At 49.8% G+C, this 60,948-nt stretch overlaps 4 protein-coding genes and 1 pseudogene across 8 annotated transcripts in view; 3 read left to right on the forward strand and 2 right to left on the reverse strand.

Annotated features, from left to right (window-relative positions):
- FKBP6 (FKBP prolyl isomerase family member 6 (inactive)) overlaps positions 1-924 on the reverse strand; it is a 10,120-nt gene extending 9,196 nt beyond the window's left edge. Inside the window, exons 1-3 of one of the 2 annotated variants that reach the window (XM_028109765.1) lie at positions 868-924; positions 657-774; positions 153-242 (exon numbers count right to left, since the gene is read on the reverse strand). In XM_028109765.1, coding sequence (XP_027965566.1) covers positions 153-242; positions 657-774; positions 868-924 — 265 coding nt within the window. The remainder of the gene's footprint in view (positions 1-152; positions 243-656; positions 775-867) is intronic. The other variant, XM_028109766.1, reaches the window with a different exon arrangement.
- Positions 925-7,590: 6,666 nt separating this feature from the next.
- LOC114214542 (E3 ubiquitin-protein ligase TRIM50) lies at positions 7,591-15,659 on the forward strand. Of its 2 annotated transcripts, none has more exons than XM_028110273.1 (6): positions 7,591-7,989; positions 11,152-11,247; positions 12,897-13,127; positions 13,217-13,239; positions 14,301-14,425; positions 15,070-15,659. In XM_028110273.1, the coding sequence occupies exons 1-6, from the start codon at positions 7,591-7,593 to the stop codon at positions 15,657-15,659; spliced, it is 1,464 nt and encodes a 487-aa protein (XP_027966074.1). The 2 variants fall into 2 exon arrangements, with proteins under 2 accessions (XP_027966074.1, XP_027966075.1); XM_028110274.1 differs by having other exon boundaries at positions 13,220-13,239.
- Positions 15,660-21,197: 5,538 nt separating this feature from the next.
- Positions 21,198-29,681, forward strand: NSUN5 (NOP2/Sun RNA methyltransferase 5). 3 transcript variants are annotated; one of them, XM_028110233.2, is made up of 11 exons: positions 21,198-21,312; positions 21,423-21,545; positions 22,019-22,193; positions 22,284-22,392; positions 27,801-27,939; positions 28,033-28,148; positions 28,473-28,651; positions 28,826-29,036; positions 29,130-29,270; positions 29,353-29,452; positions 29,552-29,681. In XM_028110233.2, exons 1-11 carry the CDS (start codon positions 21,220-21,222, stop codon positions 29,564-29,566), a joined length of 1,401 nt encoding a protein of 466 aa, XP_027966034.1. In that variant the 5' UTR covers positions 21,198-21,219; the 3' UTR covers positions 29,567-29,681. The 3 variants fall into 3 exon arrangements, with proteins under 3 accessions (XP_027966034.1, XP_087872779.1, XP_027966035.1); XM_088016653.1 differs by lacking the exons at positions 29,353-29,452; positions 29,552-29,681 and having other exon boundaries at positions 29,130-29,274; XM_028110234.2 differs by lacking the exons at positions 29,353-29,452; positions 29,552-29,681 and having other exon boundaries at positions 28,477-28,651; positions 29,130-29,214.
- Positions 29,682-31,632: 1,951 nt separating this feature from the next.
- POM121C (POM121 transmembrane nucleoporin C) lies at positions 31,633-57,559 on the reverse strand. Its single transcript, XM_028110236.2, has 13 exons — positions 56,984-57,559; positions 55,613-55,828; positions 55,143-55,301; positions 53,400-53,480; positions 51,761-51,932; positions 38,664-38,755; positions 37,525-37,598; positions 36,990-37,114; positions 36,769-36,871; positions 36,369-36,545; positions 33,800-35,443; positions 32,259-32,381; positions 31,633-31,843 (listed from the first exon to the last, which is right to left on the reverse strand). Exons 1-13 carry the CDS (start codon positions 57,550-57,552, stop codon positions 31,746-31,748), a joined length of 3,633 nt encoding a protein of 1,210 aa, XP_027966037.2. The 5' UTR covers positions 57,553-57,559; the 3' UTR covers positions 31,633-31,745.
- LOC114214519 (thymosin beta-10 pseudogene) lies at positions 43,159-43,323 on the forward strand (annotated as a pseudogene).
- Positions 57,560-60,948: the final 3,389 nt, after the last annotated feature.

Consider the following 60,948-nt stretch of genomic DNA (forward strand, 5'->3'; position numbering starts at 1 on the left):
TCTCCCGAGTATCTACGCCTCAATGGGAAATGTGTAGGCTAACAGGGCTGGTTTAGTAAAACCCAGCCTCAGAAAAACCAACTCAAAGACTCCCTGTTCTGAAGCATTTCCACAAAGAATCCCTGCTTTCCTGGCTGCTCATCTCAACTTACCCTCTCCGAGTTTCATCAGCCGGGGAGTTTTCCTAAACCAATTAGAATCAAAAGGCTTGTCCATATGCTCCAGATATCCAGAATATTTCACTAGGACAGAAAACAAACAAACAAAACAGTACAAGAAAAATAGACCAAGAATGTGCACACCTCCATATCAACTCACTGTTACAAAACAAAAAAACAAAAAAACGATGGAATTCGATGCGTTCAAACCGTCTCCCACCCAGAGTGATAGGAAAAATCTTTGCTCAACGTTTGGACGCCTGCCCTTTGGCTGTTTCAGGAATTTGGCTGGTGAGCCTCAAGGTCCCTTGTTCGTAGTGGCCTCACGCAAAGGGGAGATGGGTTCCCTCGTTTCCCTTAAGAACGCGAACTGTAACAAGCGAGTTCTACCTTTTCTTTTTTTTAAACATAACCTTCCCTCCCCACCTCCCAAGGTAAGGTGCAGAACAGGCTTATGGACCGGTACTTTTGCATCGCCAGGTGGGAGGCAGATGGTACCTAGCACGGAAGCATCTGGGGTCACCAGCTCTCCGGCACCCTGTCGGATGACGTCCTTTAGCACGCCCCGGTCCCCGGAAATGTCCAGCATCCTTCGACTTAACCTCTGGTACGGAGACTTGCGGGGAGAGACACAAGACCTCAGAGCCCCCGGCTGGCACCCCGACCCCGGCACCCCACGTCCGTGCCTCCGCGGCGCGCAGACTCTCACCTGGCCGGAGGCGTTGTCCCCCTGCAGGACTCTTGGGTTCCGCGTGCTCCCCCCCATCGTCACGTGGCCTACCCGGCGGCAGCGCGAGCCCTCAACCCCCTCGCCCTCCCCGGGGCGGTGGCCCAGCCACCCCTGTATATCCAGCCGCGCGCCCCCAACCGCAGCGCTAGGCTCAGGGGCCGCGAGGAGGCTCCAATCGCTCGGTGCCAACCGCCACCCACCGCCCTGAGCCCTAGGGCGGCGTGCCTGAGCACGTGGCGCGGACTCACGGCGCGTGATGGGGCACGTGACGGGGAAGCGCGCAGCTGGACGGGGCACGTGACGGGGACGCACGGAGCGGGGTGGGGGCGCGGAGGATGATGGGAGATGCGGCGGTGGCCCACGGAGCGCGATAGGGTTTGTGGCGGGGCGTGCTGGGGCGCCTGGCGGGGGACGCGTGGATCACGAGGAGGTAGGTGGAGGGGACGACGGGAGGCGCAACGGGGAACGTGACGGGTTCGCCTGTGGCAAGACGGGGCTCACGGGGGGGGAATGTGGGGAACGAGAGGGGGCGCGTGGCTGGGGTGCGCCGAGTGACAAGGCACGTGACGGGGGCGGGACAGCGTGAAGGGGCGCTCGACGGGGAAACGGGGAAAGCTGTGCGGGCGGGAGGGAGCACCTGGCCGGGACGTGTGGGATGGCGCAGGACGTGGGCCACCCGGGGGGGGGGGTGGTGGTGGGGGGACTGGGGGCAGGGACTTGCGGGGGTGGGGAACCTGTGGCGGGAGCGCGCTGGGGAGGACGAGGTTCCAGAAACGGTCTGCTGCCGGAAGCCGTCAGGCCCCACAGAAGAGGGTTATCTCCTCCTTTTGCACTTTTCCTCGTCCTCCTCCTGGTACCGGAGCCATTTAGGCGCAGACGCAGGCCTTTAAAGCCCAAGTGCCCAGTTCGTGAGAAAAGGAGGCGACGTGTCCTCACATTGCCCGCCATAGACCCACAGAACCCGGACCCGCTCCCTGGCTGTTACGGGGTTGCAGGGCTCTTGTCTCACGGAGCGGAAGCCCGAATCTCGTGGGTACAAAAGGGTTGAAGTGAGGTCAAAGTTGATTAAGTGAAGGTGAGAGCGGAAAGGATAGAAGCTCTCTGGAGTGAGAGGGCGCCCCGATGGGTTGTCACTGGGGGCTTTTAGCGGCTGACTTTCGTGGAGAACTGACCGGGAAGCTTGTGGCCTTGAGTTTCCTGTGCCGTCTTGGTTTGAGCATGGACTCTTGATGACACGCCAGTGACTTAATTGTTTGAGGTGTGGTCATTTTCTAGGATTACGCTGTAGCCGCCAAAGAAAATTACTTCCTGACATTTAGGGCCAGGTGGTCTGTTTCTTTATCTCTTGTTCACCTGGCTTCGCGCTTCTGCCTGCCAGGAATAGCTTCAGAGCCCAGCCAGGGGCCCCCTAGGTCTCCCTGCCTATACCTTAACCCTTTCCTTATTCATGGGGGTGCAAAGCAAGGATGGGCCTGATCCTGCCCCCTCCGGCTTGTTCCCTGGGTCCGTCCTCGCTTGCCTACTCCAGGACGGAGAGGTCGCCCCTCTTTCCTACACCAATCTCGCCTTGACTATCGGGTCGTTTCTTCAGCTTAGATGTGTCCTAAAATGTCACATCTTAAACAAGCCCCCCTTTGTCCCACGTCTCACAGGTGGCCCCGTTTCCTGCTCTTCACAGAAAAACTTTTCACAAGAGTTGCTTCGAAGGCTTTCGCAAAGATTTTACGCCCATCCTTCATTTTCTCTTTGACCCACTTCGGTACCACTTGTCCCTGCTCCATGTCACCAGCACTGCACTGAATGCCATAAGCCATAAGATGCCTCTTTGTCCTCAGATTAGTGGACTCTTGCCAGCATTTGAGGAAGCTGACCTCTCCTTGAATGCTTTTTTCTTTTCTGTATTAGTTTCTTATCTTCACAGTCGGTTACCAGAAAACTAGCTGTTTAGAGCCGCAGGTATTTATGATCTCATCTGTTATCAATTCTGTAGGTTAGAAATCTGACACCAGTCTCACTGGACTAAAATCAAGGCCTCAGCCTTAATAGAGGCTCTTGGGAAGAACCTGAAGCCCATTCATGTTGATAAATCCAGATCCTTGGAGCTCTATACCTGAGGTCCCCACATCCTTGGCACTTATCAGCCAGGGGCCATATTTAGCTGTTAGAGGCCTTCTCTCCTGCCCTTGCTCCTGGGCTCCTTACAGGTCAGAGTTAGCAACAGCATGCTGAATCTTCTCATGCTTTGAATTCTCTTGCCTCCTCTTTTGCATGCCTTCCTGACTCTTGCCCGGGAAAGTTCTCTACTGTTTCTTTTTAAATTTTTTTATTAAAAAAAGATTTATTTAGGGCGCCTGGGTGGCTCAGATGGTTAAGCGTCTGCCTTCGGCTCAGGTCATGATCCCAGGGTCCTGGGATTGAGCCCCGCATCACGCTCCCTGCTCAGGGGGGAGCCTCCTTCTCCCCCTCCCTCTGCTTCTCCTGCTCATGTTCTCTCTATCTCGAATGAATAAATAAAAAAATCTTAAAAAAAAGGTTTATTTATTTTTAAAGAAAGCGTGTAAGGGGGAGGGGCAGAGGGAGAGTGAGAATCCTCAAGCAACTCCCCACTGAGTATGGAGCTCGATGCAGGGCTCAGTCTCAGGACTCTGAGATCATGACCTGAGCTGAAATCAGGAGTTGGACGCTTAACCAACTGAACCATCCAGTTCCCTACTGGCAAGGGGTCCCAGAAGTTTCCTACTGTTGAGTGGTCGTATGGATCTGCTTCCTGGTGACTGTACTCTCCTGATTTTCTTCCTACCTAACCAGCTGTATTTTTTCAGTCATGCTCGTCTTCCCGATCTCTTTACATAGTAGCAACCTCAGGGCTCTGTTCTTGGGAGCTTGCCCTTCTCTTGTTTTTTTTTAAGATTTTATTTATTTTTTTGTCAGAGACGCAGCAAGAGAGGGAACACAAGCAGGGGGAGTGGGAGAGGGAGAAGCAGGCTTCCCACCGCTGAGCAGGAGCCCGATGTGGGGCTCGATCCCAGGACCCTGGGATCATGACCTGAGCCGAAGACAGACGCCCAACGACTGAGCCACCCAGGCGCCCTTTGCCCGTCTCTGTTCTATCCCAGAGAGAGCCTAGCCATTCCCACATTTAAATATATGATGTACTTTAAACAGGTGTTATATACCTGACCAGCCTAGAGCCTCCCCTGAGCGCCAGAGCTCCGGGCTCCTGTGCCCAATTGCCTTTCTCAGTGGTTTTCAAAAGTGTAGTTCCCAGGCCAGCAGCAGTGTTGTCTGGAAACTTGTTAAAAATGCAGATTCTTGAGCCCATCCCTGTGCTCCTGAATCAGAAATTTGGGCCAGAGGCCAGAAGTTTGTTTTTACTAGCACTCCAGGTGATTCTGTTTGCTGAAGTCTGCAGACCACTGCTACTCAGTTGCTCCACCTGGATGTTCTGAGGTGTCTGACTCTAGATTTCCCCACCTACTGTTTCACCTCGATTTTTTCTGTATCAGGCTTCACTATCTACACACCCAGGTGCTAAAGCTACTGTGTATCTACACAGTGGCCAGAGTGGTCTCTTAAAAATACCAGACAATATTTTCTTGGCTTAAAATCCTCCAGTAGCTCCCACTGCCCTTGAAATTGTTACTATTATTATTTTAAGTAGGCTCCATGCTGGGCCCCAACACTGGGCTCAAATTCACGACCCTGAGATCAAGACCTGAGCTGAGATCAAGGGTCCGATGCTTAACCCACTGAGCCGCCCAGGCGCTCCTGCCCTTTAAATTAAATCTAAACATTTACCCTCCTCTGCAGGGACCTCTCTGGCAACCCCTCTGACCTCCTCTCCTGGAGTTCCCTCTCACTGTGCTCCAGCTACTCAGGTCTCCTCTCTAGGGTAGCTCATACATACCGAACTCTTTCTAGTCTCGGAGACTTTGCATTTGCTGCCCATTGCTTGGTCTGCCCTCCTGTAGTCTCGGTAGCTGGCATTTTTTTTATCCTTCAGGCCTCAGCTCAACCATCCATCCTCAGAGACACTGCCCTGCCCTTTTCTAACGTGTCTCTCAAACAACCCGTTATCTCCTGCCCTTTTTGTTCACTACACAGTTTACTTCCTGCCTAGCATTTAATACTACGATGTTGTCTTATTTATGATCCTATCCCACTCCTACTACCGTTGTATTACAAATTCTGAAAGGACAGAAACCTCATTGGTCTTGTTCTCTGATGTCTCCCTAATGGTCAGGTTGGTGCTTGATACGTGGCAGGTGCTCAGTAAATATTTGTTAAATTAATAAATTATCTTTCTGCATAGCTGTGCCAGACCTTGGTCTTACTTGTCATGGAGTAGAGACTGCCCCCACTGGCAGACAGGAATGCTTAGGCCTATGGGGCCTGCAGGTCTAGAGCTCTTCCTTCCTTCCTTTCTTCCTTCTTTCCTTCCTTTTTATTCATCTAAACGTTTGTTTTTAGATTTTTTTATTCATTTAAGAGAGAGAGAGCGAGAGAGAGCGCATGAGCAGGGGGGAGGGGCACGTAGAGGAAGAAGCAGGCTCCCCACTGGGCCCGACATGGGGCTCAATCCCAAGACCCTGGGATCATGACCGGAGCTGAAGACAGACGCTTAACCAACTGAGCCACCCAGATACTCCTCTTTCTTTCTTTCCTTTTTTAAGATTGATTTATTGAGATGCCTGGCTGGCTCAATCGGTTAAATGTCTGCCTTCAGCTCAGGTCATGATTCCAGGGTCCAGAGATTGAGTCCTGCATCGGGCTCCTTGCTCAGCAGGGAGCCTGCTTCTCCCTCTGCCTCCCATTCCCCCTGCTTGTGCGTGCTCTCTCTCTCTCTGACAAATAAATACATGAAGTCTTTAAAAAAATAAAAATAAGATTGATTTATTTTTAGAGAGAGTGCGCATGCGAGTGTGGGGAGGGGCAGAGGGAGAGAATCCCCAAGCAGACTCCGTGCTGAGTGTGAGCCCAGGGCTTGATCCCAGGACCCATGAGATCATGATCTGACCCAAAACTGAGAGTCAGAGGCTTAACCGACTGAGCCACCTAGGCACCCTTAGCGCTCTTGTTTCATTTTCTTTCTTTCTTTTTTTTTTTTAAGATTTTATTTATTTGTCAGAGACAGAGACAGAGAATGTACAGACAGAGGGAGAAGCAGGCTCCATGTGGAACTTGATTCGAGAACTCTGGGATCATGACCTGAGCTGAAGGCAGACTCTTGAACCGACTGAGCCACCCAGGCGCCCCAGAGCTCTTGTTTCTTAACACTCCGAGAGACCCACTCCCACCTTTTTTCCAGTCAGTAATTTTTACCACACTCCCATGTTTTGCATGGTATATTAAGACTATAATATTTGTTGACTGTATAAAGAAATGTCATTGAACTTCTAAATCTCTGAGAGACTTTATACAAAATGTTCCTAATTCAATAATATTGAGTAAAGGAAGTGAGACACAAAACAGCACATACTAGGTAATTCTGTTTATTTGAAATTCAAAACCAGGCTATGTTAATCTACGATGGTAAGAATCAGGTTAGTAGCTATTCTTGTAAGGGGGTTCTTACTGGAGAGCACACAGAGTGCCTTCTGGGTGCTGGAAACATTGTTGTGAGTGAGTATACACATGTAATGTGTACATCAAGCATGTAGTTAAGATTTGTGCCCTTTATAGAACTCCTATCTCAAAACATTATATAAAAATACCTTCAAAAATAGATTCAGAAAGAATTGTGTTGAAGCATCAGTCCACTCCTGTTTGGGGTCTGTAAGGTGTGGCTGGGGACCCACTCAGTCTCCCCCACCTTCCCTAAAGCGCGGCCAAGGTGAGCACCTGCATGTTGGAATTATCAATGTTGCTGGCCAAAAGGAGGCTGCCTCCGTAGTCCCGTGATGTGGCCCAGTTTCCACCTGATTCTGGGCGACCTTGAGGACACAGGGGTGTTGCTGGGAAAGAGGAGGAGGAAAGGGGCAGAGACTAAGGGTGAAGCTCACGTTCAGCTGCAGTCCCCACACCTCTTAGTGCCACTGCCCATCCTGGAGAGAAGAAAAAACTGAGCAGATCTATTGGACATCTCTGCGGATTCTGAGAAAGCAGGTAGTTCATTGTGGGGGCTCTCCCTAGGTCTGCTGCCAACTTTTACCTTGGTGCCTCTTCTCTCTCAGTGCCAGTCAGCTTTCACAGGGTCTCAGGCTCTCCGGAATAGCAGTCTCTGCTTTAGAATGACCTGGGGGGTGTTTGTTATAAATGTAGATTTCTGGGGCTCACTGAAAATGTGTGAAGGGGTGACTCAGGAAATTGTGCTTCCAATAGTTGCTCACCAGTTTGAGAACTGATCTAGAACATGGGAAGGACCTTTGTTTGTTTTTGCTGTCCATTGCTGTGTCCATGCAGCTAGAGGGCACATTGCTGGTGTCGCTCCAAATGACCTTGCAGACAGCTCCTTTTGTGTTTACCTCCAAATCTGAGTGAAAAATGTAGAATTCTGCATTTCCAAGTGAGTTTTCCCCAATTAAGCCCTTTGTTTTTAAAGACAGAAAACGGACCCAAGGTCATAGGGGTTGGGATTGGAATCCAGGACTGGAGACCCTAAGGCACTCTGATTTCCAGTGGCACTTGCCAGGGGGTGGGGCCCCAGGGGGTGGAGGGAGCAGGTTTGAGTAAGCTGCCCTCTCTTCTAGCCGGGCACCGTGGATGGCGTGGCAGGTGAGCGTGCCTGAGCTGGAGGACCGCCTTCAGTGCCCCATCTGCCTGGAGGTCTTCAAGGAGCCCATGATGCTGCAGTGTGGCCACTCCTACTGCAAGGGCTGCCTGGTGTCCCTGTCCCGCCACCTGGACTCGGAGCTCCGCTGCCCAGTGTGCCGACAGGAGGTGGATAGCAGCAGCTCCCCGCCCAATGTCTCCCTGGCACGGGTGATTGAAGCCCTACAGTTCCCTGGGGGCCCAGAGCCCAAGGTCTGTGAGCACCACCGGAACCCGCTCAGCCTCTTCTGTGAGAGGGACCAGGAGCTCATCTGTGGCCTCTGTGGCCTGCTGGGCTCCCACCAGCATCACCGTGTCACGCCTGTCTCCACTGTCTACAGCCGCATGAAGGTGGGCAGTGAGGCTGTGGGGGGCAGGGTGCGGTTGCAGGGACACAGGGAGCCCAGCTCCTACCCTCTCTGGCCCCATTGCCTGGCAGAGAAGGGTCCCAGGCCAGGATGCCAGCTCCCTCCAGCCCTGTCCTGGAGCAGAACTCATAGAGCATGCATCCATCCATCGTGTTCTGAGCAGCTGTTCCAATTTCCATCCAGGTGCTGGGGACTACTGACCTGCATATTGGAGAGCCCTTGTCAAGTGGTAGCCCCTTCCCTTGCTCGGTTTTTCTTTGTAGCTCTCATTCATATTTTGAGCGCTCCGCGGACAATGCATGAGGGCAAGGACTTTGTTTTGTTTCCTCAGGTGTTTTCATGCCTAGAGCCATGCCTAACATGTAAGTAAAAACTCAAAGCGTATTTGCAGAAACAGTGGATTCCTGTCCTCGTGGACTTTTGCCTCAGATCTGGCAGGTCATCATTTAAGGTGAACGATGATGATGATACTCTCTTTGGTGAATATGTTGATCTAAGGTTTACGAGGGGGATGGAGTTATCATTGTACTTTACAAATGAGGAAACAGGCTCAGAGAAGGTAAGGGTCTTATCCAAGGTCATACAGCTTGTCAGTGGCAGAGCGAGGACTCAAACTGTGGCCAGTTTTCTTTCCATTGCCAAACAGATCAAAGAAGGGCAGGAAGGATTCTTGGAAGTGAATTGCTAGAGAGTACCTGGCATAGTGTTTGGGAGGGAGGGAGAGTAAAGGTAAGGAATGACAAAATACAGGTGATAGGGGTGGGAAAGAGAAAGAGCATCGAGATCTGAAGGCAAAGTTCCAGGGATTTCCTGGCTGAGTGCCCCGGGCAGCATTTCTTTGCTTCTTCAATCCTGGAAGACAAGTATGAAACGTGCACAGGGCCAGCCCAGCCATCCACCAGCCCCTCTTGCCCACAGACATTTACTCGGCACCTGACGTGTGCTTGGTGTTGTGCTAGAGTCTGTAGTACAATAGTGGGCAAGAGTTTTGCCACAGTCTGGGAGTCTGGCAGAGAGTCGCATGTGTTGAGTGCTACTGTCAGGGTTAAGTACAGGCAATGGGGAGACCACCTCAAATGTAGCTCCTGCGTGGTCTCAGGTGGTCAGGGAAGGTTTCCTGGAGGAAGCGGACTGCTGAACCAAGACCTGAACCACAAGGAGGACTTGGTAGGAAAAGAAGGGGAGGAAAGCATTTCCTGTATAAAGACAGCCCTGCAAAAGATCAGGAGGGAGGGATATTTAAGAAATTATAAGTTCTTATAATTGTGAGAGGGACCTAACTCTCACAGGGGAGAGTTAGGTAAGTGGAAGCCAGGTCATAGTACGGCTTGTGTGATACGTGAAGGGATTTGTATTTTATTCAGAGGACCATCCTGGTTGCGGGGGGGGGCACTGGAGAGTTTTAAGCAGAGTCCTGATGTGGTCCAAGCACTCTGTCGGAGGGTGGACTGGAGAGTGAGGCTGGGGGGTAAGAGACTGGGAGTAATTACATATGGGTGGTAATTGAAGCCGTAGGAGTGGAGAAGACCAACCAGGGGTGCCTGCAGCATGATAGGGAAGACACAGATGATGCCCCCAAGGAGCACCAGGGTTTAAGATTCAGGTAAATAGAGCACCCCAAAAGGGACAGAAAGAATCCACAGAGAGAGTAGGAACACTGGCTGAATATGGCCTCCTGGAAATCAGAACAGAGCTTTTTAATGAGAACAAGATCACTTATGTGAAATGCCTGCTGAGGATTGGAAAGAGTCTGTTAGATTTAGCAGTAAGGATTGATTATCTTGACAAGAGTAGTGTTAGTGGAGTGTGAGAGGAGGAAGCCAAATTGCAGTGCAATGAAATTGAGCCTGTGTTTTATTAGCCCAGGAGAGAAGGAAACACACAGGAGCTCTCTCATCATTTCTGGCTTGGAGCCTGGGACTGCTTGGGTCCTGGTTTTAGATGTGGGTGTTTGTGATCCCAAGACTCCTCTCTGTGATGCAACAAAATTGTGTTCCTTTATTAGGTCCCTTTCATGCATTCCTTTTTTCCTCCTATTGATTGAGATCTTGAGGTTATTTATTTATTTGCATGATTTTTTTTTTCTTCTCCCAGTGACCCAGTTTGATGGAGAAAGAGGGAAAGAACTAATCTCATCTCTCTCTGCCTCAAGAGAGTTTTACCACTAGAGTTCTGTTCTTGGGTTGCTATGAGATCTTCTGATGCCTCATTATCCAGAGCAAGACTCTGTGTCCATTTATCCCTACACTGACTTTATTCTTTATTCAGCTCCTTTCCTGAAAGGCTTTTGTAGCTGTTTTTTTTTTTTTTTAAGTTTATTTTTTTAGTAATGTCTGCACCCAGTGTGGGGTTGAACTCACAACCGAGAGATCAAGAGTCACATGCTCTTCCAACTGAGCCAGCCAGGTGCCCCTCTTGCTGCTGATTTCTGCTTGGGAACTATCTAAGCCAGAGACCGTGTATGCTCCATGGGCACAAACCAGCAGGGTTCCTTTTAAGTAGTGCAGCTGTTTGGGGGTCTAGGTGGTCCTGGTTGAACGCTTAAGACTGTCAGGTTTGGGGCCAGGAAAGCCCAGGAGAAGTGAGTTTACTTCAGCCTAGGGAGGTCCCAAATCCAGACTGGGCCGGAGTCTGCCGGGAAGGATTCTGGTCTTCATAGGGAGTGGGGAATCTCCAGGTATAAGCGGGGCAACCGTATGCACCATTGGCCTCCCTCGGGGCCATCCTTTTTGTGATATCTTGATCAAATGTCCACTGATTCTAGACCTGCTGGTGACCAGAGAGTTTACTTGGTGGGTACCCAATGGCCAGCATTCCATTCAGGGAGTGTTGGCTTCAGACTGGTCATCGCCCCTCTTGGATGTTGTGGTGGACAGTGTTTAGCGCCCGTCTCCATGTCCTGAAGAGGAATGACCTGGAGATCCTTTTCTGTCTGGGTAATTTGTGCCCTCAATGTGGAATATCTTTGAATAATCTTAACCTATTTTGGAGTCAAGAGTACCTGAGTAGCTCTTTCCCTGGTTCCACTGGGAGTGCTTGTGGCCATTGGGATGCTCCCTGGAAGGGTGAAGCCCAGGGCTGGTCCCAAGGAGCTGAAACGGTGAAGGAGTCGGCTACTCATGAGGCCATGGTACATTGTCTCCAGGAAGACCTAGCGGCTGTCATCTCTGACCTGAAGCAGGAGCAGAAGAAGGTGGATGAGCATATTGCCAAACTGGTGAACAACAGGACCCGGATTGTCGTGAGTGCCCTTTCCCTCTGTACCCTTACCCTGGGGCTGGCCACCTTCCCTTTCCTACAGAGCCCAGTTCTGATTTGTTCTTTACAGAAATCCATGCCTTCATACGAAGCCAGAATTCAAAGCATTCCAGGGCGGAGTGGGGGAGAAGGGCAAATCCCCTCAGGGGAATCAACTCAGTTGTTAGGACTCTGTCCAAGTTGGCTGTCTCTCTCTTGTCCTTGGGAATGAGATAACACAGAACCTAAGTCCTAGAGGTAAACAGCTCAAAGTGAGGGCATGACTCTCCTGCTCTCTACGTCTGTTTGACCTTGACAGTCTGGTGCCCGCCCAGTACCTGGGAGCAGAGGTGTGGAAAGGCTTGGTGGTTTTCTGCTTTTCCTGAGTGACAGGCACACTGGGGCTGGGAGGCGTTCTGAAAAAAAGATTCATGGCAGCTGTACTCTCAGTTTTGAAGGAGAAAAAACACGTTATTGATAGTATAAAAATCTAATAGAATCAGAAAGAAGAAAAGGGAAATCTGCGCATAGATGAGTGCAATGATAAGCAGTAAAGGAGAATAAGACAGTTACATCAGATCGGGTACTTACAACATCCAGCCTCATTAGTTGGGGAAGCTCCGTGGAGATGGCCAGGCTGGAGTCCCGATGGAGAGGCCTGGGCCAAGCATCCTCCCCTCAGGTGAGATTTCCAACTGACCGTCCCCATAAGGACTGTATTTATAGGGCAAATGAAGTTACACATGTGTTTGCCTCTGTGTAGTTTGGAGTGAGCTGCATTCCTCCATTATCATGTCTTTCCGTATTCAAGGAGCCTGTGCTGGGTGTGCTTGCCCCTCCTCCCAGATTCCATTCTGGGGGGCCAGCCCAGCCTGGAGCTAGAGTGGATGTAAGGCAAGATTTACAGCTCTTGACATCCAGGCCAGAAGGGCCAGTTCTGACCTGGAGGCCAGCTATTGTCCACTAATCAGGCTCCCAAGGTCACTCATGCAGCACGAGTTTCACAAACAACATTCTTCCACCTGTCTGTGTGTAAGTGCAGGTTGGGGGGTGGTCAGGTATGCAGGACAAATCCCAGAGAGCTCCATCCATACAGTCCAGGGAGGGTGTGGAGCCTGGGCGCTGCAGGCAGTTGTGAAACAGGAGCTGGAGGCCAGTGTCCCCTGAGAGTCCTCTCCGTTCACCTCCCCACCCTCAGAGGGAGACGGCATTACCCCTTCCCGGTGGAGGCTGAACTCAGGGTCACACATGGAATCCTGGCTGTCTAAAGTCTGCTCTCCCAGGGACTTGTAGACTTTTTTCAGTTGTGGAATCCTGTACTAAAGCTAAATCTGATATGCACATTTAATAGCAATATTGCCCACCACCACCTCCCAGTAGTGACAAAGCAATAGCAGAGCCACTGTGTTTGAAATGGGAGCTGGGGGCCAGTCTCTCCCCTGCCTCTGTTGCCCTCCCCATGGCCACATGTGGGATGCCCAGGCACAGTGTGAACACTGGGCAGGAGTCAGCCCTGCAACTGAACTACTAGAACCAGCTCCAGTTGGAGGCCCAGGAAGGCCTAAGCTGCCAGGGCCTAGGGACACCGACGTCAGCCATAGCCAGGCAGTTCTGGTCGAGGTTCCAGCTGTGACCAGCTCCTCTTTGTCCCAGAATGAATCTGATGTCTTCAGCTGGGTGATTCGTCGTGAGTTCCAGGAGCTGCACCACCTGGTGGATGAGGAGAAGGCCCGCTGCCTGGAGGGGTTGGAGGGTCATACCCGTGGCCTCGTGGCCTCCCTGGACATGCAGCTGGAGCAGGCCCAGGGCACTCAGGAGCGGCTGGTCCAGGCCGAGCGCGTGCTGGAGCAGTTCAGTAATGAGAGTCACCATGAGTTCATCCGGGTGAGTGGACGAGGGAGTGTCCCCCATGCCGAGGTCCCCCGGTCCCAAGAGCCTCCTTCATGCCTTAACCGTCCTGTCTTGTCTTCCAGAAGTATCACTCCATGGCCTCCAGGTAATAACCTTGGAGGGAGCTGTCAGCTTGGATCTGGTGGCTCCTCTCCACCACTTTCTGCCTTCAGCTGTACCAGTGTCTTGGCAGCAGCTGCCCACATCTGGCTCTGTACTGAGCCCAGGGAACACAGATGAAAGTCATGCCCCTGCCTTTAAGGGTCTCAAAGACTGGTGGGCGGCAGATGGTGAACTATGGTTATGTCACTGTGGGTACCTAAAACCATAGAAGTTCACTCGAGCTTCAGAAATAACAGAAGGTGACTGGGGTTGCAGGTGGGGGGAATGGGCGAAGATGATGCACAGGTGGACGAGCTTAGGGCAGAGGACAGGTGTTGACCAGGCAAGCAGAGTGGGGAATGGTCACGTGAAAAGGTGAAGTAGGGTGTAGGACTTGGGTATTTATTGTATGATGCAAGGCAGAATGGGCAATGAATGGGAGAGGTAAGAGCCAGAACGAGGGGCCATGAATCCTGAACCATAGCTTGTGGGAAGGGATTGAACCCATGTTCCAGTCCCAACAAATGAACAACCATGCAGTTCCTTGGCCTTCCTCAGACTCTGATTGTGAGAGTCTCCTTGTTTTTTCAAATTTTCTTTAGTCTTAAGGACAGTTGGGTTAGGAACATTGGTGTAAATGAATGGACAGTGAAGCTGATTGGGAACAGGCGTCCACTCCAGCTGTGGCTAGGGGCCAGGGTCGCCCAGTATAGGGCAGGGGTCCTCAAACGTTGATGTGCATCAGCACCCTCTGGAGGGCTCATTACGTCAGATCACTGGGCTCTAGTAATCACTTTCTGATTCAGCAGGTCTGGGGTGGGACCTGAGAAATTTGCATTTCTGGCAAGCTCCCAGGTGATGCTGCTGGTCTCGGGCCTGCCCTGATGTAGAGTATTTCCCCTTCTAGGAAGGGGGCAGGCACTCAGAGTGGGGTGGAGGGGAGGAAATGACAGGCATCTTCAGTACACAGTCTTCTGAGCTGCGACTGGCTTGTTGGACTTGTGTCAGGGTGAAGGGGTGGGTTTGGTGTGCAGCTCTGCCATCATGGTGAACCGTCACCCTCAGAGCAGAGCTCCAGCAGGCCCGGCCTTTGGAAGGTACCTTCAGCCCCATCTCCTTCAAGCCAGGCCTCCACCAGGCTGACATCAAGCTGACCGTGTGGAAGAGGCTCTTCCGAAAAGTTCTGCCAGGTAAGGCTCCAACCTGTTCTCTTTCCTGAGGGCTGCCCTGCAGGGTGGGCACAGAAGACTGGAAGGGTGTTTGCATGGGTTAGTGGTGAGAGCGCGGCTTTGGGGTTCAACCAGACACTCCGGGCTCAAGCTCAGCTCCAACTCTTACTGGCCAAAGACAAGTTGTGTAATTTTTTTTTTTTTATTTTTTAAAAAAGATTTTATTTATTTAAAGAGCGAGCGCTCGAGTTGGGGGAGGGGTGGAGAGAGAGTGAGAATCCCAAGCCGACTCCCCAGTAAGCACGGAGCCCAACCCAGGGCTTGATCTCACACCCTGAGATCATGACCTGAGCCGAAATCGAGAGTCGGGCAGTTGATGGACTGAGCCACTCAGGTGCCCCGAGTGCATGGCCTTTTCCTTAACCAGAATGCCTCCCTCATAGCTATCCATTTTTTCCCACACTTCAGGAATTGTTCATGCATTCAGCAAGCATCCTTAGGGTTGCCTCTTCTGGGCCTGGCCCCTTATTAGAAGGCCTCTCAGATACAGGGATGAGGCCATGGCAGTTCCTCAGGGGAGGAACTCAGGGCCTCCAATCAAACTCCTTTGTGGCAGGGTATGCTGCCTTCTGTGTAGCTTGAAACACTTCTTTGATCTTTCTTAGCCCCGGAGTCCCTCAAGCTAGACCCTGCCACTGCCCACCCCCTCCTGGAACTCTCCAAGGGCAACACGGTGGTGCAGTGCGGCCTTCTGGCCCAGCGGCGTGCCAGCCAACCTGAGCGCTTTGACTACAGTACTTGCGTCCTGGCCAGTCGGGGCTTCTCCTGGGGCCGTCACTACTGGGAGGTGGTGGTGGGCAACAAGAGCGACTGGCGCCTGGGGGTCATCAAGGGCACAGCCAGTCGCAAGGGCAAGCTGAGCAAGTCCCCAGAGAACGGCGTGTGGCTCATTGGCCTGAAGGAGGGCCGGGTGTATGAGGCCTTTGGCTGTCCTCGGGTGCCCCTGCCTGTGGCCGGCCACCCCCACCGCATCGGCGTCTACTTGCACTATGAGCACGGAGAGCTCACTTTCTTTGATGCTGACCGCCCCGATGACTTGCGGCTGCTCTACACATTCCAGGCTGACTTCCAGGGCAAGCTCTACCCCATCCTGGACACATGCTGGCACGAAAGGGGCAGCAATGCACTGCCTATGGTGTTGCCCCCGCCCAGTGGGCCTGCCCACCTCACCCCCCCACAGCCCACCAAGCTGTAGGGTTGCTGGTGGGTCTGCTGGGTTCAGCGAGCAGAGATGAGGTTCTTTACTGTTTGGGAAGGTCTTTGTGCCTGTGTGTTCCTGGAAACACCTAATGATAAGAGAAGGACTCTAATCCCTTCCCTGTCAGCCAGGGGCATATTTATTAACCTTTTTGCCAGGTTATTCACCTGCTTATTAACCAACAGAACCAGGCCTTGGTGTCCATGGGTTAAGATAGGCTTCACTTGATCCCTCCTAACCATGCTTTCTGTTTACTCTTTTAACAGAAGGTGGAAACATTCCCACACATAGTTTCTCTTTGTCATCGTGAACTTAAGGATAATAAATGTGACATTATCTTTAAATTATTTGCAAACGTTAACTGCTGTGCATACATACTGTTTTATGCTCAGGTCTTTAAAAGCAGCTCCAACCTCTGGTCAGCCAGAAGTCCCCTCTACTCTGGGCTCGCTGGTCTGTTGGTAGAGTCACATCAGTCATTCTGTTACTGCTGTCTTCAAAGACCATTCTCGATCTCCCTCTCCATTAGTTGATATGGAAATAACACTTCTTCAGAGCAGAAGCAAGTAGGGTCCAGATGGACGTGGCCTGTCCCTGAAAGCTGCTGGGCACGTGGGAGCAGGCCCAGAGCCTCCATCTGTTCATGGCAAGTCTGCCCCTGGCCACAGCTGATGGTGTCCATCCAGACCAAAGCTGGGACAGCTGAATTCTCTCCCAAGAGTTTGAAAGTTGGAAGAGAGAATGGTTGGGGCTGAGTCATCTGAGACCTAGTGCTTTAGAGAGAAGCTTCTCAGCCTTGTGCCACTGAGCTCTGTGGAGTTGCCTGAGCTACTTCCCTGGGGAACCACTCTGTCCTGGTGCCCTGGCGCTTACCCACATTGGCCACACAGGCAGAGGCTTGACCTGCAGCCTAAGTGATCCTCCAGGAACCCGAGAGGATGGGAGGTTTGTGAGGCATGGGAGGTTTGTGAGGCATTGGTCTTATCCCATGGGAGACTGTCAGGAGAGGTCGCCTCCCAGGATCTGGTAAGTGTGAAACTTCCTGCACCGCCTCCCGCTGAGCAGAGCTGTAGACTGTAAAATAGCTTAACTGCATCTAGAACTGGCTTCTCAGCAATGGGAAATCCCCCAACCCTCGTTGTAGTCCTCCTCCTGTTGTGTGCAACAAGGACCATGTGGAGCTGGCACCTTCGGCTAATCTTCTGCCTGTGTAAGTAATAAGCTGTCTGAATCAAAAGGTGCTTGTATCTTTCCTGGCTGAATCTGTTGGGCCTTGGTCTTGGTTGCTGTGTGTTTGACACCTTGCAGACCTGGTTTTTGGTTATGCAGCTCTTCAGTACCATGACTTGGCTGAAGATTGTGGCCCTCTGTATCCACTCTGCCTCTCTCCTCCCTTCTCCACCCTGTTCTCTGTCCTGGGAGACTGGCCCCAGTGGAATGCAAAACCCTCTGGCTTCCTGTTGGGTTTAGCAGATGGGAGGGACTGGCAGGAGATCCAAGGGCAGGAAAGGGAGTTCAAGGTACTTATTTTTCTCGTTTCCTGCCTGCTGGGCTGTGGGTTGGCAGCTTTCCTCATCTGAAGATCCTTGGCAGGTGGCCCCTTCCTCTGTTGCTCTCCCTTGTTCCTTCAGGCCTGGCAGTGAGCAGTGCTGTCACCAGCCCCGAGGACTGCACCACCTCTAGTTTCCCTTAACTCTGACCATCCTTTCGTAAACATGCCCTTCTTTAAGTTCACCTCAACTACCATTGTGTGCTCATCTCTGCACCCGCCAGCTGCTGACACACAGTGGCATACCTCTGCACTCACTTAGTAAATCCCCTCGTTTGGCTGGCGAGAGTTAATGTTTGTGCTTGTAACCAAAATATCAATTCAATATGGAGAAGGCAAATGAAAGAGCAGTTCATTCATTATGTGGAGTTGGCATTTAAGCTGAAAGAAGTGGAATACAGGCAGAGGAGAGGAGTTTTGGGGGGTCCAGTCCACGGAGGGATGCTGCAGCTGGAGCTGGACCTGCAGAGGGGGTGGAGGCTAGACCATGGAGGACCATCGATACTATTTTAGTGTATAGTAACTTTGTTCTGTAGTAATGACAGCGTGGGGGTGGGAGAGTCTGCCCAGGGAGAAAATACTAGCCGACAGAAAGGAGGTCAGGATGGAACAGCAGAACTTAAGCAGTTTAGACAAGGTTGCCAAAGAACCGTAGAAATGATCAGAGAACTGGGAGGGAGTGCCAGCAGCAAAGATCGTGGAAGCCAAAGCTTTCCAACAGAGAAGGTGTGCCCCGCAGGGCGGTGAAAACCCAGCCTCAGCAGGAAAGGCCTGAGGAATATTAGGAGATTCTTGGTGGCCTTGGAGGAAGCCGAGTCTGTGGACTAGCCTGGAAGACAGACTGCAGGGGGTTACATAGTACGTGAGGAAGAAGTAAAGGCAATCACTGCTGATTCTTGTTTTAAGCAGCTGGATGGGGAAGGGAAGAAAACTGGGTCATGAGTTTGAGAGAGGTGAGATTAAGAGAAGGCATTTTTAGGATAGAGGAGACTACAACTGGTCCTACAGAAATACATAAGCCACATATGTAGGTTGAAGTTTTCTAGGGGTCACGTATTAGACATTATAAGGCACAGGTCACCTAGCGTCCACACCTTGGCTCCTAATAGCCATTCTCCAATGAAGAGGAATCAGGGCTCCTTGGAGAAATAGATGGTTCTAGGACTGGGGCAGGAAATACCCTGAGCCATAAGCCGCTTGGAGTGCCAGGAAGCGCTCACAAACAAAGGTGTGAAAAACCCCTACAATAATAGAGGCCTTTCAAAGGGACATGGGAGGGTGCCTGGGTGGCTCAGTTGGTTAAGCGACTGCCTTCGGCTCAGGTCATGATCCTGGAGTCCTGGGATCGAGTCCCGCATCGGGCTCCCTGCTCGGCAGGGAGTCTGCTTCTCCCTCTGACCCTCCCCCCTCTCATGTACTCTCTCTCTCCCTCATTCTCACTCTCTCAAAATAAATAATTAAATCTTTAAAAAAAATCTTAAAAGGGACATGGGAGCCCATTGAAAGCACTCCCAGTGGCCAAAATGGGAAAAATTTGAGTGACAAAACAGTACAGGTTTCCCCACTATCAGAAAGTAGAGTGAGTGTTCCTGTGAAATCTGTCATTAGCTGAAGTGGAGTAATGAGAATCAGCAATTACCATTACTTTATATGGAAACATTTTTTAGTGTTACCAGACCCCCCAAATTAACTGCTTTTAAGCTTTTCTTATCTTAGGATACACCTTGCAAATGAATCCACACAGTCAATTGAGATAAAGCACAGTGCAGAGCTACGGAGGCTTGATGGTGAGATGCTGCGTTTGTAGATCTTGGGGAAGGAGCTTGGCAGCGTCACTCTCACTGGGGTGTGTGCTGCCTCTACAAGGGCTTGCTGCAAAACAATACTATTTTTACTTTTCCCCTTTTTTCATAAAAGTGAAAATCCTCTTAGGATTTCTTTCAGTTAACAAAAACAGGTACTACTCTAGGTCTTTCATAAAAGTGAAGTGGTGTAATGCAAACTTTGAAAAAGCGGGGATGGGGTGCCTGGGTGCTCAGTCGAGCATCCAACTCTTGATCTCAGCTCAGGTCTTGATCTCAGGGTGGTGAGATCAAACCCCACATAGGCTCCACACTGGGTGTCGAGCATACTTTAAGAACAAAACAAAACAAAAAAAACAACAAAAAAACAGGATACCTGTACTGGATTACAACTCAAAGTATATAAAGTAAATATCCATGAGTCCATACTGATAAACGATTGGCTAATTAAATAAATCTGGGAGAAGAGAGCATTCTGCAGAAGAATTCCAAATAATTTATGTAGCTACTTTCCCCTCAAAGAGGTAGAGTATAACCCCCTACTCCTTAAAGCGTGGGCTGTGCATAGTGACTTTCCAGAGGGAACAGAGGGATAAAGACTAGTTTACAGTGGAGAAATGTGAATCTTAGCCAGGTGATCAAGGTTAACATCAACAGTGAAGGTCATGTTGATACTATATGCCCTTGATGTGATCTGATGAGGATGGTACTTTACCTGTAGTCTTCCAAAAAACCCATAAGCCCAATCTGATAATGAGAAAAAAAAAATTAGACAAATCCCAAATGAGAGACATTCTACAAAACACTGGCCGGGATTCCTCAACACCATCAAGGTCATCAAAAAGCAGGAAAGTCTGAGAAATTGTCACAGCCAAGGAGACATGACAACTGAATTTAACGTGGTGTCCTAGATGAGACTTCCGAACAGAAAATAGACATTAAGTAAAAGCTAAAATCTGAGTCAACTGTGGACTTTATTAATCTTGATGCACTTGTTAACCACTCACCTGAAGGAGTGGGGCTTGGGATTGTTTTAGGATGGGTTAACTGGCACAGCTGGCTGTCCAGCTGTCCGTATGTTTGTGCTCCCATTCATTCACTTCTTCACTCACACAACAGATGTTAGGTCCTTACTGTGAGAAGAACACTGGTTTAGGAGGCACGGATAAATGAGTGTCAAACAGGATTTGCCCTCAGGGAGCCAGCTAGAGAATAAATCATAACTACATAAGGAACAGGTGCTATGAAAATAAAATAGATGTTACTCACTTGGGGGTGGGGTTTCCACTCAAAGATCACCATAAACCAACCTAGAGCCACAGGACTGGATTAAACGTTGAAACAATTTTGATGTTAGAGTCAATTCCCTTGCAAAATGCTTGCTGATGTGTTGGCAATACAGAGAACGTACAGGCGGGAGTATTCTGGTCCATGGAGGCCTGTCTACTTGAATGCTTGAAATACACATGTACTAGATTTATTCAATCAACTTAATGTGTACCGGTAACCACATGGATGCTGGGGACAGAGGGAAATCCTACACAATCCTTGTGGAGAACAAGGAGGTCAGCGGGGGAAACTTTGCTATAAGTGAATTATTACAATGCACAAAAAGCCAGCCATTTGGAAACAAAGCACTCTTCCTCACATCATGTGCCAAACTGAATTCTAAATGGTTAAAGGTGTGAAAAAATGAAGGCATAGTGACTGCTATACTGTAAAGATGTGAAGAAGGCATTTCTAAGTATGACATCAAAGGCAGAAACCATAATTTTAAAAAAAGTCCAAAACAATAAGCCACATTAAAAAGCAACAGTAAATTGTAGAAAAATATACCTAAGACGAGGTATATATTGTTAACATACAAAGGACACTAAGAGATGGTAGAAGAGTGACCAAAAGACATTAACGTGTTAGAATGCAAAGGACCCATAAACACAAAAATATTCAAGCTCTATAACAAAACAGTAAAATCCTATTGCCTCTCTGGCAAAGATTGGAAGAAAAAAAAGGGAAGAGGTACGAAAAGGAGGGGAAAGCGCTCTCCCAGCACTCCACCTCACACAGGCCTCGGAAGCCCTGGAAGGGCACTGGGGTTTCCGGGTCGGAACCTCCGTGCCCTTTGCCCCGGAAGTGCGGGCGGACAGAACTGTGCCGAGGCGGGCGTGTTTCGCGACAGAGCCGTAAAGGCGCGTGGGAGCGAAGCATGGCGCTGTACGCGACCGCGGCGTCTGTGCTGGCGGGCGTGGAAAGCCGACGGGGCTCCATCAAGGGGCTGGTGTACGCCAGCAGCTTCCAGGTAGCGGGGGGTTCGTGGTTCGGGCCCGGCGGGGGAGAGAGGGGGGCCGCGGAGGGGGGCCAGCTGGGCCCGGCCCCCGCCTCAGCCGGTGCTCTCTCGGCCGCGCGCAGAACGTGAAGCAGCTGTACGCGCTCGTGTGCGAGACGCAGCGCTACGCCGCCGTGCTGGACGCCGTGATCGCCAGCGCCGGCCTCCTCCGCGCCGAGAAGAAGCTGCGGCCGCACCTGGCCAAGGTAGCGGGGCCAGGGGGCGGGGCGGGGCTGTGAGCCTCTCCGGACCGGTCTCAGCGCCGTACCGTCCACGGCGTGACTTCAGCAAGTCGCCTCTATGAAATGCGGATGAGCAGTCTCTAGCCGGGTCATTATTTGAGGTCGGATGAAAGTGCTGTACCTTTGAGCCTCGTGTGGAAATTAAGAACAGAATTGCTAAGTAGCCACGGCGGGGACTCTAGCTAAAACAAAAGGGTGGTGTTGACAAGGAGGAGGGTTAGGATCCGGGGCTCTGCTGGTGAGCAGCCCTGGGGAGACGGTTCGGGGCAGGGAAGCAAGGCACAGGGCTCAGCTCCCGTGTTTGCCGTTAATCTTTCGTGTGGTCTTGCGCAAAATACCTCACTTTTATCTGTTACTGCCTCGATAAGCGGTTTGGTTTGCGCCTCCAGTTCCAACGCTATCCTTAGGGTTTTTTCTCGTTCTTTCCCCATCCCTAGGTGCTAGTGTATGAGTTGTTGCTGGGGAAAGGCTTCAGAGGGGGCGGGGGCCGATGGAAACCTTTGTTGGACCGGCACCAGGCAAGGCTGAAGGCTGAGTTGGCCCGGCTCAAGGTTCAGCGCCGTGTGAGCCGCAACGAGGACCTGTTGCAAGTGGGATCCAGGCCTGGCACAGGTGAGCTGGAAGGAGTTGTTGGGAGGAGGGTAGCTGTCAGGCCCTCAGAGGAGAGGGCCTCGATCCTGCCCACTCACTGCTGATTCCTAGCCTCCCAGGTGCCTCGATTTGTGCGGGTGAACACTCTCAAGACCAGCCTTGATGATGCAGTTGATTACTTCAAGAGACAAGGTTTCTCCTATCAGGGTCGGGCTTCCAGGTGAGCTGAGAACCCTGCCTTGCTCCCCTCCTCTCTGGGGAGGTCCCTGGGGCCACTGGGAAACAGGGATCCGGGGGAAGAGGAGGGGTGGTGGTGACGGCGCTCTGGTTTTCTCGTACTTTTCCAGCAGTTTCTCCCTCTCCTTTGGAGGCCTGGCTTCCTCCATCCCTTAACATTGATTCTCCTGGGAGTTCCATTCTCAGTTCTTCTAATGTATCCATTTCCCTTGCTCTGACTCCTCTTTCTCCCGTGATGATTCGAGTCTCCCAGTCTAGATTTCTCTCTGTATTCCCGCCCTTAGGTTCATCTCAGTGTTCCTTAGGCACTGCAGCCACAGCAAGTGTCCGACTAAATTCATCTTCTCTCTGAACTTTGCACCTTCTTCTTTTTTAATTGTTAAATTCTGTTTATTCAAAATTCAAGACTTAGGAGAAATCCTTCCAGAACAGTGTGCTTAAACACACATTACTAGATTATTTTGCGGCGTTTTTGTTTTGTTTTTCTTTTCCGAGGTATAACTGACATGTAAGATTAGTTTCAGGGAGACGGTGTGATGACTTGGTATGCGTGTATGTTGCAAAGTAATGGCTACAATAAGTCCAGTTATGCTTTATCACCACACGGAATTACAGAAAGTGCTTTTTCTTGTGATGAGAACTTTTTTTTAGGGATGGGAGGGGCAGAGGGAGAGGGAGAATCTCAAGCAGGCTCCATACCCTGTGTGGAGTCCGAAGCAGGGCTCAGCTTGATCTCACAACCCTGAGATCATGACTTGAGCCCGTATCAAGAGTTAGACGCTTCAGTAACTCAGCCACCCAGGTGCCCCCTCTTGTGATGAGAACTTTTAAGATCTCTTAGCCTCTTTCAAATGTGCAGTACGATATTTATTGTAGTCAACATATTGTGCCTTAGATCCCTGGGGCTTATGTATCTTAAAACTGGGAATTTGTACCTTTTGACCACCTTTACCCCTTTTGCAGTTCCCCTTCCACAGTTACAAATCTGTTCTCTGTATTTGAGTTTTTTTATTTTTTAAAGAGAGTCCATATATGAGTGAGAACATACAGTATTTGTCTTTCTCTATTTCAGCGTAGTATTTTCAAGGTCCATCCATGTGGTTGCAAATGGCAATATTTTATTTTTTGTGGGTAAATAATATTCCTCTGTATGTACACACATATTGTATATAGTTACATGTTTTCTTTATTCATCTAACAGTTGACATTTAGGTGGTTTCATGTCTTGGTGATTCTAAATCTGCAGTAAACAAGGTCCAGATATCTCTTTGAATTAGTGTTTTCCTTTTCCTTGGATAAATACCTAGAAATGGAATTGCTGGATCATATGGTAGTTCTAGTTTTAATTGTTTGATGAACCTCTATACTGTTTTCCACAGTGGCTGCACCAGTTTACGCTCCCACCAACAGTGCAAGAGGGTTCCCTTTTCCCACATCCTCACCGACACTTGTTGTTTCTTATCTTTTTGGTAATAGCCATTCTGACAGGTGTGAGGTGAGAGCCCATTGTGGTTCTGATATGCATTTCCCTGATGACTCATGATGTTCAGCTCCTTTTCGTGTACCTGTTGGCCATCTGTCTGTCTTTGGAAAAAATGTCTTTGTCCAGTTTCATTCTTTTGCTCGTGGCCTCCATTTTCCCAAAACCATTATTGAAGAGACTGTTTTTTCCCCGTTGTGTATTCTTGGCTCCTTTGTCATAAATTAATCGACCATATAAGTATGGGTTTATTTCTGGGCTGTTTTGTTTTATCTGCGTGTCTGCTTTTATGCCAGTACCAATAGTATTTTGATTTCTGTAGCTTTGTAATACAGTTTGAAATCAGGGAGCGTGAGATCTCTAGCTTTCTCAAGATTGGTCTGGCTACTCAGGGTCCTTTGTGGTTCCATACGAATTTTAGGATTGTTCTGTGTCTGTAAAATTTCCACTGGAATTTGCTAGAGATTGCATTGGATCTGTAGACTACTTTGGGTAGTATGGGCATTTTAGCTGACCTATGAACGTGGAGTGTCTTTTCATGTGTGTCATCTTCAGTTTCTTTCATATCTTACAGTTGCAGAGTACAGGTCTTTCATCTCCTTGGTTGAATTCATTTCTAGTGTTTTGGTTTTTTTTGGATACAAGTGTAAATGGGATTATTTTCTTAATTTCTCTTTCTGATAATGTTGGTTTGCAAACTCTTCAGGAGCCTTCCAGGTATCATCTGAAACCAGCCCCCATATGCACAGGGCAGGGCCAGAGAGAGAACGAAGAGAGGCAGGCCGCTCCAGATCCCGACGTGGGGCAGGTTCAGTAATAAGGGAACTTCTGTACAAGGCTTGTGCCAGGGCAGGGCGTGTGGTGCCCCCTTGGTGTCGCTCTTGGAGGTTTTCTCCTCTATCCCTGTGTGGCGCGTATTGTGTGACAGTTACTCTTTGAGGGGGTGGCAGGCTCCCAGGTTCCTCAGTTGGGGCGTTTGCCCTCAGCACTGGTTTGATTAGCCCTCAGGTGGAATGCACCCTTAAGAGTTTGACCTGGTAGGATACCAGACCGGGTGTGTTCCCTAGTCCTGGGGAGAGAGAGACCCCACGTTCTCGGGGAGGGGGAGGATGCCCAGTTGGCAGTATCAAGGGACTTTCTTGACGGGCATCGTTGCTCAGGTTTTAAGGCTTTCCACAGGCTGACCTCTCTGTTCCGCTGGGGACCCCCGCAGCAATGAGGTCAAGTCCATGTGCTTCCAGGTTCCATTCTCCAGACCCTTTCCGGTCGATTGGGGGTGGCCTTTTGAGCTCCATCTTGGTCCCGGGTCTCTCCCACAGCACCCTGAATGTCTGTGTTGCACAAGTGGGCTCAGTGTGCCTGTGAGCAGCCCGTACTCCGTGCTGGGGGCCGACTGGAGCTGGCTTTCCTTCCTGCCATGACGGGGCCCTATCAGGGCTTTCAGAGACCAGGTTGCAGGTGGCCCGTCTCGTTCCCAACTCCCTAAGAATTCGCTGGACTTCTCTGTAGATTCCTGAGGTCCCGCATGCCCAGGAAGCTCCCCCTCATTGGGCCAAGCCTCCCTGCGGGCTAGAATAATCCAGTATGAGGACCTAAGTACCTTGCACTTCCTGTAAGCGCGCCACGCAGCCCCTGCTGGAGGGCCCCTGCTGGAGGGCGGCAGGGTGTGTGGGGATGTGGCTCCTTTTCTCCGGCCCCGGTGCGGTCGGGGCAGCCATCGCCGTGCGGGATGCTTCCCCCGGCCTTCAGCTGGAACTTGGCAGCGTGTCCGCGAGCTCAGAGGGAGGAGACCCCCTTGTCAGGAGAGTTGCCTGAACCGGGGGGCTGCTCTTGCTTGCTCTTGTATTAGGGGTCTGCCAGTGCGGGGTGCTTCGGCCGTCCAGCCGTCCAAAGCCCTCTGCTTCCCCTCTCCTTGCCCACCCCCCCCCCCATTTGCTCTGCCGCAGGGTCATCCGTGCAGTTTCTCCGACGAGCCTGTTAAAGTGGCCTGTGCTTTCGGGGTGTCCCCGTACTCACGCAGGGGTCCCCCAGCATCTGATGTAGGGGCCACCCTGCGCGACACAGTGGTCACTAGCCAACTGGGGACTTCCCCCGCGGACCATGTGTTTGGTCTCCAGGCTGGCTTTCCCACGGTTGGGGTGCGATCTCGGGAGCTTCCCGGGTGCGGTCTGAACCGGCCCCGCGCGATGCGGAGGGTAGGGAGGGACCAAGAAAGAGGAGGGCCGCTCTGGACGGGTAGGGCGCAGACTTCGTAAGCAAGGGGACTTACCTGGGAAGCTTGTCGGGGGCGGCAGCAAGCAAGACGTCTCCACGCCCACCTGCCAGCATCTTCGGAGTCTGTATAGAGGCCTTCATGGGTTCAGCCTCCTGCCTTCCAGGTGGTCTCTACACCCTATCGCTCTCTCAAGGCTGTGTCCTTGGGCGGCCTCGGGGAGTGGGGAAGGCAAGCGGGATGCACGTCCCAGGGGCGGGGGTGAGGAACCGGACTGTCCGGGTCCTGCCCCTGGCGGGTGGCCACGTCACCTCCGTGACCTCCCCCAATAGTTTGTTCAATCTGTGTATAAGAAACAACAGATTTTCGTATGTGGATTTTGTATCCTACTGCTTTACTGAATCCGCTTGAAAGTTCTAACGGTTTTTTGGTTGGAATTTTTAGGGTTTGCTGTATGTGTCATCTGCAAATAGTTTTACTTTTTCTTTTCCAACTTGGGTGCCTCTTATTTATCTTGCCTGATGTGCTGGCTAGGTTCTGTTGAATAAAACGGGCGGGGGGGGGGCTTCCTTGTCTTACTCTTGATCCTGGATGAAGGGCTTTTAGCTTTTCACCCGCAAGTATGTTAGCTGTGGGCTTTTCCCATGTGGCCTGTGTTATGGTGAGGTGTGTGCCCTCGACACCCGCTCTGGTGAGCTTTTACCATGAATGGGTGCTGAGTCTTGTCAGATGAGGCGAGCAGGACCCTTGTCCTCCGTTTTGTGAATGTGGGGCAGGCTACGGTTGGCTTGCGGGTGTGGAAGCGTCCCGCGTCCCTGCACTGTGCGCCCCAGCGTTCCCCGTCGTCAGCGAACAGGTGGCGGCCAGGCTGGCGGCCGAGTCGTGTCCCCCTGCCACGCCCACCCTGCCCGCTGTACCTTTCTGTCCTCCCAGACCCTGCCTGTCATTTTCTGTCCTCATGGGCCAAAGAACCTCCTGAACTGGTCTCCCCACTTCCAGACTTCAACTGTGGTTTGGCCGCAGAAAATTCTCTCAGCCGAAGACCCTTCCTGGGCTGGCCCCTGGGCTGTGCCCCCTCCTTCCCGGGCCGCGGTGCTCCCGTGCACCCCTGCACCTCCTCGGGGTTTGACAGCTCTGGGAAGTCGCCTCTGCTCCCTCCCTTTCCCCTCCTGCCCGTGGAGGCCAGGGTGGTGCGGGGGGGGGGGGGGGGGGGGGGGGATGGCTGCTCGGGCGTGGCCTCGGCTCTGCCCCCGGGTAGCTTTCGGGCCCGCTTGGCGTGGGGCAGGTGCCGTGCCGCGTGCTCCTTCCCCGAGTTCGGTGAGTGCGCCTTCCACCCCCGCCCCTCACGCCGGTGCCCCCCCTCCCCCCGCCTGTGCTTTCGAGTACTGACTGGCATTTCTGGAGTGCCTCACTTGTGCCGGCTGCTTTTCTAAGTGTCTTGTATGTAGTAACTCCGTCCTCACGGCAACCGTACCCCAGAAGCGCGAGGGGGTGAGACGAAGGCGCTTGCCGCCCCCGGAAAACGGCGGAGGTGGAACCCCCGCCCAGGGCTGGCCTGAGCGCCCATTCGTTCCCTCACCTGCCGCCTCTCCCTTTCTCCGTAGCGGCGCGAGGCACGTGGGTCACAGGGAACAGGCCCAGCCTGGCGCTCGGCCTGCAGGAACTCCCAGCATGGTCAGTGCTTCTTGTTCCCTGGCAGCCTCGAGGACGCGAGGGCCCTCCGAGGCAGGTGCTTCCTTCTGGATCCCTTGTTGCCAGAGCTGCTGGTGTTTCCGGCCCAGACGGATCTGCACGACCACCCACTGTACCGGGCCGGTCACCTCATCCTACAGGACAAGGTGTGGCAGGTGGGCGGGACGGGGAGGGGGGGGCACGCATGCGTGGGCTGGGGGGAGGGTCCCGGTGCCCCAGCGCTGCGCTCTGCCCGCCAGGCCAGCTGCCTCCCCGCCGCGCTGCTGGCCCCGCCCCCGGGCGCCCACGTCATCGACGCCTGTGCCGCCCCCGGCAACAAGACCAGTCACTTGGCTGCTCTCCTCAAGAACCAGGGGTGAGTGGCACGGTCAGCCCGGGGGGCGGGGGAGGGGAGGGGGGCCCGGGGCCCGGTCACGTCCTTGGAGGTCGGGCACTCTGTATTCCAGCCGGGCACGGAGGCCCAGAGGAATTCCATCTGGACCTAGAGCGGTTGGTGCTGGAGCCCTACGCTCAGCTGCCCAGTGGGCGGCCGGTGCGAGATCTGAAGCCCCGGGGTCAGGTCCCTCCAACTGGACGCTGTCCCTTCTTTCCTGTGTCCCGAATGGATGTGTTCCTGCCTGTCAGATCTGTGGGCCCTTAGGTGCCCGGCGATGCGCCTCAGCTCTCTCCTGTCCCCCAGGAAGATCTTTGCCTTTGACCTGGATGCCGGGCGCCTGGCATCCATGGCTACCCTGCTGGCCCGGGCTGGGGTCTCGTGCTGCGAGCTGGCGGAGGAAGACTTCCTGGCGGTCTCACCCTCTGACCAGCGCTACCGTCAGGTCCAGTACATCTTACTGGATCCTTCTTGTAGCGGCTCAGGTGAGATGGGGACAGTGTGTGTCTTGAGGGATGTGCAGCTCCAGGGTCCGCGTTGGCCTCAGGTTTAGCTCGGACCCTCCTCCTCTGGTGACCCCAGGCAAATGTTCTCACCTGCGAAGCAGGGCATCTCTGTGCAAAGCGAGGCCGTCTGCAGCTGACACGCTCTGTCCCTAGGAATGCCAGCCAGACAGCTGGAGGAGCCCGGGGCAGGCACCCCGAGCAAGGCACGCCTGCAGGCCCTGGCTGGGTTCCAGCGGCGAGCACTGCGCCACGCGCTCACCTTCCCCTCCCTGCAGCGTCTGGTCTACTCCACGTGCTCCCTCTGCCAGGAGGAGAATGAAGATGTGGTGCACGACGCCCTGCAGCAGAACCCAGGGACCTTCAGGTAGTGGGGCGGGGGGTGAGGAGGTCCCCGCCGGGGTCCTGGGGAAGGAGGCGGCTGCTGTCTTTTTACCCAGAACTCTGCTCTTCTCCACAGGCTAGCTCCCGTCCTACCCTCCTGGCCCCACCGAGGCCTCGGCACTTTCCCCGGGGCTGCACACTGCCTCCGGGCTTCCCCCGAGACCACGCTCACTGGTGGCTTCTTTGTTGCCGTTCTGGAAAGGGTAGAGGTGCCAAGGTGAGTGAGGGGGCGGGCACGGGGGCTGCATGGAAGGCGCTGGAGGGCCGGGCTGCACCTAACTTGGGTGCTTGCCTTCTAGCTCAGTCCCGCGGGCTGGAGCGGCGGCGCCCGAACCCACACCCAGCGCAGCGCCGCGGAGGAAGGAGAGACGGCGCCCGGCCATGGCTCCTGGCGCGCAGGTCCGCGCGGCTTCTCCTCAGGCGGGGAGGAGGGGCCCGGGCCTCCCCGCAGCTCAGCCAGCAGGTTTTTGAAAGGTTCTTTTCTTTTTATCGCTTTAGAGAGGAAAGCGGTAACCCCGAATCCCCGGCGGGGGGGAAGAGAGTGGATTTCCTCCTCCTGTGGGTCCCTTCCCCGGGCCGTGTTCCTGCTGAGAGGTCTGCCCACAGAAATAAAAGGCGAGCCACGGAATACGATAGGTCACAGTTGTTTTTTATTCTAAATGACATAAGCAAGGAGAAAAATTTCACATTCATACTAAAAATTCCAACTAGACTCACAGGAATTAACTCTTTGTCATGGAAAGTCCCAGCCTCCCGTTCCTGTCCAGTGCACGTCCGTGTACGCGCGCACACACACACACACACACACGCACACCCGTGTACACCCCCCACACACTCGGGCTGCACCAGGACACCCTCTTCCGGGGGCTCCCGGACCAACCGTCCTGCCTGTGGAACCGAGGTAAACTAGCTCAGAGCACTGCGGCCAAGAGGGACGTACCCTCCCTCAGGTATCTGTGGAAGCTTGCTTTCTGGCCCCGTGCGCCCCCCCCCCCCCGCCCCCCGCATCCTAACGGACGTGGGACAGGAGGTGCAGGCCTCTCCCTCAGCTCCACACGCAGGGAAGGCGGGCCCGCTCTTCCCGGGGCTGGGCCGGGGCCGGCCATGACCGTCGCCTGCCATAGCACTCAACCTCAGTCACGGGTGAGGGGGGGAGCTACTTACGTCTACGTCACATTATTTATAAAATAAGAGTTACACTTTACATCGTGTGTCCTGAAGGAGCCCCGGCCCCTCAGGAGAGCTGCCGAGGACAGCATCTGAGCCTCTCACGGGCATAACTTACCTATACAGCTAATTCCTAGTCAACAGCATTTATACTTAACCACCTCAGTGAACCAAGCTTGAAGGAATTTAAAAGGCAATTTAGCTTAAATACAAAAATAAATTTTTATTTTGTTAAAAAATGTTTAAATATTTTTTTCTTTTAATTTAGACACACGCATTCATACTTCTCCCAAAGAGGATGGGCATGGCAGCAAGGCTCTCGGGCCCGGGGTAGGTGATCTGGGAACGGGGCGGGGGGAGGAACCTGAAGAACTCTGAAGTGTGGTTCACTAATTTTGGTTTTCTACCACCTCCTGGGGCGGATCTAGCCCACGGGGGGGGGGTGGCGGGGAGGAACAGTGGAGGGAAGAGGTCTTTGCTTCCCCTCGGCCCCATCCTCTTGGGCTGCCAGCCCTTAAAGTCAAAACACCATTTGCAAATCCAGGAGTCAGCACGCGTAGCCATAAAGTGGTGCTACTTCCCACATTCAATTAGCGAGGCCCCAGAAACTTGGAACAGTTAAGTCCGGCACTACCAACATGCCGCCACTCATACAATTCAATTCTTCCTCCAAACTCGATTCAAAGAGCAATAGACATGAGCATCAGACAGTAACACAGGACAAGGCTTTGAACATACAACCGGGGGGGGGGGGGGCGGGGAGGGAGGGGCGGCGGGCGAGGAGGCAGCTGAGCAGTGGGGGGACGTCCTGCCTGCTCCCGGCGCTTCCTCCCCTGCAGCTGCCAGGCTAACAGTCTTGAGCCACCAAGCTTTTAGGGGCCAAACTGGCAGAGGGTGGGGGACAAAACATTGACTTGGACTTGGCAGGAGCAGCACCCACTGGGGTCTCCAAAGCAAAGCGAAATTCGGGGCCACTTAAAGGAGTGGATCCTGCAAGGAACTGGTGAGGGACAAAGCAGCAAGAGATGGGGAAGCAGGGTCCCCTAACGGGCCCCGGGAGAACCACTTCTTATAGGCAAGCCAAGCAAGGTAAAGCTGCGGGGCTGACCCAGCTCCCCGACTCCCGTCCCCAGCGGCGACGTGGACGAGGGCTGTGCCTGCGACCCCCCACCCCCACCCCAAGCCGGCTCTTGCGGGGAGCGGCGGGAAGGGAGGCCGCCTGACAGCGCTCACACACCACACAGGAGTCAGGAAAGGAGGGGGACCATATGTACAGATGTTCTTGCACGCTCTCCAGCCTCACCGCAGAGCTGTCCCGAGGCTGCTTCCTCGAGCGGGACCCGCCACCAGGGCTGCCATTGCCTCCCCACTGGCGGAAGCCAGAGATGGCGGAAGCCAGAGATGGCGGGGGGGGGGGGGGGGTGTGCTCTATGGAACTAAAAGGGTCAGAGGCTCTTCCTAGCAGGTGCTGAGGTCCACATTTGGGCAAGGAGGGGGGGGACGGAAGGGGGACAAAGGCCAAAGGCTATTTCTTGCGGGTGTGCTGCCTGCGGGCCTGCAGTCGCTGCCGAGCCCCCGGGGTCTTGGATCCTGCACCAATGGAAAAGGAAGGGGCCGCCGAGCCTAGAAAGATGTAACAAGGTCTCATCAGGGCAGTTGCTGCCTGGGGCACTTCCCCGGGCACCCCAATCTTTGGAAGGTTAGGCCAGCAGAAGGCCGGGTACTAAACTGGGCCTCCCAAAACCATGTCAGTCGGTGGGGGGGTGGGGTGGAGAGGAACTAGTAAAAATGCAGAATCCCAGATCCTCTGCTAGTGAGCAGGAAGGCACTGTTACCTGGCTTTCCAGTGGTTGGGAACATTCCCCCAGCTCCATGGGCTGGGCTGGGCTGTGCTGGCCTTGCAGCCGGGCCACATGTTTCTCGAGCTTATGAGGCTGATCTTTCCCAGGGGGGCCCCAGAGCAAGAACCTGCCAAGCCCCCCTCCCTCTCTGGAGAAATAGGAAGGTCACGCTGGCGCCGAGGGAACTTGCTGCTTACCGAAAGGTCCGACTCCAACAAAGCCTTGGGTGGGTGTTGAGGATGCCCCAAAGGAGAGACCACTGCCCGACGCGCCCACCCCGGGGGCAGGGGTGTTCTGACCAAAGGTGGGTGTGGAGGTGCCTAGAACGAAGAGACCGCAGAAAACTAGCGACTAGGCCAGTGCGCAGAGGGCATCCCGGGCCGGGTACTGAAGCTGGGGGGGTTGACCCCACAGGGCACCTCTGCCCTGGCCCCCTGTGCTGGCTCACCCCAGTGGTGGGTAGGGACTGCTGCTGTCCCCACCAGCTGCAGCCGAGCGAAAGCCCTGCAGTGCTGCCCTCTGGCCTACGGAGCAGCCTTTCTGCATTTCCGTGGCCACCAAAGCACAGGAGGGGAACGCTCAGTTTGACCAGGTTACATCCCTCTGATGACTTGAGTTCTGCCGCCTCTCCCCGTTTACCTGTTCCTCCCTCCAGAAACCTGAGCCTTCCACCAAACACCCCCCCGCCCAGCCCCTGTGGGTCCTCTTGCCTTCCCATGGCCACAGCAGACCGCCTCTGCCCTCGCCACCAGGGGCCCACTGTCCAGTCCCATCACTGTCTCCCGACGGCCCGCAGGGAGGGCTGGCCACCTCTCTGGCCCTGAGCTTGCCATCTCGCTGTCTGCCTCCACCCCTGCCCCCTATGGTCACCCCTCACTGCTGCCAGGGATCATCCTAGCTCCCAGGGGGCCCCCAGGTCCCTGCGCCCCCCCTCGGGGAACCTGTTGGGAGCTGCCATAGGCGGGGTCTCCCCTGCCCCCCCAGCGCTCGTGTGAATGTTGCTGTGCGCGCTGGCCTCACCTCAAATTCATTACTCCAATTCACCGGCGCTCACAACTTCCTGGCAATTCTACCAGGTTCTCATTACGTTCCTTTACTCACTTTCTGAATGACTACTTCGAGAGGCCCTCATCCGTACACACACCTCCCCCGTCCACTCTCACATTTAAGAACACAAACCATCAGGATCTCTGAGTCACCTTCCGCGCGGGGCAGCTAAGATCACTGCATCCTCCTGAAATCCTACAGGGATTTCCCTCTCTACTCAAAACCCAAATTTAATCCTTGCCCTGAATGACCTTCAACGCGGCCTGCCTCTCCACAGCATTTTGGATCATTTCCATTTTTAGATCCTCAAGCCACACCTTGCTTTTTGTTCACGAACAGAGCGAGCTTGCTCCTGCCCCTGGGCCTTTGCATCAGTGCCTGTGTGCCCGAAAAGCGTGCTCTCTCTCACACACACACCTACCCACCACACTCCCGTCCCTGTGCCCGACATACAGAACTGGCTTCATTTTGCCCCGAGAGGCCCGCCCTCCTTGACTACCCGAGGAGCTCCTCCACGGCCACTCAGGACGCACTGCCCCCTGCCCGGAGGCTTCCTGCTCCCCGAGCCCGTGTCTAACTACTGACCATCAGCCTGGGCCCAGCCAGACCGTGGTGCTCTGTCGGCGAGGGGGCCGAGCTGGCATTTAGACCCGCGCCCGGTGTGGCGGACCGAGGCCATTCCAGAGCTTACCTCCAAACACAGGTTTGCTCTCGGGCGTGCCGGCCACGTTGAAGGCAAAGGGTGTGCTCTGACTGGGAGCGCCCAACGTGCTCTGACTCAAGCCTCCTCCGAAAGGGGTTGTGCCTCCGGTGCTCCCACTCTGTCCCGTGCCAAAGCTGAACGCTCCGGAGGTGCCGGGGGCGGCCACGTTGATCCCAAAGCCCCCGCCGCCGGCCGGGCCGGCGGATCCCCCAAACGTGAAGGGCGACAGCGTCGTGCCGCCGAACACGGAGCTGCCGGTCCCGCTGCTGGTGGTTTGGGTCGTAGCTCCGAAACCCGAGGTGGTGGCCGCCCCGAAGGAGAACACAGGCGTGCCGCTGCCGAAGGCAGGCTGGGTGCTGGCGGGGGTGCCGAAGGTGGAGGCGGCAGGCTTCAAGCCGCCGAAAGCGGATTGTGCGGCGCTGCCGAAGGCAGGCTGGGCCGGGCCGGGCGCCGGGGTGGCGGCCTGGGCCGGGGCCGCGGAGTTCGCGAAAGCGAAAGAGCTGCCGAAGCTGGGGGCGAGGGCGGGCTTGGCGGGCCCCTGCTGCTGCCCATCGGCGGCCCCGAACGCGGGCTGGGGGTTGGCACCCGGGTACGACGGCGGCGCGGGCTTGGGGCTCGAGCCGAAGGGAATGTGGAAGGCCGGGACGGCGGCGGCGGTGGTGGTGAAGGTCAGGGCCAGCGGGCTGCTGGTGGCGGGCGCGGGCGTGGTGAGGCCGCCGCCGAAGCCGCCGAAGCCGGAGGTGCCACCGCTGCTGGCGGCCGTCTGCGCGGCCCCGGGGACGGGCTGGCCAAACGTGGTGGCGGCCGTCGACGCGGGCGCGGCAGGGGGCTTGCCGAACTGGAAGATGGAGCCCATGGCCGGGCTAAAGCTGGCGCCGGAGGCCGGGGGCGCCCCAAAGAGGAAAGGCGCGGCAGCGGAGGTGGTGGTGCTGGTCACGCTGCTCACGCCAAAGCTGAACGCGGGCTTTGAAGCCGAGTCTGCCGACGTGCTGGCCGTGCTCACGGGAGCCACAGGAGCCACGGCTGAGGCGGCACTGGCCTGGCCGGTGAAGAGACCGGCGCTCGTGGCAGTGGCTAGAGGAGCGGTCTGACCGAAGGAGAAGGGGGCGGACAAGTGCGCAGGTGGAGGGAGCCCCACGCTGCCAAAGATCGGCTTGAACGTGGGCTGAGGGTGGCTAGCAGGTGCAGGGAGGGCAGAGCTGGAAGGTGTCGTGGTAGGGACCTTGGAGAGGCTGGACGGCAAGGGGCCCCCGCTCTCGCTTTTTGGCGGGGCCGCAAAGATGGGCTTGAACATGGGGGATGCTGAAGACACAGCAGGGGCTGTAGACGCAGGGGGGTCAGCAGGTGGGGTGCTCAGCATTCCCAGCAGAAGACTCTGCTTGGGGGTGGGGGACGGGGCAGCCAGGGCTGGGGATTTGGCAGATGTCTCAGCCTGAGGAGCCGGAGGTGACCTGGTGGTGTCAGTGGCTGGTGTCGGGAACGTGGTAGGGGTCAGCGCCAAGAAAGTGGCTGCGGATTTGGAGTCCGAGGAGGTGCCTGGAAGGGGCCCTGACTGTGAGGAGCCAAGAGGGGCCAGAAGGCTGGGTGTCTTCGGAGGCAAAGGGGCCACAGTGGTTGCCACTCCAGTGGATTCTGGGAAGAAGAGAGAACGTGAATTCTGAATACCTCCAACGTGATGGCATTCAATGCTTCTGTGGCCCCCCCTCGCCCTCCTGCTCAGCGCAGTGCTAGGGCTCCCGAGTTAGTCAACGAACATGACTCCATCTACATACCGCAAACCCTTCAAGTATCCACTCCCTCAAATCAAGGCGGTGTTAGTTACTATTTCCACCCTTCACAGACCGTAAGATACGAGGGAATACGATTTGGCCTAAGTGGGGGATAACTGTGTGGAAACTAAGGAAAATCCAATCACCCAAACTCAAGTCCACTTAATTACCTAGATGCGCCACGCCTTCCTCACCCAAGAAAGACTGACTGCATTTGCCTACCATGTGCCGAGCGCGGAGCACAGAGCCGCCAACAGAAGGGTCCCTCCCCCAGGCCCTGGGAGAGGCCAATGCCTGACAGAGCCCACCACTTGACGGAGTGCAACGAGACGATGTGGGCACATACAGAGACCTCAAGGGCGGAGGACGCCTCGTGTGCCTGTGGCCTAAGGGAGCGGCGGGACCTCTAACCCTGTGACCCCCCATTTCCACTTCAGAAAGCCTCATGCCTCACAAGCTAAATGTTATTTGCATATTACTGAGGATGACAGCAAGGCTCCAAGAAGCTTAGGAAGGGAGTTTCAAATCATGAAGCACGGGACTACTAAAGTGAGGCCGCTGACCCCAGCTTTAAGTATCACAGCCCCTTCCCAAAAGCTTCCTGATTAGAGACTTCTGAAGCTCTTTGGTGCACACCAGCTCGGGTGTGGTGAGCCACCGCAGACTCAAGATCCCACAGATTTCCAGGGACTGGCAGGCAAGCTGCTTTTACTTTGAGGGAAACCTAGGTCCTTCTATGCTCCAGGGCTGGGGCCAGGGGGCAGGGGGGGAGAGGCTCTCCCACTCACCCGGGGTAGACGATAGGCCTGCACAACTCTGCATCTTCTTCAAGCTCTCCAGCAGTGAGCTGCTGCTGGGGGCTGGGAGGGTGGCTGGAGAGGCAGCGGTCCCAGCAGTGGGCAGGGTAAACGTCAGAGAAGGCTGAGTGGCAGGGGGCTTCTCGGTGACAGAGCTCGAGGCAGTATCTAAGCCAAGGAAGAAAGATGGTGTTGGGTAATTCTCTCCGGGGGTACGTCAGAGAGCACGGGGCGCTTGGGATCCACTTATCTGGAAATGTCTCCCCAACACCAGTGCCCACGGTTCCCGCTAACACCGAGGACCCAAATGATTTCTCAGATGAGAAGGATCCAGCTAAAACCCCAGGAAACGACTCCTTTCCAGACCCTGGAGCTGGTCGGTCTTCCTTACCGGTCCCGTCTGCCAGGGCCTTGTTAAACCACTGCAGCGAAGCTCTCTTTTCCAGATCGAGGTCTTCGGCAGTGATGGAGTAGCCAAGCTGGGGAGGGGGTGGCTGCCAGGGAGGAAGACGAGAGGCCCGTCAGAGAAGCTGGAGGAGGCCTGTGTTCAGCTTCCCGAGAACTGGGGAGCGCTGTGCTGGGGCAGGCGGGTGTGGCCGGACAGAGCCCTACCAGCGTCAGCCGGGCCCCTCGCCGGGAGGGCAGCAACTGCACCCTTCGCCTGCGTTGCCCGGAGCTGCCAGGTGTGGGCGGGGAGCTGCACGAGGTCTGCGCCTTCCATGTGCTTGTATCTGCAACTAAAGAAACAAACACAGACTTGTCTCCTTCTACTTCTCTTCCAGAAACGGCTAGGTTTGTCTATCCACCTGGCTTCCCACCCTCTCTTCACTGGGTACCTCTGGAAGGTTGCATCTTCTGTGCTTGGGGCCCTGGGTAGTGTGTGCAAGGTTATTTCTGACTGGAGGGCATAAAGAAGGAACTGCCCCAAAAGCAGGCAGACGAGTGCATACTACTGGTTCGCCCGCAGATTCCGGCACCTCGGCTGACCGCCAGCCCGTCACGCCAGGCTGCGATGTAGATCTGCCCGCACCACAGACTACAAACCTCTGGACAGACAGGCCCCACATGCAGCGATGCTCGGCACGCATTTTCGGAGCCTCCAGAAACACTCCCACCGCAAGCCGCTCTCGTGCGCTTATCAACCTACCCTTTTCTCCCGGGGCCTCCTTGTCTGTTGCCAATGGGGTTGAAGAACTGGAACGATGAGAAAGCTCGTCTTCTCTGCGGGTGGAAGAGGCACAGGTGCGCTTAGAAACACCTCCTGACTTGGGCACCTGTGCCGGTGAAGCGTCTGCCTTCGGCTCGGGTCATGGTCCCGGGGTCCTGGGATCGAGCCCCGCATCGGGCTCCCTGCTCCGCAGGAAGCCTGCTTCTCCCTCTGCCCCCCAACCCTGGCTTGTGCTCTCTCACTCCTTCTAATAAATCTTAAAAAAAAAAGGAAAAGAAAAGAAAAAGAAAAACAAAGTCCTCCCAACAGAATACTGGGTAACTTCTTACACCCTCCTAACTACCAACTGGCCAAAGTCCACACCATCGTGATTTAAGATCGAAGTATGCCGAGACAAAAAATTTAAGAAATCAAAAGAAAATTCCTACAAAACAGGGCGCCTGGGTGGCTCAGTCGGTTAAGCGACTGCCTTCAGCTCAGGTCATGATCCTGGAGTCCCGGGATCGAGTCCCGCATCGGGCTCCCTGCTCGGCGGGGAGTCTGCTTCTCCCTCTGACCTTCCCCCCTCCCCTCTCATGTGCTCTCTCTCTCACTCTCTCTCTCAAATAAATAAATAAAATCTTAAAAAAAAAAAAAAGAAAATTCCTACAAAACAAAGAGGCAGTTCACGGACACCATGGAGAAACCTTTGTCTTACGGCAAGCACAACACAATAACCTTCAAAACCTTACTTTCAACCTGCCAATCCCTGTGAGCTGTCACACATCTGACCCTAAGAGCAGCATTCTAGTTGACTTTTGGTGCCCAGAGGGTCAGCCGGAGTCTAAACCGTGAACTCTCCTGCCCCTGATGTAACTCACTCTACTCGCTGCACTTCCCGTGGCCTCCCTGCACACCCCGGCTGCTTGAGCTGCAGGATGAGGGAGAGAGCCACAGCCTCTAGGGTCAGCATGAAGACTGTAAGAGAGGACAGTAGTTCAGGCAAGTACTTTCCCTGTCCTTCTAGATGGCAGTTTCTTTGACTCTCCGAATCACAGCTGCAGGAAGCCTAAGAGCAAAGCACGTGTCCTTCCTTTCCTGCCCTTTCGTGAATCCGCAGGCAAGTCAGGACTCATTACCTTATTTTCTTTGCTGGCCTCTCGGGGGTCTGGGAACGGGATGAGGCGGGGCTGGAGAACGGCGACGAGCTGGGGCCACTCCTCTTCCAAAGCTGAAAGGCAGACAGCAGTGACACGACTGAGCCTACAGGACAATATAACTCTGTTCTGTTCATCACTGCCTATCAAGTCTCCCTTTCAGTGACTTCAACATTTCTTTATCGGGTGCCTGGCTGCCTCAGGCAGCAGTGTGTGCAACTCTTAATCTTAGGGTTGTGGGTTTAAGCCCCATGTTGGGTGTAGAGATTACTTAAAATAAAATCTTAAGGAAAAAAACAGGGGTGCCTGGGTGGTTCAGTTGGTTAGGCATCTGCCTTTGGCTCAGGTCATGTTCCAAGGGTCCTGGGATCGAATCCCGCATCAGGCTCCCTGCTCCACGGGAAGCCCGCTTCTCCCTCTCCCCCTGCTTGTGTTCCCTCTCTCGCTGTGTCTCTGTCAAATAAGTAAAAATTCTTAAAAAAAAAAAAACAAAAAAAAACATTTCTTTGTGAAGGAAGGCCCCTGAAGGAAACTCAATTGCCAGTATTAACTATGGGGGGGGTGATAATCTGAATGAGTAAGGGAAAGCTAAGTAATAAATGTACAAGGAGCAAATGTACCTTTTGCATACATTAAAAAGTGGAATGTCACAGTCATGGTTTAGAGCCATGATGCTTACAAGTTTATATTGCCTTACAGAAATGATAAAATTAAGAAACTTTTCCAACCCTTCCCCCCAAAAACCCTATCACAGCAAAGATAAGCCAGTACACTAATTTAGTCCTTTCATTAAATTTTCAGCTTTACTTCAACTTTATTTTTTAAAAATGTGCTATCACGACATTCATGACTTCTGCAGCATCTATGGTATTTACTGTTACATAATAATTATCCAGACACCTGTCTCTTCCACCAGGCAGTCCCCTGATAACAAAGACGGTCTATTCTCACCCTCCCCTCCTGCAAAGCGGCCTTGCAGCAAAGTAACTGACAGCCAGCCAGCACTCTGCACACAGTTGCATCAAGTCTTCAGCCTAATTACAACAATACTATCACTGTATAGACCTTTTTCTCACTGAGAAGCTTCTAGTGATTTCTTAACTCCATAACAGTTATATAAGGGGTGGCTGGGTGGCTCAGTCGGCTGAGTGTCCAACTCTCAGTTTTGGCTCAGGTCATGACTTCAGGGTTGTGAGATGGAGACCTGTGCTCTGCGGCAAGTCTGCCTGAGAGTCTCGCCCTCTCTTTCTGCCCCTCCCCCATGGGCACGTGTGCTCTACAATAAATCAATCTTTAAAAAAAAAAAAACTCTCTCTATAAGTACTGCCGTGTAGCAAGGAGACTCTACCCTTTGTACCATCTGAATTTTCAACCATACCAACATTTCCATAAAACAGACATAAAACCTACGTGGGCAGGAAATAAAAACATCCCCAAACAAAACAAAAACCAGAAAATTAAAAGGCAAACAATTTCAGTAAGAGTTAATATCTGTTACAGGTAAACATGGGAGTCCTGCAACGCCACATAAATATACTGAATGTATCAAATGAAAGTAAAAGATACAAGTCATAAAAAGAAATAGTCAATCTATGTATCTAGCAGTCACTTTAGTTCTGCATTGTAATTCAATTTTTAATTAGCTGAGTTCTCACTTCAGAGAGGCACCAAACCTTCACACTTGACAAAGAACGCAAAGACGAGCTAAGCGCTCCATCACCAAGAAACTGACAATGTGGAAAAGAGACGGGAGAGTACACAAACTGCCCGTGAACAGCCGAAAGGTAGCAGAGGTCTCCACACAGGAGCCCCAGAAGAGAGATGACACAGCGCTGGTTAGAAGAATTGGTAAAGGAGGGAGGTGACGTCTAAGAGCCTATCACAACTTCACAAAAAGCACCTGAAGAGACGAGCCGCACGGGCTTGCAATGGGACGGACACATCATCCCACAACGGGAACAGAACAAGGAAGGGAAGGCACCAGGAAGGTATCAGGTGCTCCACGAAGATAATAAATGTCCTGGTCTGGCTGATAGACCATATAAAGGAATAACTGGGCACGAGGTCAGAGAGGACAGCTGGGGTTTGAAGCACTGAAGGCAAGGGTAAATATTCCTACTTTGGAAAATGACAAGTCTCATAAGACATGGATATATCAAGGCCACGCACAAAGAGGTCAGAGGACAGTTTACTACTTCTACAATTGGTCCCCGTCTAACATGTGTAATGATTTTATAATTTTAAAGCTAGAGTTTCTAGTTCGGGCAGCTGTAGATTTGGCTCCTTCCTAGTGTTCCCTTGTAAGAATACAGTTAGGCACAGATGTCGAATGCCACCTGCACCAAATGCAAGGGCTGTCACCTATACTGACTAAATCACTACCTCAGTACGTTTGTTTTTTTCTCTCAAAGAGAAGCTTCAACATAAAGAACTTTCATATTACTTTAATCTCCTCTTCCTAATACCGACTTCTGAGAACTTAAGCGTATGTGCAGATACCGTACAGGAGCAGGGGACTGGTAACTACTGAGAACACCAAACGGCGATTACTGTTAGTGGCTGCACTTCCGGCAGGAGGTCACAGGCTCCACCTCGAGTGAGGGCGCTTATCACAAACTCCGACTCTCTTTCAGGCAACGGCTGTGTTGTTCTAGAGCAACACTCCCATGGGGGACAAGCAGCAAATGCTGGAGAAGATGCGGCCTACATGTGTGAAGGTACGGCGGTGCCAAGGAAGAGCTACCAGGCCGGTGAGACTTCGTGGAGACAAGAGGAGAGGAGCCAAGGGGTGAGCCCCTCAATTTAGGCCTCCTTTTTCTCTCTTGGTGACTGCCAATTCCAAAAGGAAAAGCTGCAGTTGGCAGACTGAGAAAAGCTTTTATCAGTCTCACGGGGTTGGGAAGACAAAAATGAATTCAGAGCTTTCCCAAGTACAGGGTCCCTAATGCGACCTAAAGCTTTTGGTTGAGATCCTCAAGGCTCCGTACGGGAAGAGGGGGGAAATCAGAAATAAACCAGCCCTCACAAAACCTGACAACTCAGAATCATGTCAAGTCCACCCAGACGGAAGTCATCTGTCTCTATCCTAGCTATTGCCAGAGGTAAAATAAAAAAGTAAAACCTCTCTGGAGGAAGATACCACCATTCAGAGATTCAAGTCATCGTTACATTTTTTTTCAATGTCTGACAGAGGAATACAGCAACAACAAAAATCAAGTATATAAGAAAGTAATATTTAACCAATACCCCAGAGGAAAAAAGCAGACATCAGAAACAGACCACAGAAGATTCAAATATTGGAGTTACTGAACAAGACTTCGGAAGAGCTATTATAATAATTTAAGTGACAATGTGGAGAATCCTGGCAGACAAACGGTAACTATAAGAAAGAGAACAACAGTGATTTAAGAATGCGCTGTATGGGCTAAAATAGCACAGAGCTAAAGAAAATCAGTAGAGTAGACAACGGAAGAACTGGGGCGGGGGGGAGACAAAATGATGGGAAACACAGACAGACAGACAAGACAGACGTGGGACAAAAGGCAAAGGTCTAATGTGTCTTCGAACACCGGGACGGGAGAAAACAGGGCAGAACATCTGAGGAGAAAACGGTTGAGGTGTTTCAAAACCGTCAAAAGACCTCAAGCCACATGACACGCTCCAAGGAACATCACCATAAGTGAGCACTTTCATGAAATTTCTTCTCAAGTGAAGTTGAAACATTTACCAAAACTGAACCTGTGCTGGGCCACAGAGCAAATCCATTTCAAGGACTGACAGGAGCACACCCTGTGAGCTAGCGGGATTTAGGTAAAAACCAGTAACAGAAAGATAACTAGACAACTGTTTTGAAATTTAGCAATGTATTTCTAAGTGTAGAAATCAAAGAACTCAAAATGGAAATCAGAAAGTATCTGAACCGAATGAAAATGAAAAATACTTCTACTTCAAGACTGTGGTTAAGCAGCTAAGGTTTACAGGAAATGTATAACCTTTGATGTGTGTGTGTGTGTGTGTGTTAGAAAAGGGAAAAGGCTGAAAAAAACCCAGTGACCTAAGAATCTGAAGTAAAGAATTACAGGGACACCTGGGTGGCTCAGTCGGTAAGTGTCGATCCCAGGGTCCTGGCATCGAGCCCCGCATCGGGCTCCCTGCTCAGCGGGGGTCTGCTTCTCCCTCTGCCTGCTCACTGCTCCCCCCGCTTGTGCTCTTTCTGACAAATAAATAAAATCTTAAAAAAAAAAAGAAAGAAATCCCATCAAGTCGAACATGAAAAAAAAAGAAAGGGCGCCTGAGGGGCTCAGTTGGTTAAGCATCCGATTCTTGCTCTCAGCTCAGGTCTCGATCTCAGGGTCATGAGTTCAAGCCCCACGGCCCCAAGCTGGGCATGGAGCCCTACTTAAAAAAAAGAAAAAGAGAGGTCTCTTGCTGCAGCAACACGAGTGGGAGCACCAGGCACCGGGCTCAGAGTGGAACTCCACGGATCGCTTTAAGAAAATGGCAGACAAGCTGGACATGGGAGAAATCGCCAGCTTCAATAAGACCAAGCTGAAGAAAACCGAGAAGCAGAAGAATACCCTGCCGACCAAGGAGACCACTGGGCAGGAGAAGCGGAGTGAAATTTCCTAAGAACCTAGAGGATTCCCCATCCCCGTACCTTCGAGATACCCCAGTCGTGATGTGGAGGAAGAAGAGCCACCTGCAAGATGGACATGAGTGACAAGCTGCACCGTGAACCCGGGCACTCTGTGCCGACACCACCGGCCTGCGGGTCTCTGACGGGACCCCCCCCCCCACCCCAATCGGACTGCCAAATTCTCCGGTTTGCCTTGGGATATTATAGCAAATTATTTGTATGTCTGATGAAAATAAAACACACCTCGTGCCGTGGCAAAAAAAAAAAAATAGTATCTAGAAGGGCAGAAATTAAATAGAAAAACATGTAATAGAGTGACTCCTAAAATTGGTTATTTGATGATACAACCTTGAGAAAGGAACTTCCTTAATCCAATAGAGTATCTACCAAAAAACTGTATCAGGGTGCCTGGGTGGTACAGTCAGTTAAGTGGCTTGACTCTTGGTTTTGTGACCTCAGGGTCATGGGATCGAGCCCTATGTTGAGCTCCATGCTCAGCTCGGAGTCTGCTTGAGACTTTCTCTCCCACCCATGCACTCTCACCAAAATAAATAAATTAAAAAAAAAATCCACAACAACCCTATATCAAACAGCATATATAACAGGAAATGTGGAGAGCACTCCCTTTGAGATCAAGAAAATAAAGATGTTTGCTGTCACTTCTATTCAACATTGTACTTCAGGTCTTAACCAAATACAGTAAGGCATAAAAACTATAAAGAGAAAAAAAGCTGTCATTGTAGACAACATGATATACACACAAAAATCCTAAAGAATATACAGATGATTTATGGAATTTAGCAAATTTTCTGAATATGATAATCAGTTGTATTTGTTATACATCAGCAACAGAGTATACACCATTTATAATAGCATCAAAAAATATACCTAGGAATAAGTTTAATATGTAAGACCACTACACAGAGCAGTTAAAGATGATGTAAATAAGTGAAAGGTATACCATGTTCATGGATTGGAAGATTCAACACTGTAAAAATGTCTTTTCTCTCCAAAATAATTAGTAGATTAAAGGCAGTCTTAATATCTCACAAGTGTCCTTTCTTTCTTTTAGTGGAAATCGACGAGCTGATTCTAAACTGACAGAGAAAGGCAAAGGGTCAAGATCCAAGACAATTCTGAAGAGCAATGAGAGAAATAAGAAGTTGGATGACTTATTCTACTACATATCAAAACTAAAAGACTGTGTGGCACAGTGTAGGAAAAAAAGGTACAGGGCAAAAAAACAGGCCAATGGAACAGAACAGAATCTAGAAATGGATCCACATACATACACTTAAATTAACTAAGGCAGTGCCACAGAGCAACAGGAAAGGGATGGTTCAACCTTTCAATAAATGTTGCTTACTAAGTCAAGTGGATATTTTGATTGCTACTTCACACTGTACACAAAAATCAACTTCAGGTGGATTATAGATCCAAATGTGAAAAGAAAAAGAATAAAGCTTCTAGAAGATAGCAAATCATCATCATGACTTTAGGAAGACAAAGAGTTCCTAAACAGTGCACACAATACATTAACCGTTAAGTGTAAAGTGAAGAAAATGAAGTGGTGAGACACAGAGTAGGATACTGATTTGTTGCAACACGTACAATTTAGAGAAAGCTTGTATCTAGAATATATAAAGAATTTCTATAAATCAGTAACAAAAAGACAACTTAATAGAAAAGGGCCAAGAAACTTGAATAGGCACTTCATAAAAAAGGAAGTATGAATGGCTAATGAACAGTTCATACCTCTATTTCATTAGCAATCAGCAATTACAATTACAACCACAATGAAATTTGGTTACCGGAATGGGTAATTAAAGAGACTGGCAACATCAAGTGTTAGTGAGGATGTATATAACCACAGGAACAAAATCTCATACTGCAGTGGTAAGAGTATTAACTGAAATGTAACTTTAAAAAAAAAATGGTCCAACAACATCTACTACAACTGAGCACTACACATACTTTACATATGTGCACCAAAAGACTTAATACCAACATTACACATAATAGCTCTAAACTGGAAACCCAATGTCCAACAGCAGGAGGAAAAACGTAATTATGGTATATTCATATAAAGAAAATGAATATAGCAATGAAAATGAAAGACTTGCTGCTACATGTAACAACCTGGATGCATCTCACAAGGAAAACAGTGAAAGAAGCTAAACACAAAAGAAAGCATATCCTAGTCATTAATATAAAGTTTAAAAATAGGGAAAACAATAAGGTGCTAATACTCAGGAAGGAAGGAAGAGGTACGAGAGGGGCTTCTGGGTGTTGAAAATGATTTATTACTTGACTGGCTACATGAAGCTGTACACTTAAGGTATTTTTCTACAGTATGAAAAAAATTAAATATAGATTTGACACAGAATACTGTGCAATATATGATTAAAAAAGAGACAAAAAAGCCCATACACGATGATCCCATTTGTGTAGCACAGACCAAAGATTCTGTGCATTGTCTGTGTCCGCACACCTGGTACGAATGTTAACAACAGATACCTACGGGAAGGAGACCAGGAGAACCAGGACAGGGGAATCCTATTTTACTTAACAGTTATCTATACTTAGAAACTTTTCGAAACCAGGAAAGGTACTATGTGCAGCACGCCATACATTCCAACAAGCAGAGTACACAGTACAAAGTCTGCCTTCTACCTCAACAGTTATTCCTGGCTTCTAATAAAACCTATCAAAAGTATTCTATGCACAAATAACAGAGAACACTATACACACAATTCTGCACCTTGCTTTTGTTCTGTATTTTTGAATTCCCGTCAGTGCCTATTAAGCTACCTTATTCTTCTGATAGTTACATAGTATTGCAACTTAGGGAAATACTGTTACTTAACCAGCCCCCTGGAGAAGGTATCTTTACATTGTTTCCAAGCTTCTGCTATTAAAACTTTTTTTTTTTAAAAGATTTTATTTATTTGACAGAGAGAGACACAGCGAGAGAGGGAGCACAAGCAGGGGGAGTGGGAGAGGGAGAAGCAGGCTTCCCGCCGAGCAGGGAGCCCGATGCGGGGCTCGATCCCAGGACCCTGGGCTCATGACCTGAGCCGAAGGCAGACACTTAACGACTGAGCCACCCAGGCGCCCCAGCTTCTGCTCTTAAAATGCTACAATCAACATCCTTCTATATGCTTCTGAGTATATGTATAGAATTAATTCCTAAAAACAAACCTGCTGGATCAAAGGGCACATGCATCTCTAATACTGATAATTACTGCCACAATGCTCTCCAGAGAACTGTATGAATGGACACTCCCATCAGCAATGCATGAGAAGTCTGTTCTTACGAATACTTTTATGGTTTTTATCTTACATTTGTATCTTTAGTTCATTTGGAATATATTTCTCTAATATATGAAAATCAGCCCAAACTCACTCTTAAGAGACACAACTATGGGGCGCCTGGGTGGCTCAGTGGCTTAAGCGTCTGACTCTTTTTATTTCAGCTCTGGTTGTGGGATCCAGCCCTGCATCACACTCTGTGCTTGGCGTGGAGTCCGCTTGAGATTCTCTCTCTCCCTCCCTCTGCTCCCCACCCCTCCCCACATGCACGTGCTCGTGCTCTCCAAATAAATAAAATCTTAAAAGAGACACACACACACACACACACACACACAGTTCCTCACCTAACTGGTAAAAACCCAAAGCTATGACAACCTAATCTATTGGTGTGACTGTGGAGAAGTCCCATCACTCATATAATGCTAATGGGAATGCTAATGGTACATCCTCTAAGGAGGGGAATTTAAAAATACCTAGTGAAACTGTACATGCATCTAACTGTGGGCCTGGGAAATCGGTATTCTAGGCAATCTATCCAAGAAGTGTAATGGCCAAGGAGTGAAATGACATGAATTAAAGCACTACGTGCAGAACCATCTGTCACAGCAGAAAACTGAAACAGCTCAATGTTTATCAACAGAGGACAAGAGTAACTACAGATACTGTAGAAGGAGAGCCGGAGCAAGGCTCACACTTGTGCATATTACTGCCTCACGTCAGAAGGTGGGGTTTACAGATAGACATGGATTTGCATATAGTTTTAAGAAAAAAAAGACAGTGGAAGGATAGCCAAAAAGTAATAAAAATAGGAAGGGAACAATGTGGAGTAGAAAGAGGTTGAAACTGTGAACTTCTCTGAGTGTATTTTCTTTTCTCATATGTTCTCTGGAACAATTTTTATTTTATTTGTATTTATTTACATTTATGTTTACTTACATTATTTTTATTTTTAATTTTTTAAAAGTAGGCTCCACGCACAGCATGGAGCCCAAAGCGGGGCTTGAACTCACAACCCTCAGATCAAGACCCGAGGGGAGATCAAGAGTCAACTGAGCCACCCAGGCGCCCCAGAACAATTTTTTTTTTTTAAATTTTATTTTTAAGTAATCGTTACACTCATGATGGGGCTGGAGCTCACGACCCCGAGATCAAGAGTCACATAATCCACTGACCGAAGCAGCCAGGCGCCCCTGTTCTTTGGAACAATTTAAGTATTTTATTTTACATAAATAAAAACAAACTGTATAAAAAAAAAACACCCCAAAACATTAAAATATACTGAACCTTACTGTAGATCAAGTTGGTGGTGTACCCAACTGAGAACACTGAATTCACATTACTCTAAACTTTGACTGTATCAAAAATAATTCTTAAGCTGATTCAAAATCTTACTGTTTATAATACGCTGATATCATTATTTTGAAATTGTGTGTACTGGGACCAGTCAAAAAAGTAACTATGAAGCAACACTTTTTGTGTAAAAATACATAAAAATGAGGGGCACCTGGGTGGTTCAGTTGGTTAAGTGTCTGACTCTTGATTTCAGCACAGGTCATGATTTCGCGGTGGTAGATCAAGCTCCATGTCGGGCCCTGTGCACTCAGTGCAGAGTCTACTCAAGATTCTCTCTCTCCCTCTGCCCCTTCCCCTGCTTGTGCTTTCTCTAAAAGAAATAAAATCTTAAAACATAAAAATGTAAAATCAAAGAAATTATGTAAAAAGTTCTGTGATCCTAAATCTGAACATGAAATATCAAGATGAACTAATGACTGAGAGTTCTCTTTCTAAAGGATATGTGTAATTTTAACTCTCCTAGAATCCAGACTGTAGTCTATAAAGATCATTTCCAACTGAAAAAAAGGAAGGCTACTTGAAGAGCCAACTTCAGTTTGAGTTGGAAACATACAAGATGGATTTTTTTTTAACCTAAAAAGCAACAAAGTTATTTATCAAAAACTACCGGGATCAAAACAAAAGGATACAGGAGCCAATTTGAAAGGGCTCCCACTGGCCAAAGGTGGAAAACTTTGTGCCTCAAAAAAAGCGAAATGTCTATACAAACTCAGAAGTTCATAAACATAATCACAACAGCAAAAACCTCATTGGTCACTTCTGGAGTTGGCCCCGGCATCAGCGCCTTCTTATTACCTAGTTACTCCCACAGGTAGGACAGGTTCTCTTGTACAGAATTTCAGTTAGTAAATGCAGAGAAAATGACAGAATTAGATTACTACCATTTTGCAACCGAATAAAACCGTGGACCTAGGCAAAGATGATAAATGGATGCTAAAATCATCAGATGAAAAACTCAAAGAAAAATTAAAATGGAAGAATCTGACTGAAACAGCTGAGCCCAGGGATCATTACCAACCTCACAAAAGGGAGGCAGCCAGACCTCACATGCTCCTGGTGTGATGCAATCACAGGGATGTGATGTTCAGCTAAAATAACTGAACTTGAATCTAATCAAGTCTCAGGACTCAAATTCCCATTGACAGGGAACATAGGGGATCGTGTATAAGTTAAAAAGATACCATGACGACGGAAACTTAATCTAGAATGTGGGAAATTCCACAGAACAAAATGATCCAGTTTTTTCAAAGGCATGAAAAAAATAGTAGTACTATAAAGAGTCTAAGAGGCATAGGAACCAAATGTAAAGAACTGATGTTTGGTCCCTCAAACAAAGGTACTGTAGTAAGACAGTTTGGGATAACACAGGCAATCTGAACATGGAGCAGTATTAACAAATATTAAGGAACAATTATTGTTTAAGAGGAATAATGCCAATGTGGTTATCAATGTTTATAAAAAAGTTTTAAAATACACTGAAGTCTCTATAGGTGAAATGACAGGTTTGTAATTTACTGTAAAACACAAAGGCAAAAACAGGGTGGGGTGGACTGATGGAACAAGACAGACAACATGCTGGTAACTAACAAGTGAAGCTATAGGGAGGGAGGGCCATTAGATTTCCTTTCCTTTTGCGTACATTTTAAATTTGACATAATAAAAAGATTTTAAGAACAGGTAAGTACAGGCATACTTCATTTTACTGCATTTTGCAAATGCTGTTTTGTTTTTTTGTTTTTTTTTTAAGATTTTATTTACTTGACAGAGAGAGACACAGCAAGAGAGGGAACACAAGCAGGACGAATGGGAGGGGGAGAAGCAGGCTTCCCGCGGAGCAGGGAGCCCGATGCGGGGCTCGATCTCAGGACCCTGGGATCATGACCTGAGCCGAAGGCAGACGCTTAACGACTGAGCCACCCAGGCGCCCCTGAAAATGCTGTTTTTAACAAATTGAAGGTTTGTGGCAAACCTACTTCAAGCAAGTCTATCAGTGCCCTTTTCCTAATAGTATTTGCTCACTTCAGGTCTCTGTCTCACATTTTGGTTAAGTATTGCAGTATTTCCAACTTATTATTATTCTCTTTGTTACAATGATCTGTGATGAGGGATCTTTGATGCTATTATTGTAATTGTTTTGAGGAGCCACAAACCACGCCCTTACAAGGCAGCCAACTTAAAAAAAAATGTGTGCTCGGATTGTCCCATTAACAGGCACTTCTCCCATCTCTCTCCCTCTTCCGGCCTCCTTATTCGCCGAGATACTACAATATTGCAATTATACCAGGTAACGACCCTACAGAGGCCTCTTAAGTGTTCAAGTGAAAGGAAGAGTCGCACAACTCACATTTTAAATCACAAGTTACAAATGATCAAGCTTAGTTAAGGAAGGCAGGTCGAGAGCCGAGACATGCTGAAAGGTAGGCTTCTTGCACCCAATAGCCAAGTTGCGAATGCAAAGGAAAAGTTCTTGAAGGAAATGAAAAGTACTACCCTAATGAACACATGAATGATAAGAAAGTGAAAAGGCCTTATTGTTGACATGAAGAAAGTCTAAGTGGTCTGGGTGGAAGATCAAACCAGCCACACCATTGCCTTAAGCCAAAACCTAAACCAGGGCAAGGCCTAACTTCAATTTCCAGGAAGGCTGAGAGGTGAGGAAGCTGCTGGAGACAAGGCTGGAGCTAGCAGAGGCTGACTCAGTGAGGTTTCAGGAAGGAAGCCATCTCCATAACAAGGGGAAGCCGCAGGAGATCATCCAGAAGATCTAGCTAAAATCATTCATGAAGGGGGCTACACCCAACAGTGGAATTTCAACAGAGAGCCTATACTGGGAGAAGATGCCATCTAGGACCTTCATAACTACAGAGAAGTCAGTGCCTGGCTTCAAAGCTTCAAGGGACAGGCTGACGCTCTTATTAGGGGATAATGCAACCGGTGACTTTAAGATGAAGCCAGTACTCACCATTCTGAAAATCCTAGGGCTCTTGAGAATTATTCTCAATCTGCCTGTTGTGGTGCTTATTCCTACAACTACTCAAGCTTAGGCCTTCATTTTTCATTTATGTTATTGGAAAAACCTTCTGGATTACCTTATCTCAAAAGTTTTCTCCCCTCAAAACTCTTCCTCCGTGAATGCTTTATTTTTTTCTCACTACCATATACAGGGTACCCACTTACTGACATGCATTGTAATGAATATTTTTCAAGCACTGTCTTCAATCTTTGTAATAATCCTTGGGAGATGAGAAATACAAAGTTGAAGTGATTTACCCGCCTGAGGCCCTATAGCTACTAAGTGTCAGAGGCAAAATCTGAATCCAAGTCTGTCTGGTAGCAAAGCTTGCTCTGTCCCCTAGGCCATACTGCATCCTCTAAGAAAGAATTGCAATTTTTTCTAAAAAATTAAAAAAAAAAAATCACAGTATTTTAAAAACTTTTCACTCAATTCTCAATGACAAAAGGATGAATTTCTTTTCTGATCCAGTGCAATCTGGACTGAATCTACCTTTTCGATCAAATTAATATCATTTATTGAATTATTCATTCTTTGTCCGTTTATCTACAATACTGGCTGTTTTGTATCAGCTGTCCCCATATGCACTGGTTTACTTTCTGGGCTTTCTATTGTTCCCGGGGTCTAAATTATCAATCAAGTGTTTGCATTTTCTGTTAGCTCAGAGGTAATCCCAGTATCTGACAGGTGGAACGTGGTTAGAAAACACTGGCTCATCAATTAATGCTCAGAACACCTTTCTCCCACGCCACAAGCAGAACGTACCTGAGAGAAACCTCGAGTGGAACTGTAAGAACTGGTAATGGCATTGCGGCTGGAGCTAGGGATGCCACCCGTGTGCGTGCTTGTCAAGGAGCTCACGGAAGAGGTGCGAGACCTCTTATTCGAGTGGTCGTCGGAGCTTTGGGAATTGAGACCTCTCTTCAGAGAGCCAGGCCTAACAAAAGAGAAAAAGACAGTGAGTGTGCTATTTAAGGCAACATTCTTCTAAGGCTTCATCCATGGTCACAAAATATTTCTTAAATAAACTTAATAAGGATAAAGCTCTTAATACTATTGTTACCACTTCAGCTAAGTATCTTGCGCAAGTCAGGAAGGGAAAGCCAAATATTTAAAAAAAAATTAAATGTATGACTCCACTTGTATAGAAAAAACTGCACGCTAATCTACAGTGACAAAAAGCACATCAGTGGATGCCTGGGGCTGGGGGCAAGACTGGAGGGAGGGGTTGGTTACTAAGGAGCAAGGGGCAACTTTTTTTGAAGGTGGGGGTTATGTTTATTACCTTGGTTATGGCAACGGTTTAACGTCAGAACTTATCAGACTGTACACTTTAAAAAGGCACAGTTTATTATAATGTTTATTATACGTCAATAAACCTACTAAAAAACAGCCTTAAGAGGAACCAACCAATTTTTTTAAGCTTCCAATGGAAACATCTTTCCTGTAGAATAATCACCCAACCTTTGTTACAATGTAGACAACTCACTTTCTCCTAGAGTGATGAATGTCAACCATGGACTAGTTTATTCTTACACTGGATGAAAATGCATTTCCTCTAACTTTCACCTATTTCACCTACAGATCTATGTGGAGCGAAACCGAACAACGTTAGCCTCTTCTTCACACGACAGCTCCCTGGTTTTTGGTGATCATTATCCTATCCCTCCCTCTCTCGTTTCCTTATTCCCCTTGAGATTTTTCTCCCTTGGGTTAATACTTTAAACTTTCAAAACCCATTCATGCACGGCCACCACTCTGTAACATCTTACAATTGCTTCACTCGGAATGACCGTTAGGTTGTGTTTATGGTTTCTTACAGTGCAGGCCACGGAACCAAGCACAACACTACATGGACAATGTCAGCAGAACTCAGGACAGCAGGAACCGCCGCCCACCAACCCCTCCCTTGCTCCATTCTGGTCTTTGTTCTGCTATCAGCACAGACTGGGAGCACATTAGCTCTTCTGGCAGCCTTATCACTCTCCTGACTCAATAAACATGTAAGTTACCTCAAGTCTTTTCACACAGATTTCTAAGACACTTTCCCTCTCATCCAACCCCTAAATGTATTTAAACTCAATTGTACAAACTTAACATTTATCTTAAATTTCATACTGTTGCACTTTAACCATCGCACAAACCTGTTTATATACATAGTTATTAAATATATTTACAAACTCTCTTAGCCTTACCATATTTTTATCCATATTAATGAAAAAATATTAAAAGAAATTAGACGATAGTTATTGTGGAACATTATTCCAAATGTTCCTCTCTGGTGTCAAAGATTTGAACCTGGGCTAATAAAGCAATGCAAAAACACAGAGGAAAATCTCTGTAGGACAACAGCTCTGACAGTGCCCTTCCCCAGTCTACCTCATTCAGATGGATTCTCACTTACTTAGGCACAAAAGAAGCAGGGACTCCATTGGCCACCAGGGGCTCAAATGCTGAATGTCCACTCCCACTGCTATCATGGCGCCTGTGACAAATCAAAAAACCCTCAATTAAATGAACTTTTTTTTTTTCCCCCTTAGAGCATCCTCTCATACTCCTGGAACCTTACTATTTCTGTGGCATATCAAAATGGCTAGAGCATCCTCTCATACTCCTGGAACCTTACTATTTCTGTGGCATATCGAAATGGCTAGACAAGAAAAAGGCTGCTTCAAATCCTAAAGATTCTGAAAGGCAGATTTATTCTAAGATTGTCCTCATAATAACGAGTATAAAAATGCTTCAAGACCTTTTGAACTTATTCAGGTGTTATTATTCGCTAACTTCTCTCCAAAGTACTACTATCACAATACTCTACCATCCACAAATGAAAAACAAAAAACAAAAACATTTTAGGGACTAACCCACACATCCCATAGTGCTCTAGAGGTTAATATGGCAAGTCTGTTAGGGAAAAACTTCACATATCACACATAAGGGCCTATGCATGGTGCCCATAATCATTGCTTACTCCAAGTGTGAGAAAGACAAGACAGAATCCTCAGTTAATAGGCTCACTGGGGTCAAGAAAAATTTTAACCTTGGAGAATATGACAGACTTATTTGGACTATAAGAATGATGATTCCCTCTCCCACCTCCCCCACTCCTTGCCACCCCTGCTTAGCTAGTTGACATCAGTTCAAATTGCTCACCTATAAATCATCTGTACTCATCATTAGATCTTCCTATGTCACATAAAAACACTTCCACTTATTTATATCTCCCTACCTAACTTTGCATTGTTAGTACTAAAGACGGCCAACTTTGTAGGATATGAACAATCTGGTCTAGGTAACGGTTACATTGAACAAGTGTGGGGTCCACTGTCTCCTCAGAGTGCTTCCTTGACCAATGTATATAAAGAAACCCCCTTCTCATTATCTGTTATAGCATCCTGTTGTGTTTCTTTTTTTTTTTACTTCTATACAAGTACAATCTAGAATTCCTTATTTTATTATCCAAGTCCCATGGGGACTCTTACTCATTGCTCTATCCACAGTACCTGGAGTAGGCCCAGGCACACAATAGGTGCTCAATCTGTCAAATTAAAAGACGAGTGAAATCCTTAACTGATTCTTGGAAAGCAGTTATGCATCATACCTAGTGACTTAAACCTCTGCTCTTTCCACACTTAGGAGACAGACTGCTTATTCCATTTTCATTAAAATATCACAAACCAAATAATGAAATTGGTTTTACTCTCATTACTGATAAATCTACCATATTCCAGTCTTCACTTTGCTTCGCCAAGCATTTCCTTCAGCACAAATATGACATTCGAATGGTGGTTACCCAAATAATTAAGCAACACAAGCTAGTGAAGGGAAGACTTTTAGCATTCCCTCTAAAAAAAATAAAATTTAGCACATTTGTATCAAAAGTATGAGGCTAACATGGCTAACAGCTGTCAGCTTATCTCTAGTACTTGTAGAAAAGGTAAGTTATAAAATTTAACCTGTACCTTAGGAAACTAACAGCATTAAACCCCTTGTTACCAAGCTCTTCCATGGAATCCAAAGAAGGGCACCTACTGAAGCTCAGAAACTGTGGAGCTGGCCTCTGTTTCTTCTTGGGAGTGATCTGTATATCAACAAATCACAGGAGTCTGTGTGGGAGGCCTGTTTAGTACTCTGCGGGGCCTGTTACCTTCTTTTATTTTCCTGGCTATCAGAAAATATTTGGTCTTCCTCCTCCACTGTCCTTTTCTTCCTCTCCTTGAGGGCACTCAGTACAGTCTCTTTTGCACATGGGTCTGGGACATTACTTGATGGTGAGGACAGTGTTGAGTTGATTGTCTGCTCTGGTCTGTAATGAAAAACAAGATTCTGGCATTAAGATATGTTAATAACCATGCATATAGCAGACTTCAGTCATTGGAAATCAGAAGCTAACTAATAAGCAAAAATATACACTGACAGAAACTGCCCTTAGAATTAAAGCTACCGTCTAAGGTCAAAACAAAAAGAATGCTGTTCAAGGACTAGAGTTAGGGATTTCTCATTCAAATAAGCACCTTCTTCCCTTTTTTGCTTTATAGTTCTTTTGTCAGAGGAACAGCTGTGGAAGAATAAGTGGAAATAAACAGGAAAGTTTATTCTGCCAGCAGTAATACTCACATTGGCGAACGAGTCCATTTACTATCCGGAGGAGCAATCCTCACTGTCACTGGGCTGCACACCATTTTGGAATTCCGAGGAGACAGCACAGTCTTCTTGTGATAACCATTCCAGCATACTGTAGGAAGTACGCCCAGAAGAGAATACTGGGCCTGCTGGATTGGATATCGTCTTCGAGGTGTTATCACAAACCGGTTTGATAAACTCCCACAATCCCTATGGAGAATGGGAAACACATTATAGAACCAAAGAAGCCTGAAGGAATGGCAGAAATATGAATTACTAAAGAATCACGTGGTTTCAGTTATCTTCCAGAGAGCTCAAACTGATTAAAAAAAAAAAGGTTTTATTTATTTATTTAGAGAGAGAAAGCTAGCACACGTGGGGGAGGGGCAGAAGAATAGGGAGAAAAAAAATCTCAAGCAGACTACACCCTGAGCACGCAGAGCCTGATGCGGGACTTCCTCTCACAGCCTGGAGATCACGACCTGAGCTGAAACCAAGAGTCGCAGGCTCAACTGACTGAGCCACTCAGGCACCCCTTAAACTGCTTTTTGAGCCACAAAAAAACACAGCATTTTTATGGCAATGTTCCCCCATTCCATCTAAGGATGGAAAGTGGCAGCTGCTTAGCAGCTGTCCCTATAATGGACTTCAACAACTTTGAGAGGAAAATTGAAAACCCTGCCCACACAAGTAAAACTGCGATGTAAGAAAAGTGCGTGTTAGGACATGCAAGGTGGAACTTTTAAAGAATTCTTAAATCTTTTCAATCTTTTATGCTGAGTCATAAGTAATAAACACCCAAAGTCAAACATTTTTGACACCTAAGTTCATCTTTCAACTGAATGTACTTATTGATAATCTAGTATTTTCACCAAAGTTTTGTATTCTCTTGTAATGCTCAGCTATTGGGACTAAATGGAAATGCCTCTTTAAGTTGATCACCTTTATCAATCAAGTTTTATCAAAAGAGGGGTCTCCTGGAAACACCTCTTTGAGGTCGGCTAATTGACCTAATCGCTCTTACTGGTCCAAAGGAAAAATACAACAAAACATACTATATATCTACTCTAGAAAGGTCAAGATACTTTCACCAGAAGTAGGGATATTTTAGTAGCTTATCAAGTATTTTTCTAAACGCGGCTTTAAAAACTGTAAAGAAGGGAACAGCTCCGGCATCACATCTCATTCCAAAGGCTCAAGGAAGGCAGGGGATGGCTGACACACACCAAGGTGTTTCAAGAAGACAAAGCGACACAGAAACCACTTTTGACTCAATGAAAAAGAAAATCGGATTTAAAAAGTCAAGGTCTCCATTCAAAGCCAGTCGACAGAGAGGAGGGTGTGGGGAAGATGAGCGGATCTTACCGGAGGGATGGCCTCCTAGAGGATCGGAGAAGAGGAGTGGGAAGAGAGGGGTAAATGTGCACACGATGGGGCGAGTGCGCGGGCGGCGCGGCGCGAGCGGGAGTGCGGCGGCGGCCAGGCCTCTCCAGCAGGTCCCTGACCTCCGGGGCGGGGGCAGGCTGCGGGGGGCCGGGCTTGCCCAGGTAACTGCCCATGAGGAGCAGTTCGGCGGGGTCCGGCCCTTCGAGCAGGGTCCGCGGCTCTAGGAGATTTCCGTTCACCGCCGACTTGGCTGGAGGCGAGGCGTGTAGGGTTCGCTGACGCCGCGCGTTCCGAACGAGCGAGGCGAGGGCGCGCGAACCGCGGGGCTCGCGGCTCAGTCCCCACCAGGCCGCGGTGGCCCCCACGGCCAGCCAGGCCAGCGCCGCCGCCGCCGGCACCAGGTACAGCACGAGGCCGAACAGCGACAGACCGAGGAGCGCCGCCCCGGCCGGGCCGCCGCAGCCCCCGCCCCGGCCCCGGCCGTCCCTGACGCTCGCTATCGGCCGCCGCCGCTCGCCTCCGCCAGCCGCCGCAGCCGCCGGAGACATCGCGGCTCCGCGCCGCGGAAAAGACTTAAATATCCCAGCGTGCACCGCGCCGCGCGCCGCGCCACCGCGCACTGGCTGCGTCACTGCGCAGGCGACTCGTACGCGCAACTGCCGCGGGCAACGCCACTGCTGCCTAGCAACGCGCTAGACCCGACCCCACTCAGAAAATGCGGCCCCCAGAAACAGCCAGGTCGTCTTCTCCAGGCTTCCGCGCGTACACCGCGCGGCACCCATCCCGAGGTGACCCGGTAGAAGAGTCGCGTTAAAAATAAAAGCTCCGGAAAGCGACCACTCAAGTAATGCCTGATCCATGTTGTTTTGTAGAGGGCTGAACTCCCCGGGAGGTTGTTACCGGGCACGTTTTTCACGATTGCTACCAAAGGTGGTGAGTTTTTCAGGTGCCCTCTTTCTGCCAAAGGGGGTTTACGTGCACAGCAACAGTGAAAGGCCAGACCAGCCCAAACCAACCACCCTTGTTAAATGTGGATCTAATTCTAATAAATTCCCGATCAAGCAGCCTAATAGTCTAATATATTGCGGATGAAACCTGAAGCTGCAAGCTAAGTTTGATTTCCTGCCGTACAAATTGGTTAGGTGAAACAGTTATCTACCAAATTTCACATCATGGTTCAGAATCGAGTAGATTCTGAGGATTTGTGATCAATTTATCTATGTTAAATTTGATGGCCTGGGAAAGTGGATTCGTGGTTGGCGAAGGCTGGGGAGTGTGTTGGGGGTCGGAAAATGGAGAATGACTGCTAAAGGGTAGGGTTTTCTTTTTGAGGGGGGACAAAAAGTTTTAAAATTAGATTATGGTGGTGGTTGCACAACCCTGTGAATTCTATGGCATGAATTATATCTTAATAAAACCATTAAAAAAAAAAAGCCTTGGGCGCCTGGGTGGCTCAGTCCTTAAGCGTCTGCCTTCGGCTCAGGTCATGATCCCAGGGTCCCGGAATCGAGTCCCGCATCGGGCTCCCTGCTCAGCGGGAAGCCTGCTCTCCCTCTCCCACTCCCCCTGCTTGTGTTCCCTCTCTCGCTGTGTCTCTCTCTGTCAAATAAATAAATAAAAATCTTAAAAAAAAAAAAAGCCTTCGTGGTCTGCCAATTCAGATTTTGATCTAGCTCAGCTTCCTTGGCCATTCATTCACTCCACTACTGATAGACATGAAAGGGAAAAAGGGTCTCTGATTTCTAGAAGCCTTCTGTTTAGTGGATAAGAAAGATGTGTAAGTAGAAAGCTTTGATTCACTGTGGCCAGCGTGATAACAGAGGCACAAAAAAGAGTGGGAATGATAAAGGGGAAGATAGGCTGGGAGGTGTTTCTTGAGCAGACAAGAACTGGGTTCAAGGCAGATGCAGGAGGCACTGTGCAGAAGCACAGAGATAGGAGTATGGCTGGAAATTGGGAGGTCTGAGGGAGTAGAGAGGTTAGAAAGATAGGCGGGGCTCAGTAAAGAGGTCTCTGGAGCAACCTCAAGAGATGAGCAAGGCAGTCAGTTCTCCCCAACCCATTGCGAGGGTAATTCTGCTTCTGTTTGATTTCACCAAAGACTTCATTTGAAAAGAAAAGGGGATGGGCTGTTTTACTTTGGAACCAATCTCAGCAGCAGCAGTGGAAGCGCGGGACAAGAGCCCAGCTGCAGTGAGTCAAACTACGGATGGAAGACCAAGAAGTGGAGGCAGTGAGTGCAGATTTCCCATTCACGGAATCTGGATAAGGAAGAACAAAGTATCTAGCGCAGCAAGGGTCCTTAAATTATCATACATTACTGGTATTTACAGGAGGAGCCAGACATAAAAGCCATCAGTGTACACATGCCGTAAGACAAAGATTACTTGGGAATTAATGTAGATAGAGAGGTCTGAGACTTGAGCCCCAGGGCACTCCCGTGTTTAGGGGTCGAAGAAATAAACACACAAACCTGCAAATCATTTAGTAAAATATAAATATGACTACATTAAAATTTAACACTTCTGTATGGGGAAAGACAACACAGGTGCTAAAAGACAAGCTAAGACTGAGAAGAAACAACTAACTCATACAAAAAAACCTCACATAACATACTTAAAAACCATGTAACGAGAATTATAAGGAACTCCTAAGAAGCAGCACAAAAAGACTCAACTGTAAAAAAAAAAAAGGACAAGTGATATAAAAATGTAATTTATTGAATAGGAAACCCAAGTGGCCAATAATAAATAAATACATATTTACATGTACATCTGTATATACCTCACTAGTAATCTAGGAAAGCTTTACCGAAGTTATAAGAAACCATTGTGCATTCCTTTGCATAAGTAGAAAAATTTAATAGTTCAACAAGATCACATTTTGGCAAGGATGTGGAACAAATGGAATGGACATGGTGGTGGTGCATATGTAAAACTATGATTTGGAAAGCAATTTGGCAATATCAGACTGAAGAAATAGGTACCTTATAACCTTGCAATTCCATTTCTGGATACAAAGACAGTCATTGCAGCATCATTTGTATTACAATTTGAACACACCTAAATGTCTAATGTCTACCAACCCAAGAATGGAGGAATAGTGGCATAATTCATATAATAAACTATTATAAAAGCAGCTGAAAATTAACCACCTTTCCAGCCATAATTAAGGGATTCCAGGCTAATCCTCCCACCATGAATAACTATAAAAATGGACAAAACTTGGTGGCGCCTGGGTGGCTCAGTCGTTAAGCGTCTGCCTTCGGCTCAGGTCATGATCCCAGGGTCCTGGGATCGAGCCCCACATCAGGCTCCCCGCTCAGCAGGAAGCCTGCTTCTCCCTCTCCCACTCCCCCTGCTTGTGTTCCCTCCCTCGCTGTGTCTCTCTCTGTCAAAAAAAAAAAAAAAAAGACAAAACTTATGAAGCAACTACTTTCAGACTAAGAACAATAGGAAGGGCAAGACTGATCCCTGAGAGGAAACTCATGAAGTAAGCCCCTAAAATCACCGAGTTCCTCTAAGTGGGGACAATTTCCCAAGTGTAGTGCAGACAGCTAGAGTATGAGCAGAGTAGGGAGATCTGAGGAGGCAAAAATAGACTTCAAGACAGCTGAAAGTCCTGGAAACCACTGGGCAGAGCAACAGAAAGGAGGGTGTCATGCAGACAGGGAGTTCCAGAAGTCTATGTGTGAGTCCCCTAAAAATCTGTGGCTGAAACTGGCATGATGACTAATTTTATGTCTCAACTTGACTGAGCCTCAGGGTGCCCAGGTACTTGGTTAAAGACTATGTTGAGGACTGTCTATGAGACTATTTCTGGATGAGATTAACATTTGAATTGGTAGACTAAGTAAAGAAGATTGATCTTCCACAGTGGGTAGGCCTCAGCCAATCTGCTGAAGGCCTGAATAGAACAAAAGGCCTGGGTAAGAATTCTCTGCC

Source organism: Eumetopias jubatus, unplaced genomic scaffold (assembly GCF_037043125.1).
Source record: "Eumetopias jubatus isolate StellerSeaLion01/CBP00866 unplaced genomic scaffold, mEumJub1_p1.0 scaffold_12, whole genome shotgun sequence".
Taxonomy (NCBI): domain Eukaryota; kingdom Metazoa; phylum Chordata; class Mammalia; order Carnivora; family Otariidae; genus Eumetopias; species Eumetopias jubatus.

Bases quoted from the DNA above. Each gene is read 5' to 3' on its own strand.
- LOC114214542 (XM_028110273.1), top strand. From the start codon at position 7,591: ATGGCGTGGCAGGTGAGCGTGCCTGAGCTGGAGGACCGCCTTCAGTGC. The intron at 7,990-11,151 runs GTGGGCAGTGAG...CATTGTCTCCAG, and splicing joins CTGTCTACAGCCGCATGAAG to GAAGACCTAGCGGCTGTCAT. The intron at 11,248-12,896 runs GTGAGTGCCCTT...TCTTTGTCCCAG, and splicing joins ACAACAGGACCCGGATTGTC to AATGAATCTGATGTCTTCAG.
- NSUN5 (XM_028110233.2), top strand. From the start codon at position 21,220: ATGGCGCTGTACGCGACCGCGGCGTCTGTGCTGGCGGGCGTGGAAAGC. The intron at 22,393-27,800 runs GTGAGCTGAGAA...GTTCCCTGGCAG, and splicing joins TATCAGGGTCGGGCTTCCAG to CCTCGAGGACGCGAGGGCCC. The intron at 28,652-28,825 runs GTGAGATGGGGA...CTCTGTCCCTAG, and splicing joins TCCTTCTTGTAGCGGCTCAG to GAATGCCAGCCAGACAGCTG.
- POM121C (XM_028110236.2), bottom strand. From the start codon at position 57,552: ATGTCTCCGGCGGCTGCGGCGGCTGGCGGAGGCGAGCGGCGGCGGCCG. The intron at 53,481-55,142 runs GTAACAGGCCCC...GATTTGTCACAG, and splicing joins AGCCAGGAAAATAAAAGAAG to GCGCCATGATAGCAGTGGGA. The intron at 36,872-36,989 runs GTAGGGCTCTGT...CCTCCCTGGCAG, and splicing joins GAGGGGCCCGGCTGACGCTG to CCACCCCCTCCCCAGCTTGG.